The sequence below is a fragment of the Pseudophryne corroboree genome, unplaced genomic scaffold, assembly GCF_028390025.1.
Source record: "Pseudophryne corroboree isolate aPseCor3 unplaced genomic scaffold, aPseCor3.hap2 scaffold_217, whole genome shotgun sequence".
Classification (NCBI taxonomy): Eukaryota; Metazoa; Chordata; class Amphibia; order Anura; family Myobatrachidae; genus Pseudophryne; species Pseudophryne corroboree.
In genome coordinates, this window is record NW_026968815.1 from 804,900 (window position 1) to 876,988 (window position 72,089).

The following is a 72,089-nucleotide window of genomic DNA, read 5'->3' on the forward strand; positions in this document are numbered from 1 at the left end:
GTCCCTGGAGGGGTGCCCGATGCCCAGGTTCCTAGAGTGGTGCCCGATGCCCAGGTTCCTAGAGTGGTGCCCGATGCCCAGGTTCCTAGAGTGGTGCCCGATGCCCAGGTTCCTGGAGCGGTGCCCGATGCCCAGGGTCCTGGAGCGGTGCCCGATGCCCAGGGTCCTGGAGCGGTGCCCGATGCCCAGAGTGCTGGAGCGGTGCCCGATGCCCAGAGTGCTGGAGCGGTGCCTGATGCCCAGAGTGCTGGAGCGGTGCCCGATGCCCAGAGTGCTGGAGCGGTACCCGATGCCCAGAGTGCTGGAGCGGTACCCGATGCCCAGAGTGCTGGAGTGGTACCCGATGCCCTAGCTTATAGAGGGACATCAAATATTATAGTTCAGGTGTCCATACCGGAAGGGGTCTCAGAAGCTGTTACCCCAGGTAGGGCTTTGAAAAGCGCAATCCCAGAAAGGGTATCTAAAACCATAGTTCTTGAAGGGAACTCGAGAAGCAAAACCCCAGAAGGGATCTTTGAAGTAATATCCCCAAGTGGGGTCTCGAGAGACGCAGCCCCAAAGAAGGGTCTAGAAGTCGCTTCCCCAGGAAAGAACTTAAGAAGCATAGCATTAGTGGAGGATCTGAACGTTATTGCTTCAGCAAAAGTCCCGGAAGTCATAGTCCCGGGAGAACTTTCGATAATTATCGACTCAGAGAGGGAGGCCGATGGCCCGATCCCAGTCAGGGAGGCCAACGGCCCGGTCCCAGTAAAAGAATCCGAGGTGCTGACCCCAGCGGGGTTCCCGGAGGCCACGGCCCCAGCGGGGTTCCCGGAGGCCACTGCCCCAGCGGGGTTCCCGGAGGCCACTGCCCCAGCGGGGTTCCCGGAGGCCACTGCCCCAGCGGGGTTCCCGGAGGCCACTGCCCCAGGTGGGGTTCAGGAAGTCACTGCCCCGGGTGGGGTTCAGAAAGTCACTGCCCCGGGTGGGGTTCAGAAAGTCACTGCCCCGGGTGGGGTTCAGAAAGTCACTGCCCCGGGTGGGGTTCAGAAAGTCACTGCCCCGTGTGGGGTTCAGAAAGTCACTGCCCCGTGTGGGGTTCAGAAAGTCACTGCCCCGTGTGGGGTTCAGAAAGTCACTGCCCCGTGTGGGGTTCAGAAAGTCACTGCCCCGGGTGGGGTTCAGAAAGTCACTGCCCCGTGTGGGGTTCAGAAAGTCACTGCCCCGTGTGGGGTTCAGAAAGTCACTGCCCCGGGTGGGGTTCAGAAAGTCACTGCCCCGGGTGGGGTTCAGAGAGTCTCAGCCTCAAGTAAGGGCAATAGTGACCAGGTCCTAGCAAAGCACTTCAGTCAGTCAGATGGGAAGGAAACAGATCCTGACTCTGATATCTCAACATCCATAATCTTTGATGGGGACTTAGCCCAATTTCTGGCGCTTTACAAACACTATTACATTATTATGTTGTCTAGACCATTTCTGGGCATCACTCCAGAGAACCTTGTGCTCTATCTTATTTATTCTTTTAAAGGAGAGCCTTTTGAGTGGGCGACTAGCCTAATGAAAGCTGAAGATCCCATTCTTCAGGATCCCCCAGCATTCAGTAATGCAATTATTAAAAGATATGGTTCCAAAGAAATTGGTTCAGGTTCCTCTAAGTCACCCGTCTTGTCTGCTGAGATTCCACCAAATACTGTAAACTCGGCACAAGAGTCCCAGCCCGTTGTTTTGACTGCAGGATGTGCTTTTCTGACTTCTTCTTCTTCTAATAATAGTACTTTGCCAGAAAGTTCAGCTCCCAAGGGTAAGAAACCTGTCTCTGATTTGAACGCAGCCTTGTTGGGTGGTACCATCAGTTCAGACAATGTTTGGGGAATTACCTTGGTCAGACCTAAAGAGCTTTGTAAAAAGAAGAAGAAGAAAAAGAAATAATTTTTGACTCTTGCCTTGATAAAAAAAAAAAAAAAAGATTTTTTTTTCCTTATCTTGTGTCCAGTGGCCACCGTCAGGGGGAGGGCACTGTTACAAGCTGTGGTTGCAGCTTGTTTCTGTTTTCGTGTCTGTTTGACCAATGTGTCAGGTTTTTTTTTGTATCCCTTGTTCTGGATAGTCTGAATTTTGGGGTCTTTTGACCCCTCCTCAAGAGGGGGGTAATGTTATGAGCCACGGCTGTGGCTCATTCCTGTTTTGCATTTTGGTTCTGTATTTTATGTTATACTTCTGTTTATGTTCCCCGTGGGTATCATGGGGTGCTCGGAGCTCACCCTTAAGGAGGGGATACTGTTATGAACCACAGGTAGTGGTTCATTTCTATTTTATGTTTATTAAGTTGTCTTGCATGCCAGGATTTCCTGTTGCTCTGTTTTAGTATGCTCTTGTCTGCTGCCGCTGGTTAGTCTGTGTAATTGCAGCTTGTTCCATGTGTTCAGCCTCACCTGGCTGCTAATTGCATCTTGTCAGCTGGAATCATGCAATAGGCCAGCTGCTCTGGATTATTAATTAGGCCTCTCTGTTATATGCTGGCTGATTGCAGTTCACAGACGCTGGTGATATTTCTGGGTTTTCAGTCTGCTTGAGTTCTGAGCTTGGTTCCTGCTAGTTCCTGAGCTTCCTGTTTGCCTGTGTCTGCTGCAGAGAGTTCCCAGTCCCGGTCTATTCAGTTGTTCCTGTCCTCAGAGATCCTGTACTCGGAAGTTTACCATCTGTTCCTGGAGTCTGACCGAGCACCTTTAACATCTGGTGGTGTTCGTGAGTCGCGGCGCAGCCGTGTGTTGCGGCTTGTCCGCTTACTGTTTATTATTTTGTTTAATTGTGTTCTGGAGCTTTTGCGGAGGATTCCGCTTCCACAGATCCACTCTGGTGTCCAGCGGTGCCGGATAGGAGTGTAGGATCAGTGGATCTTTGGTTGTCCTTTTCCCTGGCGGCTAGTCCGCACATACCTTTAGATTTAAGTTAGTTAGCTTGTAACCCCTGGCCTGGTTGCTTAGTCAGAGGGCCCCTTGTTATCACCCTGTCTCGGATTTCCCCTTGTCTCCCATTAAGACCTGCGGGGGCATCGGGGTTGGGCAGACATAATCCGCCCTTCGAACGCGGCTGCCATGGGCTCAAGCAACCATAGTCTCGCAGGGGATTTCTGATAACACGGGCGAGACAACGGAGTTAGGGCGCCAGGGGTTACTAGGCTCTCCAGCTCCCACTACCAGCATATTGTTCCTGTACTCAGATCCCTGCCATAAGATCTTCTCCGGTCTGGAGTACAGGAATCATAACACTTACTCCTCAGATCACTCACCTCCTGATTGTTGCATCTGATTACATAGCACAGAACTACCTTACTTGGACATTTCATAAACCATCCATTTCACCTACAAATGCCTGTATCTGTATTATTGTAATTTTGTTTTTTAAGCACAGCTGCACCAATGCAATTTTACCTGCAAACACTTAAAACATCTAACATAATTACCATTGCTTCTTAAACCTCTCACAATCCTTTCATTTCTTACACTCCAAATACATTTCTGCACCCACTTTATCTACGCTTTTGACTCATTTCATACTAAATCTACACCCCTTGAGCCTACACTGCTTTTCTCACCTGCATTTCTGCAATTCTTCTGCTCGGATTGCCTTACAGTCTCCTCTCCTACTTCCACTACTTCAACCTATTTACCTACTTAACACTATGTCAAGGTTTTCTTATACTCCCCACATCACTCAGTGTCTACCTAATAATGTATCTTTATCCTTCCCCACTAGTCTCCTCCACCTCCTCCTCTCTCCCCTCCTCTGTCTCCCCTCCATCCCTCTGTTTCCTTCCCCCACCTTTCCTGTTACCCCACTTTCATTCACCTCTGCCCCATGGTCCTGCTACCCCACAACTCAGCCCTGCTCCCTCTCTCCCTTCCCTGTCACCTCCCCACACCCCCATCCACATCACACTGACCTCCCTCCCTGCCCACCTCCTGCAGTTTCCCCTCCTAGCTCAGGCACCCGTACCATCACTACTCTCTCATCATCCCTGCCCTCAAAGTTAATCCCACCTCATCGCTACAGCAACCCTGAAAATCTAATTCACATCTCTCCCACAAACTCATACCCCCTATCCTGTGCCCTCTGGAATGCCAGATCTGTTTGTAACAAACTGGTCCCCACTCATGACCTTTTCATTTCCAACTCCCTACACCTACTAGCCATTACTGAAACTTGGATTACGCCCTCTGACACTACTTCTGCTGCTGCTCTCTCTGCTGGGGGCCTTACATTCACACACACACCCCGACCTGGGGGTCGCCATGGGGGTGGTGTTGGGGTCCTTTTACCTTCTAGTTACTCCTACCAACTCATACCACCAGAACCATCCCTTATATTCTCTACATTTGAGGTCCACGCCATATGCCTCTTCCAACCAGTCCATCTTAGAGTAGCTGTCATTTACCGCCCCCCTGGCACTGCTTCCAAATTCATCGACAACTTTGCTTCCTGGCTTCCTCACTTCCTCTCTTCTTACATTCCCACCATTATCCTAGGCGATTTCAACATCCCTATTGACATCCCCACACAATCCCCTGCCTCTAAACTCCTTAACCTCACCTCTTCACTTGGTCTCTCCCAGTGGACCTCCTCACCCTCCCATGTGAATGGGAGCTCACTGGATCTGGTCTTCACTCACCGCTGTGATATTTCTGATTTTTCCAACTCCCCATTTCCCCTCTCTGACCACCACCTGCTCTCCTTCAACCTATCTCTCTCGACTTCCCCATCTCTACCTCCTAAGGCTACCATCACTAAGCGTAACATTGAAGCTATTGACACCACATTCCTTTCCTCCCTGTTTGACTCACTTCTCTCTCCTATTCTCTCTCTCTCATGCCCTGAACAAGCCACTTCCACATACAATGCTTCCCTTACTTCTGCTCTTGACTCTGTTGCTCCACCAACCACTATTCACCCTTGCAAATTAACACCTCAACCCTGGCACACCAAATGCACCAGATATCTGCAAAAATGCTCATGTACTGCTGAGCGACACTGGAGGAAATCACGCTCTAAGGCAGACTTCCTCCATTTCAAACTTATGCTCTCATCCTTCAGTGCTGCCCTTTCTCTTGCTAAACAGTCATACTTCAAGAACCTCATCTCCTCCCAGTCTTCCAACCCCCGGCGCCTCTTTGCCACTCTCAACTCACTCCTCTGCCCACCTCCACCTCGTCTCCCTTCCTCACTCTCTGCTCTTGACTTTGCCACTTACTTCACATCCAAAATTGACTCCATACGTCAGGACATCACATCACACCAGACTATCAGTAACCAGCCTTCTCCCATCCCTTACCAACCCTCCCCATCCCTCGTACCAACTCTGTCATCTTTCTCCCATGCATCTGGAGAGGAAGTCATGGCCCTCATTCGTTCCTGTCCCCTCACCACCTCCCCACTTGACCCTATCCCCTCCCGCCTCCTTTGCCACCTCTCTTCTTCTGCTTGTTCCCATCTTTCCCACCTTCTCAATCTCTCCCTCTCATCAGGCACTGTCCCCTCTGCCTTCAAGCACGCTCTCATCTCTCCTATTCTTAAAAAACCTACCCTTGATCCAAACACTCTCTCCAACTACCGACCCATCTCTCTCCTCCCTTTTGCCTCCAAACTCCTTGAGCGTATTGTCTACAACCGCCTTACTTCCTTTCTTTCCTCACACTCACTGCTTGACCCATTCCAGTCTGGCTTCCGTCCTCTCCACTCCACTGAAACTGCCCTTACAAAAGTATGCAATGACCTCCATGCTGCTAAATCTAAGGGACACTACTCTCTACTTATTCTACTTGATCTCTCTGCTGCTTTTGACACTGTGGACCATCCTCTCCTACTGCAAATCCTTCACTCCATTGGTCTGCGTAACACTGCCCTCTCTTGGTTGTCGTCCTACCTTTCTGACCGTTCATTCTCTGTCTCCTCTCATGACTCCACCTCCCCCTCACTTCCACTAACTGTAGGGGTACCCCAAGGTTCTGTCCTTGGTCCTCTTCTCTTCTCTCTCTATACGTCCTCACTAGGTAAGCTCATTAGTTCTTTTGGTTTCCAATATCATCTCTATGCTGATGACACTCAAATCTATCTTTCCTCTCCAGACCTCTCCCCTACTCTCCTCACTCGTATCTCCAACTGTCTCTCTGCTATCTCTTCCTGGATGTCCCAGCGCTTTCTTAAACTTAACATGTCTAAGACCGAGCTGATCATCTTCCCTCCCTCCCGCATAATCTCACCTCCTACAATCGCACTACTATCTCCTCTACCCCCCAAGCGCGCTGTCTTGGAGTAATCCTTGACTTCTCCCTCTCCTTCAAACCACACATTCAGCACCTCTCACAAACCTGCCGTTTTCATCTAAAAAATATTTCCAGGATCAGACCCTTTCTGACCCAGGATGCTACTAAGACTCTTATCCACTCACTAGTCATCTCCAGACTGGACTGCTGTAATCTCTTCCTGACTGGCATTCCTGACAAATACCTCTCTCCACTCCAATCTATCCTCAATGCTGCTGCCCGGCTCATTTTCCTCACCAAACGCACTACGTCCACCTCTCCTCTCTTACTAGTCCTTCACTGGCTCCCCTTCCCTTTCAGAATCCATTTCAAGCTTCTCACACTTGCTTACAAAGCCCTCACCCACTCCTCTCCCATCTACATCTCTGATCTTATCTCGCTTTACACTCCCACCCGTCCTCTTCGCTCTGCTAATGCACACCGACTCTCCTGCCTACGGATTACTTCCTCCCACTCCTACCTCCAAGATTTTTCATGTGCTGCACCACTTCTCTGGAATTCCCTACCACTCCCCCTCAGACTCTCCACCTCTCTACAAAACTTCAAACGGGCTCTCAAGACCCACTTCTTCACCAAACCCAGCCAAATCTCATCCTAAACCTCTGTTCCATGCTCTCTATGTACCCCATCTGTCTCACCCCTGTCTGTCTACCCCTCCCTTTTAGAATGTAAGCTCTCACGAGCAGGGCCCTCTTCCCTCATGTGCTTACTCTTTTCTTACTTTAATAATCTTCAGCTGCACCAAATCCAGCAGTCTTCTGCCACCTGATACTTATTCCAGTGTCATCTGCTGATGTAGCTATGTTTATTTACCCTGTACTTGTCCTATATTGTCGTCAACTGTAAGTTGCTGTTTTCCTGTTTGATTATTTGTTTATGTACTCTGTAATTGGGCACTGCGGAACCCTTGTGGCGCCATATAAATAAAGGATAATAATAATAAATAATATAATATATAGCAGTACGGTACAGTAGGCCACTGCTCTACCTACCTCTGTGTCGTCAAGTATACTATCCATCCATACCTGTGGTGCATTTTAGAAAAAAACATGTCTCGGCAGAGCAATCTATAAATCCATCATTTTTCAGACAGCAACAGTGGGTATTGTAATAGTCACCCAATCCATCACTTTTATAGGGTTACATGCACCCACATGCTACAGCATGTCTCAATAATTTTACTGTCACGCTGTGTGTGTTTGTGTTTTTATTTGGGTATTTTTTGTTGTTGTAGAACTACAGGTACCAGCAAGCCCGTTATTTCCCCGCCTGCTGGTACTTGAGGTTCTCCAAGTACCAGCAAGCGGGGGAGGCTTGCTGGGCCTTGTAGTACCACAACGAAAAAACAAGATTCTTTTTTTACACACATGGCTATCAGCCCGGCACCCACCACACAGGGGTGCTGGGGACAGCCTCGGGCTTCACCCCTGGCCCTTGGGTGCCTCGAGGGGAGGAACCTCTTGATTTAAGGGGTCCCCACTTCTCCAGGGAACCCCGGCCAGGGGTGACTAGTTGGAGGGGTAATGCCAGGGCCGCAGGGACCTACATAAAAGTGTCCCCCGGCTGTGGCATTATCTCTCTGGCTAGTGGAGCCCGGTGCTGGTTTTAAAAATATGGGGGACCCCTACATCTATTGTCCCACGTATTTTTGGAACCTGGACCGGTCTAAGAGCCCGGTGCTAGTTGTCTAAATACGGGGAACCCCTGTCCAATTTTTCCCCCAGTATTTAAATAACCAGGACCGGCTCAAAGAGCCCGAGGCTGGTTATACTAAGGAGGGGGGACCTCACGCATTTTTTTTAACCCATTCAGACCCTTCTCCTTTAAGTTAATGGAAGCCCTGGACAACAAAATTGCATTCATGTCCTCCTCCCTCACCCTTCCCAGTCCCAAACACTCATTTTTTTTTTCTTTAAAAATTTATAATATATAACGAGAACAATGAGCAGGCAGGCAGCGGGCATTGGCGGCATCGGACTGAGATAGAAATTAGTGGTGGAGGGCTGGGTCAGTTGATTGTGGGCGAGTTTGTAAGCCATTGGCGGTGGCAGCGGGTATCGGCTCAGAGGCAGTAGCGGGCATTGGCTAAGGGTCATCGGCAGGATTCGGCGGACATTATGGCTGTAGTGCCTCACTAGCCACTGACCTCACCGCACGCCACTGTGGGACAGATGTAACATGCAGAGAGAGGTAGATTTGGGAGGGGGAATGTCCTAGCATAACTGTTAATTGCAGTGTAATACTGTAATTCAGCTGTGCAGCATTTGTGGCTAAATGTCAAAGAAGCCAGTATTTACCCTGCATGCAAAACAATAAATGTATTTGAACATACCTCCCAACTATCCCAATTTTTGCAGGACAGTCACTTTTTTGGGGAATGTCCAGCTAACCCAAACAACCCCCCCCCCCTTCCCATGGGGAAGGGGGGGGGGGTGGAAGGCTCCCTGTAGTTTGTTGCTCTGCAAATATGCACATTGTGGGTAATTCAGACCTGATCGCTAGGGTGTGTTTTTTGCATCCCTGTAATCAGGTAGTTGCCGCCTACAGCGGAAGGGAAAATTTGCTGTGCAGGTGTGTGATCACATGTGCACAAGAGCTGCACAGCTCAGCACTTACTCAGCCATTGAGGTGACGTCACAAATCCTCCCACAAAACGCCGGGTCCCTCCAGTGTTTTTCCGGACACTCCCTAGAAACATTCAGTTGCCACCCACACAAACACCCTCTTCTTGTCAATCTTCTTGTGATCTCCGGACCGTCGCACTTACGCATTGTGGTGCATACGCATGTGCAGTGCAGACCAGATTGCCCGCTGGGTGAAAATAAATTGAAGCGATCTGGTCTGAATAAGCCTCAATGTCTATTCACGGGAGACAGAGGGGCTGGGGCATGGCCAGCAGCTCACAGAGCACCTATAATGACAAAAATGGGAGACATGGCTCATGATCGCGATATACCTGCGAAGGTACGCCCTCTACTGATTGACAGGCAGAGGCATTCGCATTTTCTGCGGGGCACCCGGAGAAAATGTAGGCACACGCACAGGATGGACCCTGCGTATATGCCCCCATCCTCTTCATAGTTTTTGCGGTTGGAACGCGTATTACGATCCAAACTGAATTAGGCCCTATGTCTTATATACACGAGCAGTGTGAAAACATCAATCGATGGGGGTAATTCCAAGATGATCGCAGCAGGAATTTTGTTAGCAGTTGGGCAAAACCATGTGTACTGCAGGGGAGGCAGATATAACATGTGCAGAAAGAGTTAGATTTGGGTGAGTTATTTTGTTTCTGTGCAGGGTAAATACTGACTGCTTTATTTTTACACTGCAAATTAGATTGCAGATTGAACACACCACACCCAAATCTAACTCTCTCTGCACATGTTAAATCTGCCTTCCCTGCAGTGCACATAGGTGGTCATTCCGAGTTGTTTGCTCTGTAATTTTCTTCGCATCGCAGCGATTTTCCGCTTAATGCGCATGCGCAATGTTCACACTGCGACTGCGCCAAGTAAATTTGCTATGCAGTTAGGAATATTACTCACGGTTTTTTCATCGTTCTGGTGATCGTAATGTGATTGACAGGAAGTGGGTGTTTCTGGGCGGAAACAGGCCGCTTTAGGGGCGTGTGGGAAAAAATGCTACCGTTTCTGGGAAAAACGCGGGAGTGGCTGGAGAAACGGAGGAGTGTCTGGGCGAACGCTGGGTGTGTTTGTGACGTCAAACCAGGAACGACAAGCACTGAACTGATCGCACTGGCAGAGTAAGTCTCGAGCTACTCAGAAACTGCACAGAGATGTCTTATCGCAATATTGCAAATCTTTCGTTCGCAATTTTAAGATGCTAAGATTCACTCCCAGTAGGCGGCAGCTTAGCGTGTGCAATGCTGCTAAAAGCAGCTTGCGAGCGAACAACTCGGAATGAGGGCCATGGGGGGTAATTCTGAGTTGATCGCAGCAGGATTTTTGTTAGCAGTTGGGCAAAACCATGTGCACTGCATTTACGAACAGATGATTTTTTTATATAAATTTTAAAATGTTAGTAAATGTGTGTGTTTTTTTCAACCTGGAAGCCCAACATCGATTAAGATCGATCTTAAATAGACCCCTGGGTTTTAAGGATAACCATGGTTGAGTCCAATGGTTAATTCACATTGACCGAAGTTCTAATTAAGTCACCTGTGCTCAAGCATGATATCCTTAAAATCTGGATTGCAATGACAGCATTTTGGAACTATGCCTAAGGGTTTAATTTTTACATTTATCCACTGACAATAAATCTACCTACAATATCCCTGTAACTGTTATGATTACAGTATTTCACTAAATAATTTAATTTGCTGAACCTTCTGTAAAAAGAAATATTAAGCTGCTGTAATTCCCAGATGCAGCAAATTTGTTAGCTAGTGGGCAAAATCATGTGCACTGCAGGGATGGGGGGGGGGGGGGGGGGGGCAGATATAACATTTGCAGAGAGATTTAGGTGGGTTATATTGTTTGTGTGCAGGGTAAATACTGGCTGTTTTGTTTTTACACTGCAATTTAGATTTCAGTTTGAACACACCGCACCAAAATCTAACTCTCTTTGCACATATTATACACCCCCCCCTGCAGTGTACATGGTTTTAGCTAATAAATTTGCTGCTGTGATCAGATCTGAGTTAAGCCCTATGTATTTGGCACTGGCAAAGGGTTAGAGGCCTTGCTGTAGAGCTCACACCTTTCTTATCATGCATTGTAATATTTCCTATGTCCTGATGTTGTGCTCTCTGCTCCATCCAAGTAAACAGCAATGTAGCATGGCTATCAAAGAGCGTGAAGATTGCAGATTTCCTGGGATTAATGCTAAGGAATGCTATTCCAGAGGCTGCTGCTTTAATTCAAGTGTCACTGGGGTTAAATGGTGTTTTTACCTTAAAAACACAGGTAGAGTATATAGTACAGTGGTAAAGTGGGAGCATGTAGTGCTATTGATTACAGATTTGATGGAGCTTAAACATGGATAAGGTCCATGGCTCTAAGAGTTTATCTTGTGTATCCTTTATTCTTAGTCATGGTCAGATAAGATTAGAAAATACCATTTAAGTGGAAATTTCCTGTTAGCTGTTTTTCAGTTTGCTCAACTGTCTGATTAACTGGTCCTAAAAAAGGACCAAAGGAGCTAAATTGCCCTGTGATCTAGCTAAATTGCCCCAGTTAAAAAAAAAAAAAAAACTAAGCTGCTGTAATTCCTGGATGTTTCCTTACTGCATCAACAGGAAGTGACAAGAAACAATGTAATGTGGAACCGTACAGCAGAAGGGATTGCGGCTACCCCACAATAAGTGCAGCGGAATGTAAGAAGAGGAATTGTTGCTTTGACTGCAGCATTCCCGGGGTTAACTGGTGTTTCTTCAAGTCACAAGGTATGGAGCTGCTGTATAGTTACTCGCAAGTCAGTAGTTGTATGATGCTCACACCTGTTAAGCTGGATACACACAGAATGCCCTACACAGGGGGTGAAATGAGCGCCCCCCCACCCCCCGTACGCTCAGCACACATCACGCTGTGCTGAGCGGGGGGAGAGATGTGTGCTGAGCAGTTCGCTCAGCACACATCTCTCCCCAAAATCGGGCCGTGAATACGGACCTTTAAACTGGATCCACACTTAGATTATCTGTCCAATTTTTTTTTCTAGTTGAAACAAAATTATGCTAATATGTGGCAGCAAATGACAATTGACCATTTGCTCACAAACACTGGAAAACATCCAAAAATGGTCATTTAGATAAATTGGTTAAATCCATTTCATTTAGCTAATTTATCCAAACTACCTTTATTGTATCTTTGTGGGTGAATGATGTGTGGGTCAGTGTTGAGGGTGGTGGAGGAGATGGGTAATAGGCACAGCAGGGTGTGGACAGTCAAATAGTGTGCTTAGAGGTTCAGAGTCATTGTATGAGACTCTGGCAACAGTGACTTGATGAGTCTGGTGTCCATAGGGTGGGACGCATTAACCTTTTTATGCTATTGAAATAGTTCTCCTCCTGACCGACGCAGTTCCTTGCTCCGAGGTTGGTGTATTGTCCTGTTGCAGCGCCTCTCCACTGTGGTCACAGTGAGCTGTGTGGTGTTGCTGGCGCATGCCAATCTCCCCCAAACCTCCCTCTTGCATTTCAGACCTACGTACGCATGATGGGATCTTGTATGATATGCGCGTGTGCTGTAGAGCTGAAAGTAGGGGTGAGGAGGCAGATCGTGAGATGGGGAAACTTTGTGGACTGTTAGCAAAGGGGAGCACTGGGCAATCTGAGTTGCAAAGAGGGCAGCAGAAGAGGTTATTGCATGTGCACTGGTGACAGGTCCATCCTTGGTGGCCAGCCTCAGTGGTAAAGGGGTACATGAGCTAGTGTTCCTTGGCCAGCCATGTACCATGGCCACCTCCCTACCTCCTATATATTCTCCCTGATCTGTCACTTTGTTACGGTCTGCTGCTGGCACTGGTGTATCGTCCTGCAGTTGCAGTCTCCGCCCATTGCTGTGACTTCCCCCAGAGTTAGCCACACAGAGTGACAGATCTGGGAAAATATATAGGAGATCATTACTTTCACTTGCAGCCTACCTTATTTTTTGCAGCCTAGCATGCTCCTGACCCCTTCTCTCACTAATACTTATACAACATTCATGAACTCATCTTAAGGTTTCTTTATTATTCAGTCACACTGTCTTGGATCCAAACCATTTCCTGTGGCATTGCAGTCAAACAATTGAGCTATTTACCCTTGCATAGAAAGGTATAATCTAAGCTAGAGAATTCTATTTGGAGCTCACCTTGTACTTTGTGAAGAAATAATCAGCTTTGTGGCTGAGCAGATATATGGAGTGTGTGGCTGCACAATGCATTGATCTGCTGAGTTGCAATGCTAATAATTTTTTTTTTTTGCAAAGTACCAATAGCTTCATTGTGAAGGTGGAAAGAAGGGTGTTACGGCATGGAATGTACAAACTGCGAGACCCTGCTGGTAGCGCCTTTGTCTATTTAGTAGGAAGGGCACGTAACAGCCGGGGGGCAATGGAGGAAGCCCCTTCAGGGCTGGAGCCCGGCGGCAACTGACTCCGTTGTCTCTGGCAGTTCCGCCCCTGGACTAGAGGAATGGTCAAGAACATGGCAACATTTAATGCCAAAAAATGCAAAATCATACACGTCTCAAAAATGCAAAGGCTAACTATAATATTAAGGGCATTATAATGGCAAGAGGAAAGCTATCTAAGTATTACTATTTCAGGTAAGCAATGTAACAAAGCAATAGGAAAGGCAAGTCAGATGCTTGTTTGCATAGGTTAAAGAACCAGTAGCAGAAAAAAGTAATACAGGTTGAGTATCCCATATCCAAATATTCCGAAATACGGAATATTCCGAAATACGGACTTTTTTGAGTGAGACTGAGATAGTGAAACCTTTGTGTTTTGATGGCTCAGTGTACACAAACTTTGTTTAATACTCAAAGTTATTAAAAATATTGTATTAAATGAACTTCAGACTGTGTGTATAAGGTGTATATGAAACATAAATGAATTCTGTGAATGTACACACACTTTGTTTAATGCACAAAGTTATAAAAAATATTGGCTAAAATGACCTTCAGGCTGTGTGTATAAGGTGTGAAACATAAATGCCTTCTGTGCTTAGATTTAGGTCCCATCACCATAATATCTCGTTATGGTATGCAATTATTCCAAAATACAGAAAAATCCGATATCCAAAATTCCTCTGGTCCCAAGCATTTTGGATAAGGGATACTCAACCTGTAATGCCACTGTATAGGTCCTTGGTACAGCCACATTTAGAATCCTGTGTTCAGTTCCAGAAGCCATATCTCCAGAAGGCTGTAAATACATTAGGGCAACTAAAATTGTGCATGGCCTACATCACAAAACTTACCTGGAAATACTAAAAAATGTTGATGTGTATAGTTTGGAGAAGGGAAGAGGGAACATACAGTAATAGAAACATTTAAATATATAGGGAGGAATGTAATAGGGTGTGAGAATCAGAAAGTGAGAGATTTTGTGTTTTTTCCTGTTGTTTTTTTTGTTTTTGTTTGATTGTTTGTTTTTAAAGTGGCAATCCTTTACATGGCAAAACCAGGTTGATATTTGCCATGTAAAGGATTGCCACCGTGGGCATGTGTAGAAGGGGCACTGCTACTGTTGGCATTATGTGTGTAAGCTGCACTGATATGGTGGTTATGTGTATAAAGGGCACTGCGACTGTGGGTATTATTATTATTATTATTACATGCGGTGTAATGACAATAAGATAGTGCTACTGTGTGGCGTATTTTGATTTGGGGTGCTATTGTGTGGCCATGCCCCTTCCTTGTGATACCACACCTTCTTTTTTTAAGGAGCGCACTGTCCCTTTATTAAGTATTGGAGAGAGGGCCCAAATTAATAGTTTGCAGGGAGGCGCCAAACACCCTAGCACTGGCCCTTTGGTAGGGGACAGGATTTGCTTCTGCTTGTGCACATATGTTATGATTGCCAGCCAACAGCACTGGTTTTGCCTATAACACTAACTATAAATATTTTGAATTGGTCCTGGACCACCAATCCAAGGCACCCCTGCAAGTGTCCTGAGGCACCCCAGGGTGCAGTTTGAGAACCACTGGTCTAGTGAGTACCCAGGATAATTATTGTAGCTGGTCTGCGGGTAACAGCTCTCAGATCCACTTCTAGAAAAAATGCAGCAATGTAATTTGAGTGACAAACTGCAGAGATGAACCCTTTCTGTGACTGCTGCACAGGGATCACACAAACTCTATTCATAGGGCTGACTTCACTTAGGGGAGATGTTCTCACCCCGCAAAGAAGTGCGAGTATATACCGCACTTACGGTACCATTGGATTTACAGATATTTTCTTGCAATACACTATGGGGGTCATTCTGAGTTGATTGCTCGCTAGCAGTTTCTCTAACGTCCTAGTGGATGCTGGGGACTCCGTCAGGACCATGGGGATTAGCGGCTCCGCAGGAGACAGGGCACAAAAGCAAGCTTTTAGGATCACATGGTGTGTACTGGCTCCTCCCCCTATGACCCTCCTCCAAGCCTCAGTTAGGTTTTTGTGCCCGTCCGAGCAGGGTGCAATCTAGGTGGCTCTCTAAAAGAGTTGCTTAGAAAAAGTTTTTAGGTTCTTTATTTTCAGTGAGTCCTGCTGGCAACAGGCTCACTGCATCGAGGGACTTAGGGGAGAGAAGTGAACTCACCTGCGTGCAGGATGGATTTGCTTCTTAGGCTACTGGACACCATTAGCTCCAGAGGGAGTCGGAACACAGGTCTCGCCCTGGGGTTCGTCCCGGAGCCGCGCCGCCGACCCCCCTTGCAGATGCTGAAGATTGAAGAGGTCCGGAACCAGGCGGCAGAAGACTTTCAGTCTTCATCAGGTAGCGCACAGCACTGCAGCTGTGCGCCATTGTTGTCAGCACACTTCACACAGCGGTCACGGAGGGTGCAGGGCGCGGGGGGGGGGGCGCCCTGGGCAGCAATGTATAATACCTGTATGGCGAAAAATACATCACATATAGCCCTTGAGGCTATATGGATGTATTTAACCCCTGCCAGATATCACAAACTCCGGAGAAGAAGCCAGCCGAAAAGGGGGCGGGGCCTATTCTCCTCAGCACACAGCGCCATTTTCCCTCACAGAAATGCTGGTGGGAAGGCTCCCATGCTCTCCCCTGCACTGCACTACAGAAACAGGGTTAAAACAGAGAGGGGGGGCACTGATTTGGCGATATGAATATATATTAAATGCTATAAGGGAGGAACACTTATATAAAGGTTGTCCCTGTATAATTATAGCATTTTGGTGTGTGCTGGCAAACTCTCCCTCTGTCTCCCCAAAGGGCTAGTGGGTCCTGTCCTCTATCAGAGCATTCCCTATGTGTGTGCTGTATGTCGGTACGTGTGTGTCGACATGTATGAGGAAAATGTTGGTGAGGAGGCGGAGCAAATTGCCTGTAATGGTGATGTCACTCTCTAGGGAGTCGACACCGGAATGGATGGCTTATTTATGGAATTGCGTGATAATGTCAACACGCTGCAAGCCGGTTGACGACATGAGACGGCCGGCGATCAAATTAGTACCTGTCCAGGCGTCTCAAACACCGTCAGGGGCTGTAAAACGCCCATTTACCTCAGTCGGTCGACACAGACCCAGACACGGACACTGATTTCAGTGTCGACGGTGAAGAAACAAACGTATTTTCCTTTAGGGCCACACGTTAAGGGCAATGAAGGAGGTGTTACATATTTCTGATACTACAAGTACCACAAAAAAGGGTATTATGTGGGATGTGAAAAAACTACCTGTAGTTTTTCCTGAATCAGATAAATTAAATGAAGTGTGTGATGATGCGTGGGTTTCCCCCGATAGAAAATTATTGGCGGTATACCCTTTCCCGCCATAAGTTAGGGCGCGTTGGGAAACACCCCTTAGGGTGGATAAGGCGCTCATCCGATTCCATGTACTGCACTGATCAAAATGTACAGTACTCTTATTCAGGACTTATAAAACTGAAAATAACTGTTCATACACATCAATAACATTACTACTGTATAATATTCTACATTAGTTTATGCAATAATCAGACAAAGGCAATTTTATAATTTTTTTTAATAATGCACCAATTTAAAATTTTAAACAGAAAATACAGTACAGAACTACATATTTGTGGCTTGACCATTTCTTTCGACTACAACAGGTAATACTTTATACAGGTGATTTATATAATTATTACAATGTTCAGGTGTGAGTACTTCTAGCCAAAATTTCTTTATCCCATCCACCAGTTGCTGTTTTGTTGTTGGCTTTGCAACACTCCTAACGTACCTCTTCAATTGAGCCCACACTAATTCGATTGGGTTCATGTCTGGTGATCTATATAAAAATTAAAAAAAAGCGTATAGAAAAAATTAATTACATTACAGTAAATAGAGAAAATTAAACATACAATATTGTACTGTTTATTAAACAAATTTTTTTTTTACAGTACTAGAGTGCTATCCAAAATTTTACTTGTACACTGTTGAAAGAATACTCACTCTGGTGGTGTGCGTTCCCAATTCATACCTTTCTCTTCCATAAATTTGGCTGAGGCGGAGTGTTTAGGATCATTGTCTTGGAATATCCTATGGTGAGTTGGGTAATATTTATTCACAAATGGCACCATACATTCCTCTACTATTGTTTCTTGGAAAAATTTCTTATCCATGATTCCTACAGAAATCAAAAAATGTTGTTCATTAATAAGCAACTCCTTTTATTGTGCAGTTACACGTACTCTACAGTACAGCATGTATTTTTACAGAACACAGGCACAGAATAAAGTATAGTACTGTACCTTCGAAAAATAATAGGGGACCAGCTCCTAATCGTGATATGCCTCCCCATACATGGACTTTCAATGGATGCTTTGGGCGTGGTTTTAAAGAGATATGGTTACGTTTCCTGAATAACATTCTGGAGAACCGCTCAAGGGCAACAGACGATTCATCTGTGAAAATGACATCATCAAATGTTTCACCACTCTCAATCCATCGCCGTGCCTGTTCCACTCTCTTTTCTTTATTCACATCTCTTATCATTGGAGATATCCTGTGAAGAGCCAAAAATAATGAAATCAGATACAGTTATGAAATTACAGATTTACAGATTACTGTATATACAGTAGACTGTATGTGCAGTATACTGTATTATATACCTACTGTATACATTAAACTGTACATACAGTACATTAAGGTACATACAGAGTAATATATATATACATACTGTACATACACACACACACACACACACACACACACACACACACACAGTATACAGTATGTAATCATCACAATAAGCCGGCAATGCTTCATTGCTGTCTCTGAGTGCCTATACAGTAGGTATCTCTTTTGGGATAGAATATATACAGTATATACACACACACATACTGTATATAGTATAAAGTACACACTCTGTATAATGATTTATGGCATTATTATATCACGTATCAAGGGATTATTAACAGTGCATTTACTGTATGGTTTATACTGCTTTCAGTATTTTACCTTGTTGCGCCAAAGGTCCATCCCATTTTCCGTCGCATCCTTCTGATGCTGGTGGCCGATATGTCCAGGTCATACTTGGAATGGAGAATTCGTTTTATTTGCAGAGCAGTACGCTCATCATCCTCACGAGTTAGTTCCTCCACAATTTGTTGCACTCTCCTACAGTACAATACAGTATGAAAAATATGAATTCATGAACAGCACAATCACAGTTACAATTGATGAAGTTTTTATTTTATTTCAAAAAAATTGTTTATGGTATAAAGCAAGTCATTTAAACATTACAGTAGTGTACGTACCATGTGCATTTTGTAGGAAATACAAATCTGGGCGTTGTTCTCTCGAATGCATGATAGCGCACCGTTTCTAAAGTGACTATAATGCCACTTTCCTTGAGCCATGCATGGATCGCTTTGATGGTTTTATTTTCTTTTTTCATGTTGGCGATTATCTTGCTCATCGTTTTGTTGATAGTTACTGGCATGTTGTCCAACTATAATTCCTGTATGGAGAAAAAACATTTGTGAATACTGTAGTCTAAAATTTACACATCTGAAAATGCATAAGAGTTTTATGATAGAAGTTAATACTGTACATGTTTACTATCCAGTACCTGATGTTCAAATTTAAGTATTGTATACTGTACAGTACTGAAAATACCACTTCAGTGTTATGGACTGCAATTAGTTTCCTGTATGAAACAGATACAGTACAGTAAATAACCCTCTGTCACGAACCTCGGGCAGCGGCGACCGCGCTTGTCCCTGCGGGTGGCCTGGTCTGCCCGGCGCCTCTCTTCCCCTGTCAGTCTCCGGCTTCAGCGGCGGATCGGCGCTGCTCTCCGGCGGCTTCCCGGAAGCAAGGGCGCCGCCATCACAAGCAAGGGCAAGGAGGCGGAGCAGGTCTGACGTCACCTGCCTGCTCCGCCAATCAGGCTAGGGCGGGGAATTTAAAATCAGATACCAGGCAAGAGATCCGATGCCTGAGTATCTTCGTTTCTCCTGTGGAAGCTATGATCCAAGCATCCTGTCCCTGCAAGCATCCTGTGCTTCCAAGCATCCTGTGCCTACAAGCAACCTGTGCTTCCAAGCATCCTGTGCCTACAAGCAACCTGTGCTTCCAAGCATCCTGTGCCTCCAAGCACCTCCGTGCCTCCAAGCACCTCGTGCCTCCAAGCACCTCGTGCCTCCAAGCACCTCCGCGCCTCAAGCACCTCCGTGCCTCCAGTTACCTCCGTGTCTCCAGTTACCTCCGTGCCTCCAGTTACCTCCGTGCCTCCAAGCACCTCCGTGCCTCCAAGCACCTCGTGCCTCCAAGCACCCCGTGCCTCCAAGCACCTCCGCGCCTCAAAGCACCTCCGTGCCTCCAGTTACCTCCGTGTCTCCAAGCACCTCGTGCCTCCAAGCACCTCGTCCCTCCAAACACCTCGGTGTCTCCAAACACCTCCGTGCCTCCAAGCACCTCCGTGCCTCCAAACACCTCCGTGCCTCCAAGGGTCTCCCGGCACTCCCTGTACTCCCAGTACCTCAGTGCCTTCAATACCACAGTGTCTCCAATATCTCAGTACCCCAGCCTTCATTATTTCTACAAGTCTTGTCTTACAGGAGACCTACAAGAATTCCTCTGGGCCTCCCGCCTGCCGTCTTAGTTCTGCATGAGGAAGACCTACATCCGGCCATCTCTACTACGACCCAGTGGCGGTTCCTCTTCCCGGTCATCGGAAGAAGCCCCGAGTCCACAACACTCCCAAACCAGGTCAGTGATAGTATACTCAGGCATCATGGACTCGGGGGATCGGAACACGGACTCTAGTGCCATCCAGAACCTGGCTTCTCGAGTGCAAAGTCAGGAAGCAGCACAAGGTCAGGTGATGCAGTACCTCCAGCAGTTGTCCGGGCGTCTGGATCAGATTCAGGCGTCTCTGGCCTCAGTAATTCCGGCTCCTGTTCCAGCAGTCGCACCAGTTGCCGTTGCCAGCAATGTTCAACCATCGGCCGGTGTCACTCCACGCCTTCAGTTGCCTACTCCGTCCCGCTATAATGGGAATCCCAAAAATTGTCGTGGTTTCTTGAACCAGTGCGAGGTACATTTCGAGCTACTTGCACACAACTTTCCTACAGACCGGTCCAAGGTAGCATATATTATTTCTCTGTTGGAAGGTTCTGCTTTGGATTGGGTGTCTCCATTATGGGAACGATCTGATCCCATGGTTTCCAACTACACCAACTTCATCTCGTCCTTTCGAAGGATTTTCGACGAGCCCGGCAGAATGACCACTGCTTCTTCCGATTTGCTCCGTGTTCGGCAGGGCGCCCGTTCCGTGGGCCAGTACGTGGTTCATTTCCAGACCATTGCTTCCGAACTACGCTGGAATAATGATGCCCTGAGAGCTGCCTTCTGGAACGGTCTTTCCGACCAGCTGAAAGACGAGCTGGTTACTAGAGATCTGCCGGATCCATTAGAAGATTTGATTTCCCTTTGCGTCAAGGTGGATCTTCGGATGCAGGAGCGTGGAAGAGAACGTAACCGTTCGGATCGTTCCAGGTTCCGGAATCCTACTCCTAGGCCGGTGGCCTCACCTAGCTCAGATGAGCCCATGCAAATTAACCGCTCCCGACTGTCTCCGGAAGAACGACAGCGTCGTCGTGAGGGTAAACTCTGCCTTTACTGTGGAGCCGCAGATCATTTTCTTAAATCTTGTAAAGTCCGTCCGGGAAACGGGCAGACCTAGCTTGTTCCGGAGGAGTCAAGCTGGGAGTTACGACAAAAGCTTCTCCAACTTCGGACTGCTTGCTTCCAGTAACTCTAGTCTCCAATTCAGTCTCCAGGTCTTGTGAAGCCCTATTGGATTCCGGAGCTGCAGGGAACTTCGTTTCTTCCTTCTGTGCCCAAAGTTTGGGTTTAAAGTTACGGCCTATCGAGCGGCCAATTTCACTGACGGCTATCAACGGGACTAGAATTTCCAAAGGTCTCATAATGTGGCGCACGGGGCCAGTTAAGCTGCGGGTCGGGGCTCTACATCAGGAAGATTTGGAACTCTTGGTAATCCCAGAAATGCCCCATGATCTGGTTCTTGGAATGCCTTGGCTGAAAAGTCATAACCCCCACATCGATTGGAAGTCGTCACAAATTCTGTCCTGGAGTTCCTTTTGTCACACTAATTGTCTTACTCCTGTTTGTCCGCTCCGTGTTACCTCCAAAACGGATGAAGAGCACATTCCGGAGGCATATCAAGGGTACAAGGACGTATTTTCGGAACAAGCTGCTGACCTGTTACCACCTCACAGGCCTTGGGACTGCCCTATTGACCTTGTCCCAGGGAAGACGCCACCTCGTGGTCGCACATATCCTCTGTCTCTTCCCGAGACTCAAGCCATGTCGGAGTATATTAAGTCCAATATGCTCAAGGGATTCATTCGCCCCTCTTCCTCCCCTGCTGGTGCAGGCTTCTTTTTCGTGAAGAAAAAGGACGGGGGGTTGAGACCATGCATCGACTACCGCGGCCTAAACGACATTACTATTAAGAATAAATACCCCTTGCCACTAATCACAGAGTTATTTGATAGGGTTCGTGGTGCCCGCATTTTTTCAAAACTCGACTTGAGAGGAGCTTATAATCTTATACGCATCCGAGAGGGGGATGAATGGAAGACTGCCTTTAATACCCGAGATGGGCATTACGAATACTTGGTGATGCCGTTTGGTCTTAGTAATGCTCCCGCGGTTTTCCAGGGATTCGTCAACGAAATCTTTCGTGATATGCTGTATCAGAGCGTTGTGGTATATCTGGACGACATACTGATTTTTTCCAAGAATCTTGTCGAACACAGGACTCAAGTCAAAGAGGTGCTACACCGTTTACAAGAGAATCATCTCTACGCCAAGCTTTCCAAATGTACCTTTGAAGTAACATCTATTCCGTTCCTCGGTTATGTCATCTCGGGGACGGAGCTTCGCATGGATCCGGAAAAGTTGTCGGCCATTCGTGATTGGACTCAGCCTCTTTCCCTGAAAGCAATACAAAGGTTCCTGGGCTTTGCGAACTACTACAGGAAATTCATTAAAGGTTTCTCCACCATTGTTGCACCCATTACTGCCCTGACGAGAAAGGGTTCTAATCCTAGTTTGTGGCCTCCGGAAGCCATTGTAGCTTTTTCTCGCTTAAAGTTAGCTTTCACGACGGCTCCAGTTCTCCAACAACCAAATTTCGAGGAACCCTTCTTCTTAGAAGTTGATGCATCTTCAGTCGGGGTGGGGGCTGTCCTCTCCCAGCATTCCTCTGATAAGAAATTACATCCGTGTGGCTTCCACTCTCGTAAATTCTCTCCAGCCGAACGAAATTACTCTATTGGAGACCAGGAACTCTTGGCAATCAAATCTGCCTTGGAAGAATGGAGATATCTTCTAGAAGGGGCTAAACATGTGTTTACCATCTACACGGATCACAAGAATTTACTGTACATCAAATCCGCACAATGTTTGAATCCTCGCCAGGCGAGATGGGCACTTTTCTTTTCCCGATTCTCGTTCATTATCAAGTACCGTGCCGGGACTCTCAATATTAAAGCAGATGCGCTTTCCCGTTCACAGGTTCCCACAGACGAGGATGAACCTCCGGAGCGGGGTTTAATTCTGAATCCAGTTTCTGTCTCTGCTGCTTTAACTACTCCAGCTCCTCCTCCTGGAAGAATGTCCGTACCAGCTAGATTCCGCCCAGGAATACTACGGTGGGTCCATAACTCCAAGTTTTCCGGTCATCCCGGCGCTCAGAAGATGTACAAGTTTCTGCAAAGGTCTTACTGGTGGAACACCATGAGGAAGGATGTACAAGATTGCGTTAATTCATGTCCCCAATGTACACAACATAAATCTCCTCGTCTGCCTCCTGCAGGGTTACTTCGTCCTCTGCCTATCCCTGTGAGACCCTGGACTCACATTTCCATGGACTTCATCACTGACTTGCCCTGTTCCAAGGGTTGCAACACCGTTTGGGTTATCGTTGACCGTTTTTCGAAGATGGCACACTTTGTGCCCTTGACTGGTCTTCCGACAGCACCGAAACTGGCTCTATTGTTTATCCGAGAACATTTTCGTTTGCATGGGTTGCCACAAGAGATTGTTTCTGACCGTGGAGTACAGTTCACCGCCAGGTTTTGGAAAGCCCTTTGTTCAACTCTACACATTAAACTTAAGTTTTCGTCGGCTTATCATCCCCAAACAAATGGACAAACGGAACGAGTCAATCAAGATCTAGAGACTTTTCTTCGGTTGTATCTCTCTCCTTCACAGGACAACTGGGTGGAGTTGTTGCCTTGGGCGGAGTTTGCCCATAACCATTTGTTTCATTCTTCCACTGGGGAATCACCATTTTTCGTCAACTACGGGTTCCATCCCCGTGTTCCGGAATTTCCAAGCCTTCCGATAATAGAGGTTCCTGCTGTAGCGTCCACTCTACGACACTTTGGACAAATTTGGAGAAAGGTTCATACTAATCTTAAGCAGGTTTCTGTTCGGTACAAGTTCTTTGCAGATAAGAAACGGCAAGCCGCACCTCAATATAAAGTTGGGGACAGGGTATGGCTGTCCACACGGAATCTCCGGTTGAAGGTGCCCACCATGAAATTCGCTCCAAGGTTCATCGGTCCTTACCCCGTGCTACAAGTCTTAAATCCTGTGGTCTGTAAACTGGGTTTGCCTGCCCATCTGCGCATACCTAACGCCTTCCATGTTTCTCTACTCCGTCCCCTCATACTGAATCGATTCCACTCAGCACTCCCAAGGCCAACGTCCGTAGTGGCAGAAGCTGGAGCGGAGTTTGAAATCAAAGCTATTCTGGACTCTCGTTATCTTCATAAAAAATTACAGTACTTGGTGGACTGGAAGGGTTATGGACCTGAGGAGAGAAGTTGGATTGGGGCTACTGAAGTAACGGCTCCTCGTCTGATTCGGATCTTCCACTCCAGACATCCGACTAAGCCCGGGAAGTGTCCAGGGGCCACTCCTGGAGGAGGGGGTACTGTCACGAACCTCGGGCAGCGGCGACCGCGCTTGTCCCTGCGGGTGGCCTGGTCTGCCCGGCGCCTCTCTTCCCCTGTCAGTCTCCGGCTTCAGCGGCGGATCGGCGCTGCTCTCCGGCGGCTTCCCGGAAGCAAGGGCGCCGCCATCACAAGCAAGGGCAAGGAGGCGGAGCAGGTCTGACGTCACCTGCCTGCTCCGCCAATCAGGCTAGGGCGGGGAATTTAAAATCAGATACCAGGCAAGAGATCCGATGCCTGAGTATCTTCGTTTCTCCTGTGGAAGCTATGATCCAAGCATCCTGTCCCTGCAAGCATCCTGTGCTTCCAAGCATCCTGTGCCTACAAGCAACCTGTGCTTCCAAGCATCCTGTGCCTACAAGCAACCTGTGCTTCCAAGCATCCTGTGCCTCCAAGCACCTCCGTGCCTCCAAGCACCTCGTGCCTCCAAGCACCTCGTGCCTCCAAGCACCTCCGCGCCTCAAGCACCTCCGTGCCTCCAGTTACCTCCGTGTCTCCAGTTACCTCCGTGCCTCCAGTTACCTCCGTGCCTCCAAGCACCTCCGTGCCTCCAAGCACCTCGTGCCTCCAAGCACCCCGTGCCTCCAAGCACCTCCGCGCCTCAAAGCACCTCCGTGCCTCCAGTTACCTCCGTGTCTCCAAGCACCTCGTGCCTCCAAGCACCTCGTCCCTCCAAACACCTCGGTGTCTCCAAACACCTCCGTGCCTCCAAGCACCTCCGTGCCTCCAAACACCTCCGTGCCTCCAAGGGTCTCCCGGCACTCCCTGTACTCCCAGTACCTCAGTGCCTTCAATACCACAGTGTCTCCAATATCTCAGTACCCCAGCCTTCATTATTTCTACAAGTCTTGTCTTACAGGAGACCTACAAGAATTCCTCTGGGCCTCCCGCCTGCCGTCTTAGTTCTGCATGAGGAAGACCTACATCCGGCCATCTCTACTACGACCCAGTGGCGGTTCCTCTTCCCGGTCATCGGAAGAAGCCCCGAGTCCACAACACTCCCAAACCAGGTCAGTGATACCCTCCTTGGAAGTGCATGGGCCCTGTGAGACTTACAGTAGTGTACAGCATAAGGGTCGACTGACATGATGTACAAGCATTACATACAGTACATGTCAGTACTGTATGTAAATTCTTCAATTATTGCCTAACAACAATGCTGCTTACTGTATATTAAATACTGTAGGCCTAGAAATGTGCATCTCAATATAGTAGTTAAAAACACAGGGGCCTATGTGGATAAGCGAGTTCTATGCACACTAAAAATGGCCACCGACCGTGAACCCCCAGCACGTGGCAGCGCTCGGATATGTAGTGAGATACAGTATAGCATACATTTCACAGTCCAGGGGGCAATGCTGAAGGAGCGTCACAATCCCCTAGCTCAATTACACCGGGATAAGCGAGGTCTATGCACATTACGGTATACCAAGCTGGATCGCTTAGCAACCTGACAAAATGGCCGCCGACCGTGAACTCCCAGCAGGTGGCAGCGCTCGGATATGTAGTGAGATACAGTATGACATACATTTCACAGTCCAGGGGGCAATGCTGAAGGAGCGTCACAATCCCCTAGCTCAATTACACTGGGATAAGCGAGGTCTATGCACATTACGGTATACCGAGCTGGATCGCTTAGCAACCTGACAAAATGGCCGCCGACCGTGAACTCCCAGCACGTGGCAGCGCTCGGAGATGTAGTGAGATACAGTATGGCATACATTTCACACTCCAGGGGGCAATGCTGAAGGAGCGTCACAATCCCCTAGCTCAATTACACTGGGATAAGCGAGGTCTATGCACATTACGGTATACCAAGCTGGATCGCTTAGCAACCTGACAAAATGGCCGCCGACCGTGAACTCCCAGCACGTGGCAGCGCTCGGATATGTAGTGAGATACAGTATGGCATACATTTCACACTCCAGGGGGCAATGCTGAAGGAGCGTCACAATCCCCTAGCTCAATTACACTGGGATAAGCGAGGTCTATGCACATATACCGAGCTGGATCGCTTAGCAACCTGACAAAATGGCCGCCGACCATGAACTCCCAGCACGTGGCAGCGCTCAAATATGGAGTGAGAGATGGTATACATTTTAAAATACACCGGGATAAGTTGTACAGGCCAGGGAGCAATGCACAGGGACATTCATCATTTACGTATATAAATAATTGTAAACCGTAAATGAAAGAATTACCGGTCAAATACTGTATGACGAAACTGTGTCAATGAGCTGGAACACGTGAGCCTAGCAGAAGTTTTCGAAGGCAGAAACAGAGAGCAAATTATGAGGAGATTTCTGAAAGGTCGGAGAAGATCCACACAGCAAGTCTGCTTACGAGGAAACAGCTTTGCAAAGTGGGTAGCGGGGCGGTGACTGAGACGCTCTTTTATTCACATTCACACAAAAGGAATTCTTACCGCTGTGATTGGTGCCAATATAGGCGCATTCATCCTTACACCAATCACAGAGCATACTGTACTTTTGAATGTGAATAAAAGAGCGTCTCAGTCACCGCCCGCTACCCACTTTGCAAAGCTGTTTCCTCGTAGGCAGACTTGCTGTCTGGATCTTCTCCGACCTTTCAGAAATCTCCTGATAATTTGCTCTCTGTTTCTGCCTTCGAAAACTTCTGCTAGACTCACGTGTTCCAGCTCATTGACACAGTTTCGTCATACAGTATTTGACCGGTAATTCTTTCATTTACGGTTTACAATTATTTATATACGTAAATGATGAATGTCCCTGTGCATTGCTCCCTGGCCTGTACAACTTATCCCGGTGTATTTTAAAATGTATACCATCTCTCACTCCATATTTGAGCGCTGCCACGTGCTGGGAGTTCACGGTCGGCGGCCATTTTGTCAGGTTGCTAAGCGATCCAGCTCGGTATACCGTAATGTGCATAGACCTCGCTTATCCCAGTGTAATTGAGCTAGGGGATTGTGACGCTCCTTCAGCATTGCCCCCTGGAGTGTGAAATGTATGCCATACTGTATCTCACTACATATCCGAGCGCTGCCACGTGCTGGGAGTTCACGGTCGGCGGCCATTTTGTCAGGTTGCTAAGCGATCCAGCTCGGTATACCGTAATGTGCATAGACCTCGCTTATCCCAGTGTAATTGAGCTAGGGGATTGTGACGCTCCTTCAGCATTGCCCCCTGGAGTGTGAAATGTATGCCATACTGTATCTCACTACATATCCGAGCGCTGCCACGTGCTGGGAGTTCACGGTCGGCGGCCATTTTGTCAGGTTGCTAAGCGATCCAGCTCGGTATACCGTAATGTGCATAGACCTCGCTTATCCCAGTGTAATTGAGCTAGGGGATTGTGACGCTCCTTCAGCATTGCCCCCTGGAGTGTGAAATGTATGCCATACTGTATCTCACTACATATCCGAGCGCTGCCACGTGCTGGGAGTCAACGGTCGGCGGCCATTTTGTCAGGTTGCTAAGCGATCCAGCTCGGTATACCGTAATGTGCATAGACCTCGCTTATCCCAGTGTAATTGAGCTAGGGGATTGTGACGCTCCTTCAGCATTGCCCCCTGGAGTGTGAAATGTATGCCATACTGTATCTCACTACATATCCGAGCGCTGCCACGTGCTGGGAGTTCACGGTCGGCGGCCATTTTGTCAGGTTGCTAAGCGATCCAGCTCGGTATACCGTAATGTGCATAGACCTCGCTTATCCCGGTGTAATTGAGCTAGGGGATTGTGACGCTCCTTCAGCATTGCCCCCTGGAGTGTGAAATGTATGCCATACTGTATCTCACTACATATCCGAGCGCTGCCACGTGCTGGGAGTTCACGGTCGGCGGCCATTTTGTCAGGTTGCTAAGCGATCCAGCTCGGTATACCGTAATGTGCATAGACCTCGCCGGTGTAATTGACAGGGCCGTCTTTTCATATGGGCTCAATGGGCTCTTGCCCAAGGGCCCCAGGAGTAAAAGGGACCTAGTCTGATAGCTGAGGGTCCCCTCTTTCCAGGGGTACCAGATTTTTGAAAATCGGCCCTGGGGAACCAGAGATAGCAGGCTTCAAAGCAGTGGTCCCCATCCAAACCTGTTAATTGTTTTTCACAGCCAGATATCTAGGTTTCTTTTTGCCTTAGAGTTTTTCGGAGGGTATACTCCAAAAGCTGTGACTCCCCCCTTTCAGTGGACACTGGCAGCTTGCCTCTACTATGCCCAGAACCAGAGATATCAGCCTTCAAGCAGCTGTTCCCTGCTCCAGCTCCACACTCCTACTGTAATATGCAGTTTTATATTTTTGTCGGTGGATTGCTCTGGCTTCTAAAGTCTGATCCCCAAGTCCCCAGTACGTCCTGACAGGTGTCCCCAGTATCTCCTGACAAGTGTCCCCAGTACCTCCTGACAGGTGGGACTCTAGTTTTTTTTTTCCCCATTAGAGCTAAGAAATCTACAGTATTTCCAGGAACTGGAGATATCTGCAGTAAAGCACGCTGCCCTGACCCCCGGAAAATGATGAATATTAAGCCCACTCCATTATCCACTCCTCCCCTGTGTATTAAACACCCCCTACCACCCTGGAAGTCATGTACCAGGGCCCCTTCATTCAGCACAATGCCCCCTTCTACAGTTTAGTGTTCTCCTTCCTGCCCCATCTGTGCAGTAAAGGAATAATTAGCAGAAATTATTTCTCCAGGTCCTACTGTACATACTGAGCGAAAGATAGAACCCCCCCTATCCCCCGCGGAACATCAAAGCTGCCGCTGATAGCTCCCCCCACCCCTTCCGCTGGTGGGTGGGTAGGGGCCCCAGTGCATTGCTGTGTCCAGGGGCCCACACTGCTGTTAAGATGGCTCTGGTAATTGAGCTAGGGGATTGTGACGCTCCTTCAGCATTGCCCCCTGGACTGTACCATACTGTATCTCACTCCATATCCAAGCGCTGCCAGGTGCTGGGAGTTCACGGTCGGCGGCCATTTTGTCAGGTTGCTAAGCGATCCAGCTCGGTATAACGTAATGTACATAGACCTCGCTTATCCCGGTGTACTATGTGCAGTAGTACTGAATGATTGCTATCACTTGTGGTGAAACACCTATCTTATCAAATACAGTAACTACTGTACAGTATAGTTGTTCGCACAGGTGATGGTAATCATACTGTATATTTAAACTGAAGTCCGTAACAGAGCATTCTGTCCCTCCTGCAGAGGTTCATGTTGGGAGGCACAGGGAAAAAAGTATAATACTGTACAGTATTTGCACTTTACTGTTGTGCACTTTATTTGAAAATGTACAGTTGTTTGCTATTTTTAGCATGCTGTGCTTTACATGTTTTCTTATTGTGGTTTTTATATTTTTAGACAAAAGACAAAGAATACAGACTACCAGATTTTACGGGAGTGCCAAAACCCACCCATCAGTGGCACAGAAACTTGCTGCAGTAGTCCCACAAAAGAAGAAGAAAACTGCCAAGGCGGCTCAGAAAGAAAATGTGGTGAAACCACGAAAAAATGCCAAGGCAAAGAATAATAAGTTGGAGCTGATATGTGGTGTGGCAAATGATGTAATTGTTCCATCTCCTGCAGATCACAGTGTTCAGCCAATGAATCTGGAAATACCGGTGCTAGAGGACGTGACAAACACGCTGCATCAGGAAGCTTCTTTTTTGGACCATGTAGCCACCCCTGGACAAGAAGACATGACACATTCACCACGAAGAAGGTTGCATTTCACAGATGTGAACACCAAAGTGCAGGACTGCCAGTGTACCTGTCCTGTTTTACTAAAGGAGCTACTCAGTAAGGTGACCAATATGGAGTCAGAAGTTGGTGGACAGGTCAATCAGCTGCAGACCGATGTGGCTGGCCTTAAAGAAGGCATAAAGGAACAGATGGTAGAAGCCATGAAGAAAGTCATTGAACAAACGAGGGAAGAATGGCAAGTTGGAGTTTGCCGCACCATAATTGCAACACACCACCAAGCGGTTCAAGTCAGCGGCCTGGACGACCGAGGCCTGGAGGACCGCAGAGGAGGCCTGGAGGACCGCAGAGGAGGCCTGGAGGACCGCAGCGGACTGGACGAAGTCAGCGGCTTGGACGACCGCAGAGGAGGCCTGGAGGACCGCAGAGGAGACCTGGACGACCGCAGAGGAGACCTGGACGACCGTAGAGGAGCCCTGGAGGACCGCAGAGGCCTGGACCACAGCAGCGGACTGGACGAAGTCAGCGGCTTGGACGACCGCAGAGGAGGCCTGGAGGACCGCAGAAGAGACCTGGAGGACCGCAGAGGAAACCTGGACGACCGCAGAGGAAACCTGGAGGACCGCAGAGGAGGCCTGGACGACCGTAGAGGAGGCCTGGACCACAGCAGCGGACTGGACGAAGTCAGCGACTTGGACGACCGCAGAGGAGGCCTGGAGGACCGCAGAAGAGACCTGGAGGACCGCAGAGGAAACCTGGAGGACCGTAGAGGAGGCCTGGACGACCGTAGAGGAGGCCTGGAGGACCGCAGAGGCCTGGACCACAGCAGCAGACTGGACGCAGTCAGCGGCTTGGACGACCGCAGAGGAGGCCTGGAGGACCGCAGAGGAAACCTGGACGACCGCAGAGGAAACCTGGAGGACCGCAGAGGAAACCTGGAGGACCGCAGAGGAAACCTGGAGGACCGCAGAGGAAACCTGGAGGACCGCAGAGGCCTGGACCACAGCAGCGGACTGGACCACAGCAGCGGACTGGACGAAGTCAGCGACTTGGACGACCGCAGAGGAGGCCTGGAGGACCGCAGAAGAGACCTGGAGGACCGCAGAAGAGACCTGGAGGACCGCAGAGGAAACCTGGAGGACCGCAGAGGAAACCTGGAGGACCGTAGAGGAGGCCTGGACGACCGTAGAGGAGGCCTGGACGACCGTAGAGGAGCCCTGGAGGACCGCAGAGGCCTGGACCACAGCAGCGGACTGGACTACAGCAGCGGACTGGACGAAGTCAGCGACTTGGACGACCGCAGAGGAGGCCTGGAGGACCGCAGAAGAGACCTGGAGGACCGCAGAAGAGACCTGGAGGACCGCAGAGGAAACCTGGAGGACCGCAGAGGAAACCTGGAGGACCATAGAGGAGGCCTGGACGACCGTAGAGGAGGCCTGGACGACCGTAGAGGAGCCCTGGAGGACCGCAGAGGCCTGGACCACAGCAGCGGACTGGACGAAGTCAGCGGCTTGGACGACCGCAGAGGAGGCCTGGAGGACCGCAGAAGAGGCCTGGACGACCGCAGAGGAGGCCTGGACGACCGCAGAGGAGGCCTGGACGACCGCAGAGGAGGCCTGGACGACCGCAGAGGAAACCTGGACGACCGCAGAGGAAACCTGGAGGACCGCAGAGGAAACCTGGAGGACCGCAGAGGAAACCTGGAGGACCGCAGAGGAAACCTGGAGGACCGCAGAGGCCTGGACCACAGCAGCGGACTGGACCACAGCAGCGGACTGGACGAAGTCAGCGACTTGGACGACCGCAGAGGAGGCCTGGAGGACCGCAGAAGAGACCTGGAGGACCGCAGAGGAAACCTGGAGGACCGCAGAGGAAACCTGGAGGACCGCAGAGGAAACCTGGAGGACCGCAGAGGAGGCCTGGACGACCGTAGAGGAGGCCTGGACGACCGCAGAGGAGGCCTGGACGACCGCAGAGGAGGCCTGGACGACCGCAGAGGAGGCCTGGAGGACCGCAGAGGAGGCCTGGAGGACCGCAGAGGAGGCCTGTAGGACCGCAGAGGAGGCCTGGAGGACCGCAGAGGAGGCCTGGAGGACCGCAGAGGGCTGGACGACCGCAGCGGGCTGGACGACCGCAGAGGCCTGGATTCAAGTGTGCTGTTGCCAGGAACACCAATGATGACCAGCACACCTGCTCACAGGCCACTTCTCAATACATTCGGAGGCTCTCTGAACAATATTGCCCTGGCTGTCATCTCAACTTCCCTGGACGACCATCTGTACAGAGCTTCAAATGGACATATTCAGAAATACGCATATTCTCTGTTCCAGCACCATGTACAGTACGACAAATACTTGACGTGGGCCAATCGTGTGAACTTTGATGGTTCCAAGGGCAAACTTCCGCTGCCCAAAAATCTGGTACATGACATCATGGCTAGGTGTGAACGCCGCGTGAGGATTGGTGATCCAGAAAAGAGGAAGATAAGGGATACCATAAACGCTGCGCTGAGAACGAAGAGGAAAATGACTTGGAAGCTCCACTATGATGAAACCAGATCATTACCTACCTCCTAGCTTCAGCACATCAGCTTCACACAGCTGAAGCTAAAAAATTGTGTCAATGTACCTGTATGACCTGTACATTTTCTTGGGCTGCATGCACTGTGCTGAATCCACTTGGAGCAGCTCGGTTACTCAAAGGGGAGTGCATGAACTTGGCTCACCACATTCCTGGTAATGTAAGGGCCTGGTACAAGTTGCCCCTTTTATTCCTGTTGATTTTTTGGGCGCTGCTGTATCTATCCAGTAGCAGCCGAGTCCATTGTGCTGTGTCCATCTGGGGCCTTGGGCTGCGTTTCCATCCAGGGGCTGCTGTTGTCAGTCCTCTATTCTGGTGTCCGTATGCGACAGTGTTAAAAAGCAAAAGACAAAAACGAAAAATAATTCAAAAAAGCAAAACCTAAAAATAAAGTACAAAAACCATTACCCCGCACCACCACCACAAAAAAATAAATTATAAAAATGTTAAAGTTGATATTGTTACTGTATTTGTGCTGTTACCTTTTGATTAAAGTACCGTACAGTATGTGTGATGTTGGCTTTCTTATTACAATACAGTATGTGTGATGTTACATGTTCCAAATGATTTTGTCCGTAAATAAAGTGTTTCTTAAAATAAACATGACGTGGTTTCCAATGTTTGTATTCCCAACTTCCTGTACTGTATAAATTAGTACTACTGTATGATGGAAATTCAATTAAGAGTGGTATACTGTATGTAAAACAACTTGGTTAGGCATCTTGCATTTCATATTTTAATAAAAACCACAGGAAACTTCTATTTTTAAAAGTTTATTGAAGAAAAAAAAGGTGTTTTTTTTAAATAAAGTTTGAAAGTTAATTAAAACAAAAAAGTAGTTTGTTCTTCGTTACATTCTTTTCTTGTGTATATAGATATCTGTGGGGGGAAAAAAAAAAGTATTAAAGTAAAGACACTCATGTTCATTTGTTTTCCAAGAAAATTTGTGGAACCACACAGCCCAGCAATAAGTCATGCTGGGCTGTGTGGTTCCACAAAAGGCATGCGGTCCAAAGTGAAATAGTGGTGTCAGTGGTCAGCACTTTGACACGCTAACATTTGTGGAACCACACAGCCCAGCAATAAGTCATGCTGGGCTGTGTGGTTCCACAAAAGGCATGCGGTCCAAAGTGAAATACTGTAGTGGTGTCAGTGGTCAGCACTTTGACACGCTAACATTTGTGGAACCACACAGCAATGCCTGTGTACATCCCCCTCCTCACAGATTATTAATTCGTCCCCACTGGAATCCACCATCTCAGATCCCTGTGTACTTTCTGGAGGCAATTGCTGGTGAATGTCTCCACGGAGGAATTGATTATAATTAATTTTGATGATCATCATCTTCTCCACATTTTCTGGAAGTAACCTTGTACGCCGATTGCTGACAAGGTGAGCGGCCGCACTAAACACTCTTTCGGAGTACACACTGGAGGGAGGGCAACTTAGGTAGAATAAAGCCAGTTTGTGCAAGGGCCTCCAAATTGCCTCTTTTTCTCCACCATTCTTTCAAAGGTGACAGAATCATATGCAGTGACAGTAGACGACATGTCAGTAATCGTTGCCAGGTCCTTCAGTCTGGACCAGATGTCAGCACTCACTCCAGACTGCCCTGCATCACCGCCAGCGGGTGGGCTCGGAATTCTTAGCCTTTTCCTCGCACCCCCAGTTGCGGGAGAATGTGAAGGAGGAGCTGTTGACGGGTCACGTTCCGCTTGACTTGACAATTTTCTCACCAGCAGGTCTATGAACCTCTGCAGACTTGTGTCTGCCGGAAAGAGAGATACAATGTAGGTTTTAAATCTAGGATCGAGCACGGCGGCCAAAATGTAGTGCTCTGATTTCAACAGATTGAATCCTGGTTAAGCAAATTAAGGGCTCCATCCACAAGTCCCACATGCCTAGTTGAATCGCTCTGTTTTAGCTCCTCCTTCAATGTCTCCAGCTTCTTCTGCAAAAGCCTGATGAGGGGAATGACCTGACTCAGGCTGGCAGTGTCTGAACTGACTTCACGTGTGGAAAGTTCAAAGGGTTGCAGAACCTTGCACAACGTTGAAATCATTCTCCACTGCGCTTGAGTCAGGTGCATTCCCCCTCCTTTGCCTATATCGTGGGCAGATGTATAGGCTTGAATGGCCTTTTGCTGCTCCTCCATCCTCTGAAGCATATAGAGGGTTGAATTCCACCTCGTTACCACCTCTTGCTTCAGATGATGGCAGGGCAGGTTTAGGAATGTTTGGTGGTGCTCCAGTCTTCGGCATGCGGTGGCTGAAGGCAGAAAGTGGCCCGCAATTCTTCGGGCCACCGACAGCATCTCTTGCACGCCCCTCTCGTTTTTTAAATAATTCTGCACCACCAAGTTCAATGTATGTGCAAAACATGGGACGTGCTGGAATTTGCCCAGATGTAATGCACGCACAATATTGGTGGCGTTGTCCGATGTCACAAATCCCCAGGAGAGTTCAATTGGGGTAAGCCATTCTGCGATGATGTTCCTCAGTTTCCGTAAGAGGTTGTCAGCTGTGTGCCTCTTATGGAAAGCGGTGATACAAAGCGTAGCCTGCCTAGGAACGAGTTGGCTATTGCGAGATGCTGCTACTGGTGCCGCCGCTGCTGTTCTTGCTGCGGGAGGCAATACATCTACCCAGTGGGCTGTCACAGTCATATAGTCCTGAGTCTGCCCTGCTCCACTTAACCACAGACAAGTGGACATTGGGTACAACTGCATTTTTTAGGACACTGATGACTCTTTTTCTGAGGTCTGTGTACATTTTCGGTATCGCCTGCCTAGAGAAATGGAACCTAGAGGGTATTTGGTACCGGGGACACAGTACCTCAATCAAGTCTCTAGTTGCCTCTAAATTAACGATGGATACCGGAACCACGTTTCTCACCACCCAGACCTGAGTTATCCGCTTTGCAGCAGGATGACTGCTGTGATATTTCATCTTCCTCGCAAAGGACTGTTGGACAGTCAATTGCTTACTGGAAGAAGTACAAGTGGTCTTCCGACTTCCCCTCTGGGATGACGATCGACTCCCAGCAGCAACAACAGCAGCACCAGCAGCAGTAGGCGTTACACTCAAGGATGCATCGGAGGAATCCCAGGCAGGAGAGGACTCGTCAGACTTGCCAGTGACATGGCCTGCAGGACTATTGGCTCTCCTGTCTAAGGAGGAAATTGACACTGAGGGAGTTGGTGGTGTGGTTTGCAGGAGCTTGGTTACAAGAGGAAGGGATTTAGTGGTTAGTGGACTGCTTCCACTGTCATCCAAAGTTTTTGAACTTGTCACTGACTTATGATGAATGCGCTGCAGGTGACGTATAAGGGAGGATGTTCCGAGGTGGTTAACGTCCTTATCCCTACTTATTACAGCTTGACAAAGGCAACACACGGCTTGACACCTGTTGTCCGCATTTGTGTACAGGATGCATACCTTCATGTCCCCATTTATCCACCTCATCAGGCGTAACTCAGATTTGCGGTACAGGACTGTCATTGCCAATTTCAGACGTTGCTGTTTGGTCTCTCCATGGCCCTGAGAATTTTCACCAAGGTAATGGCGGAAATGATGGTGCTCCTGTGCAAGCAAGGTGTCACAATTATCCCGTACTTGGGCGATCTCATAAAAGCGAGATCAAGAGAGCAGTTGCTGAACAGCATATCACTTTCACTGAAAGTGTTACAGCAACACGGCTGGATTCTCAATATCCCGAAGTCGCAATTGATTCCTACTACTCGTCTGTCTTTCTTGGGCATGATTCTGGACACAGACCAGAAGAGGGTTTATCTCCTGATAGAAAAGGCCCAGGAACTCATGACTCTTGTCAGGAACCTATTGAAACCAAAACAGGTGTCAGTGCATCACTGCACTCGAGTCCTGGGAAAGATGGTGGCATCATACGAGGCCATTCCATTCGGCAGGTTCCATGCGAGGACTTTCCAATGGGACCTACTGGACAAGTGGTCCGGGTCACATTTACAGATGCATTGGTTGATCACCCTGTCCCCCAGGGTCAGGGTATCACTCTTGTGGTGGCTGCAGAGTGCTCACCTTCTCGAGGGACGCAGATTCAGCATTCAGGGCTGGATCCTGGTGACCACAGACGCAAGCCTCCAAGGTTGGGGAGCAGTCACACAGGGAAGAAATTTCCAAGGTCTTTGGTCAAGTCAAGAGACTTGTCTTCACATCAACATCCTGGAACTAAGGGCCATATACAATGCCCTACGTCAAGCGAAGACCTTACTTTGCGACCAACCGGTTCTGATCCAGTCAGACAACGTCACCGCAGTGGCTCATGTAAACCGCCAAGGCGGCACAAGAAGCAGAGTGGCGATGGCACAAGCCACCAGAATTCTTCGCTGGGTGGAGAGTCACGCAAGCGCACTGTCAGCAGTGTTCATTCCGGGAGTGGACAACTGGGAAGCAGACATCCTCAGCAGACACGACCTACATCCGGGAGAGTGGGGACTTCATCAGGAAGTCTTTGCACAGATTACAAGTCGGTGGGAACTGCCACAGATAGACATGATGCCGTCCCGGCTCAACAAAAAGCTACAGAGGTATTGCGCAAGGTCAGGAGACCCTCAGGCAGTAGCTGTAGACGCCCTAGTGACACCGTGGGTGTTCCGGTCGGTCTATGTATTTCCTCCTCTTCCTCTCATACCCAAGGTGTTGAGGATAATAAGACAAAGAGGAGTGAGAACAATCCTCATTGTTCCAGATTGGCCATGGAGGACCTGGTATCCGGATCTGCAGGAAATGCTCACAGAAGATCTGTGGCCTCTCCCTCTAAGACAGGACCTGTTGCATCAGGGGCCCTGTCTGTTCCAAGACTTACCGCAGCTGCGTTTGACGGCATGGCGGTTGAATGCCGGATCCTAGCATTCCGGTTGAGGTCATCCCTACGCTGATAAAGGCTAGGAAGGATGTAACGTTAAAACATTACACCGTATATGGCGAAATTATGTTTCTTGGTGTGAGGCCAGGAATGCTCCTACGAAAGAATTCCATCTGGGCCGTTTCCTTCACTTCCTACAAACTGGAGTGAATTTGGGCCTAAAATTAGGCTCTATTAAGGTCCAGATTTCGGCCTTATCCATTTTCTTTCAAAAAGAATTGGCTTCTCTTCCAGAAGTTCAGACTTTTGTAAAAGGAGTGCTGCATATTCAGCCTCCTTTTGTGCCTCCGGTGGCACCTTGGGACCTTAACGTGGTGTTAAGTTTTCTAAAATTACACTGGTTTGAACCACTTAAAACAGTAGAGTTAAAATATCTCACATGGAAGGTGGTCATGTTATTAGCCTTGGCTTCGGCTAGGCGAGTGTCGGAATTAGCGGCTTTGTCACATAAAAGCCCATATTTGGTATTTCATGTGGATAGAGCGGAATTGCAGACCCGTCCTCAATTCCTACCAAAAGTGGTCTCATCTTTTCATATGAACCAACCTATTGTGGTGCCTGTGGCTACGCGTGACTTGGAGGATTCCGAGTTACTTGATGTGGTTAGGGCTTTGAAAATTTACGTGGCCAGGACGGCTAGAGTCAGGAAAACTGAAGCGCTGTTTGTCCTGTATGCAACCAACAAGATTGGTGCCCCTGCTTCAAAGCAGGCTATTGCTCGCCGGATTTGTAACACGATTCAGCAAGCGCATTCTATGGCTGGATTGCAGTTACTGAAATCGGTCAAGGCCCATTCCACGAGGAAAGTGGGCTCTTCTTGGGCGGCTGCCCGAGGGGTCTCGACACTACAGCTGTGTCAAGCTGCTACTTGGTCGGGTTCACACACCTTTGCAAAATACTATAAGTTTGATACCCTGGCTGAGGAGGAACTCATGTTTGCTCAATCGGTGCTGCAGAGTCATCCGCACTCTCCCGCCCGTTTTGGAGCATTGGTATAATCCCCATGGTCCTTACGGAGTCCCCAGCATCCTCTAGGACGTTAGAGAAAATAAGATTTTAAACCTACTGGTAAATCTTTTTCTCGTAGTCCGTAGAGGATGCTGGGCGCCCGTCCCAAGTGCGGACTACTTCTGCAATACTTGTATATAGTTATTGCTTCAATAAGGGTTATGTTATAGTTGCATCGGTCCTGCACTGATGCTATGTTGTTTTTTCATACTGATAACTGGGTAGATTATCACAAGTTATACGGTGTGATTGGTGTGGCTGGTATGAATCTTGCCCTGGATTAACAAAATCCTTTCCTCATACTGTCCGTCTCCTCTGGGCACAGTTTCTCTAACTGTGGCATAGAGGGAGGAGCCAGTGCACACCCAGAACTAAAGTCTTTCTTAAAGTGCCCATGTCTCCTGTGGAGCCCGTCTATCCCCATGGTCCTTACGGAGTCCCCAGCATCCTCTACGGACTACGAGAAAAAGATTTACCGGTAGGTTTAAAATCTTATTTTCTACTTTATTCTTTTCTATCCTAGTTTATTACGACCAACTCTCATCCAAGGAGTTTGATATTCTACTACCTGCATGCAATTTAAATTGCTTAAATTGTTTATATGGTTGATTTGTCCTTCACAATCCATAATCTGCAACTTGGATGTACTTGTGTCATTGAAAATCTTATAATAAAAATGTATATACAGATACTCAACCTGTATATTGAAAAAAAAAAAGTTATAAGACATATGCATTCAATATTTGAAGAAACAAAATAAAATAAAGCTATCTATTGGGTTTCACTAACAAGCACATTGGAAGACTTGACTACTGTTAAAAGACATGCATTACATGGTATAGAGCCACAAACCACAATGTAGTAAAATAAAAACAAACTTACATGTGTATCAAACCTATGTGAGGCTTACATTGATAGTGCAAGATCAACACTCTATCAACTGTGCAAACTAGACTGCACATAAATGCCATAAAATTTATCTGAGATTTTAGTAAATAAGGCCCGTTGCTGTCCGGGTCACGCAGCCGTCACGGCCCGCCCCCATACGGTCCGGTCATGTCTGCGTTGTCCTGACTGTGCCCCCAAAATGGCGGCACAACGCCGCTGGCCCGACTCCTCCTGCCCAGTGACCGCCTCTGCCTGTCAATCAGGCAGAGGCGCTCACTGGGCAGAGATGCTGATCGCATCTCTGGCATGTGCAGGTGCACTGCGGCACCAGCACACACGCACTTCAGACCTGATCTCCTGTTGTGTGAATATGCACAGCAGGGATCAGGTCTGAATTAGGCCCTATATACAGCTGTCAGTAAGGCAGGGATGTGCTGCTGCCAGTGAGGCAGGGATGTGCTGCTGGTAGTGAAGCAGTGATGTGCTGCTGTCAGCGAAGCAGTGCTGTGCTGCTGTCAGCGAGACAGGGATGTGCTGCTGTCAGCGAGGCAGGGATGTGCTGCTGTCAGCGAAGCAGGGATGTGCTGCTGTCAGCGAAGCAGGGATGTGCTGCTGTCAGCGAAGCAGGGATGTGCTGCTGTCAGCGAAGCAGGGATGTGCTGCTGTCAGCGAGGCAGGGATGTGCTGCTGTCAGCGAGGCAGGGATGTGCTGCTGTCAGCGAGGCAGGGATGTGCTGCTATAAGTGAGGTAGGGATGTGCTGCTGTCATTGAAGCAGGAATGTGCTGCTGCAGTGAGGCAGAGATATGCAGCCCACTATCTCCCTATCACCCCTGCCTGAGTCACACACTTTCCCTGTCACCCCTGCCTCAGTTACCCACTATCTCCCAGTCACCGCTGCCTCAGTCAACCACTATATCTGCGATCCCTGCCTCAGTCACCCACTATACCAGTCACCCCTGCTTTAGTCACCCACTGTCACCCTATCACCCCTGCTTCAGTCACCCACTATCCCTGTCAACCCTGCCTCAGTCACCCACTATCTCCCAGTCACCCCTGCCTCAGTCAGCCACTATCCCTGTCACCCCTGCCTCAGTCTCTTACTGTCCCTGTCACCCCTGCCACAGTCATCCACTATCTCCCTATCACCCCTGCCTTAGTCATTTATTATACCTGTCACCCACTTTCTTCCCATACTTACCCAACCCCTTCCTATCACCCCTCCCTCAGTAACCCACTATCTCCCTGTCACCCACTATCTCCCAGTCACCCCGGCCTCAGTCACCCACTATCTCCCACTCATACATGCTTCAGTCACCCACTATCTCCCAGTCATCCCTGCCTCAGTCACCTACTGACACCAGTGCAGACATTTCTGCTGCGGCCTCTCCACTCTCCAGCGTGAACGTCCTGACGACTGAGGAAATCCGCTTCCTAGTTGAGGACTCCGGGAATGAACACTGCCGATATTGCTGTCAGATGACTTTCTACCCAACGGAGGATTTTTGATACTTCCAGCTTTGCCATGCAGTTTCGAGTGCCGCCTTGATGATTTGTGTACACTACCGTGGTGGCGTTGTCAGATTGTACTTGAACAGGCTTGTTCTGTACTAGAGGCAGGGCCAGTGTCAATTAATTGAACACTGCCTGCAATTCCAGAATGTATATCAGGAGGAGAGATTCCTCCCTGGTCCACCGACCCTGTAGAAAGTGTTGCTCCAACACCATGGCCCAGCCCAAAAGACTGGCATCCATTGTCAGGAGGACACAGTTGGAGATCCAGAAGGGATGGCCCCTGCTCAACTGTTGGTCCTGTAGCCACCAGCTCAGTGTCAGACGAACCTCCGGAGTCAAGGAGATCATTTGAGACATCATCCGATGAGGCAGGCCGTCCCACTTGGAGAGGATTAACCTCTGCAGAGGGCGGTAATGAAATTGAGCGTACTCTACCATATCGAAAGCCGACACCATGAGGTCTAGTACTTGCATCGCCGTGTGTATCAACACTCTTGGGCGAGAGAGGACGATACTGTCCTGAATTTTCAGGACTTTCTCTGGAGACAGAAACAATTGTTGGCTGTGTGTGTCCAGCAGTGCCCCTAGGTGCACAATGTTCCGAGCAGGGACCAGCGAGGACTTTTTTCAGTTGATGAGCCACCCGTGGACTTTTAGGAATTGGACCGCCAGTTCCAGATAACTGTGGAGAACCTCTTGGGAGTTCACCAGGATCAGCAAGTCGTCCAGATTTGGCAGGATCCTGATTCTCTGATGGTGAAGGGTCGTCATCACGGCCATGACCTTGGTGAATATCCGAGGTGCCGTGGCCAAACCAGAAGGCAGGACTTGAAATCCAAAAACAAACCAGGCACAACACTGCTTAGCTTCCATCATCAGATGAGATTAGACCAGTGGCGTAACTACTGCCCCCGCAGTCCTCGCGGTGGCTTGGGGGCGAGGGGCTGCGGGGGCGCCACTGATTTACAGCAGACTGACATGCGGACGAGCGTCCGCATGTCAGTCTGCAGTCTCCTTCCCTCCGCCGCTTTTTGGAGGGACACGGAGGGCACACAGCGCGCCTCCCTGTGTCCCTCCTGCTGCATCATCTCCGGCGGCCGCGGGTCTAATAGGGGGAAGTGCCGTCCATGAGCTCTAATTGGCTCACGAACCGGCACTTCCCCCTATTAGACCCGCGGCCGCCGGAGATGATGCAGCAGGAGGGACACAGGAGAGACGAGCTGTGCCCTCCGTGTCCCTCCAAAAAGCGACGGCGGGGGGGGGGTAAATATCTGGCACTGGGGGCATATATGGCACGGGGGGGGGAGGAATATCTGGCACTGGGGCATTTCTGGCACTGGGGGGAATATCTGGCACTGGGGGCATATCTGGCACTGGGGGGGATATCTGGCACTGGGGCATATATGGCACTGGGGGGGGATATCTGGCACTGGGGGCATATATGGCACTGGGGGGGGGTATCTGGCACTGGGGGCATATATGGCACGGGGGGCATATATGGCACTGGGGGGAATATCTGGCACTGGGGGCATATATGGCACTGGGGGGGAATATCTGGCACTGGGGGCATTTGTGTACCTGGCACATGGGGGGGACGACTATATTTGGCACTGGGGCATGTAAGTACCTGGCACCGTGGGGGAATATCTGGCACTGGGGACATATGTAGCACTGGGAGCACAGCCCTAGCAACAAGGACTACCTCCTAGCAACGAGCATGACACCCAGTGCATGAAACATCTGGCAACGAGCATGACACCCAGTGCATGAAACACCTGGCAACGAGCATGACACCCAGTGCATGAAACCCCGGGCAACGAGCATGACACCCTGAGCATGAAAACCCCTGGCACCGTGCATGGAACCAAGAGCATGAAACCCCTGGCAACGAGCATGACACCCAGTGCATGAAACCCCTGACAACGAGCAGGTAATTGAAAAGTAATTAGAAGCCTTACTGTAGGACTTAATGTGTAATGTGCATTACGGTGTGTGGCATAATGTATCACGGACATTGCGGTGTGTGTCATAATGTGTCGCAGGCATTACGGTGTATGGTATACTATATCGCGGGCATTGTGATATGTGGTATAATGTCTCAGGGTCATTGCAGTGTGTGGCATAATGTATCACGGACATTGCGGTGTGTGTCATAATGTGTCAGGCATTACGGTGTGTGGTATACTATATCACGGGCATTGTGGTATGTGGTATAATGTCTCAGGGTCATTGCAGTGTGGCATAATACATAACGGGCATTGCGATGTGTGGCATAGGGTATAACGGGCAGGGCATTGCCCACGCACTCACACGTACAAGCAATGCATTTCACGCCTACCTCCAGCCTCAGTTACAGGCTGCTGCCGCCTACCCCCCTCCCTGCATCAGCTGCAAAGGCAGCAAAATATTTTGACCAAAGTCTAAAGGCCCGTACACATTAAACGATGTCGCTCTGTGAGCTACATCGTCTAATGTTTCCCCTCCCGGGCCGGCCGGCGGCCAACTGTACACACTGAGCGATATGACCGCTCATATCGCTCAGTGACGTCACGCCCCCGCCAGCCCTGCATGAAGGTCGTGGACGACAGTCCACATCCTTCCTGCATGCCCTACCGACAGCGAAGATTGTTGGCGACCCGCGGGGCCGCGCATCGTTTGTCGCTGGCTGCATACACACTTAACGATAAAATGAGCGACGTCGCTCATTAAATCGTTAAGTGTGTACGGACCTTAAACAATTTGGTTTGGTTAATAAAATAATTTTGCACAGAACAGTGATGTTATACGAACATTTTCATTAAACATTTAAAAAATCAAATGTTTATTCTTACAGTGAAATTTTACATTTCTGAATAAAAAAAATAAATTTAAAAAAAGCGATGAAATTCCATAGACAAAAAACCTTACGGTTTCACATGTCCCATTAAGGCTTCTTAGACATGATCGAAATTTCAGAAACCTGTTGTAACTCTTCCACTCAAACTCCAAAAAGCAATGAAATTCCGATCATTGAGGCTGACGCCTTAATGGACGTGTTCCTTGCGTAATACAGATATGGTATGCCATCACAGCCTGTGGGTAAGTGCAGATTCGGTCTGAATTACCCCCTGTGTTTCTCTGTCCCCCCCATTAGTGCTGCTTAGTGTTCCCTCTATCCACACACTTCTGTTCCCCCATCCACACCGCTCTCCTCCCTCCAATCAACAACACTCTTACCTCATCTGAGCAGCTTTGTCTTCCGCTCAGACCTTCAGTTGCATAGACTGCATGTGTGTATTCCAATGAGCACACAAATCTGTGAATTAGCAGCTCCACCATTGTGCGAGTGACAGCAATCTCACTCTGTGAGAGGCTGTGATGGCATACCATATCTGTATTGCGCAAGGAACACGTCCATTAAGGCGTCAGCCTTAATGATCGGAATTTCATTGCTTTTTGGAGTTTGAGTGGAAGAGTTACAACAGGTTTCTGAAATTTCGATCATGTCTAAGAAGCCTTAATGGGACATGTGAAACCGTAAGGTTTTTTGTCTATGGAATATATATATATATCACAAACATATATGATTCATACATATATCACACACACATACATGATACATACATGAGAAAGACCTGGGATGGTGATGAGGCCAGGGCCCCCTGCTGATGTTGCGTTGAGGAAGGCAGTGTTCCAGGGCGGATGCCAGTCGGGGAGAGCGCCGCGCAGCCCGGGAAAAATACTGCTGAGGAGCTACATCTGGAAGAGCCCCTGGGAGGGAGAGTGCCACATGCCCCATCCTGCGCGGCAGACTCTGCAGGCCTGCACATGGGAAGGGAGGTCTCTGGCCACACATACTCACCCTTCTGCTGAAGCCCCGCTGCTGTCCCCATCAGCGATCTCCAGCGGGGAGCGGGGCCAGGATGAACCTCAACCTGTGAGAACTATCTTCATGATCAAGAGATCTCATATGCAAGATAAGTATGTTTTGGGATAGGGCTGGGGAGGGCGGCTGCTCGGGCACACCCCCGTCAAGTTAAGGAGATTTAACTGAGGAAGCACAAGGGAACTCTCGTCAGGGGACAACAACTGCAGGGAGACCACATCTTTTCAGATGAACATGGGAGGGCGGAAGGCTGCCTAATACTGAAGCACCCTCAGACATTAAACCATATGCAACAACTATTGCAAGCATTCCTGGGGGAAGGTCTGCAGCAGACGGATTTGCATACGGTGATGTCATCCAAGCAGTGGGCCAAAGTTGGCTGGAACCCTCATCTGTATATGAAAAGAGAAAAGGGGCATGCAGGGCATGGCGGCCTTTTGCGGCGCTTGGATAACCCCAAGTTTGCATTAAACACCCCCACCCTCCTTCGGTGTGGGGCTCATGTTGGCCATGCCCAAGCCCCTGAAGCATTCAAGCTGATTTCTTGCAGCAGCTGGGCACTGTAACAGCTTCAGAGCTGCTCTACAAGACAAGTAAAAGGGTGTGGGCCCTGCAGCACCACCTGTAGTTTGCATACACACATATATAGGACAGCATCTCTTATATGCCCCAGGGTCAATAAAATAGTATCCTTGTCTAGGCTATCCATCCCCTCAGATAAGGTATTTGTCCATGCCGCTACAGCACTACACACCCAGGCCGACGCAATTGCCGGTCTGAGTAAGGTACCTGAATGTGTATAAATGGACTTCAGGGTAATCTCCTGTTTGCGGTCAGCACACTCTTTGAGGGTAGCCGTATCCTGGGACGGGAGGGCTACCTTCTTGGATAAGCGTGTTAATGCTTTGTCCACCCTAGGGGAGGATTCCCATCGTAACCTATCCGTTGATGGGAAAGGATACGCCATAAGAATCCTTTTGGAAATCTGCAGTCTTTTATCTGGAGATTCCCAAGCTTTTTCACATAACTCGTTCAGCTCGTGTGAGGGGGGAAAGGTTACCTCAGGCTTCTTACCCTTGTACATATGTACCCTCTTGTCAGCGACAGGGGGTTCCTCTGTGATGTGCAAAACATCTTTTATTGCCATAATCATAAATCGAATGGATTTTGCCAATTTTGGCTGTAACTTTGCATCATCGTAATCGACACTGGAGTCAGAATCCGTGTCGGTATCTGTGTCAACAATCTGGGATAGTGGGCGCTTATGAGACCCTGACAGTCCCTGCAACATAGGATCAGGCATGGGTTTAAACCCTGACTGTCCCAAAGCTTCTGCCTTGTCTAATCTTTTGTGCAATGAGTTTACACTAGCATTTAAAACATTCCACATATCCATCCAATCAGCTGTCGGCGGAGACACCACATTCATTTGCTCCCGCTCCTCTCTAATATAGCCTTCTTCCTCAGACATGTCGACACACGTGTACCGACACACTACACACACAGGGAATGCTTTTTCTGAAGACAGTTTCCCCACAAGGCCCTTTGGAGAGACAAAGAGAGAGTATGCCAGCACACCCCCCAGCGCTATATAACCCAGGAATAAAACAGTAACTTAATGTTTGCCCAGTAGTGCTGCTGTATGTAATTTGCGAATTATGTGCCCCCCCCCCTCTTTTCAACCCTCTTGTCTAACGTGGTATAAGCAGGGTAGAGTCCGGGGAGCTTCCTCTCAGCGGTGCTGTGGAGAAAAAATGGCGCTGGTGAGCGCTGAGGGAGAAGCCCCGCCCCCTCGGAGGCGGGCTTCTGTCCCGCTTAAACTGTAAAATTGGTGGGGGCTTATACATATATAAAGTGCCCAGCTGTATATATGTTATATTTTTGCGAAAGAGGTTTATATTGCTGCCCAGGGCGCCCCCCCTGCGCCCTGCACCCTTACAGTGACCGGAGTATGTGAGGTGTATGGGAGCAAAGGCGCACAGCTGCAGTGCTGTGCGTTACCTCAGTGAAGATCATGAAGTATTCTGCCGCCTCTGAAGTCTTCTTTTCTTCTCATACTCACCCGGCTTCTATCTTCCGGCTCTGCGAGGGGGACGGCGGCGCGGCTCTGGGACGGACGGCGAGGGTGAGATCCTGCGTACCAATCCCACTGGAGCTAATGGTGTCCAGTAACCTAAGAAGCAGGACCTTGCAACTCAGAGAGTAGGGCTGCTTCTCTCCCCTCAGTCCCTCGATGAGGGAGTCTGTTGCCAGCAGTGCTCCCTGAAAATTAAAAACCTAACAAAATACTTTCTGTCAGAAAGCTCAGGAGAGCTCCTGAAAAGCACCCAGTCTCCACTGGGTACAGTATCAAACTGAGTTCTGGAGGAGGGGCATAGAGGGAGGAGCCAGTGCACACCCAGAACTAAAGTCTTTCTTAAAGTGCCCATGTCTCCTGCGGAGCCCGTCTATCCCCATGGTCCTTACGGAGTCCCCAGCATCCTCTAGGACGTTAGAGAAAATAGGATTTTAATACCTACCGGTAAATCCTTTTCTCTTAGTCCGTAGAGGATGCTGGGCACCCGTCCCAGTGCGCACTGTGTCTGCAGTTATTAAATGGCCCTTAACTCCAGAACATTTATGTGGAGATGAAAACATCCAAGGAAGACTTGACCATCTTCCTTGGATGTTTTCCCCCTGTGTGACTGCTCTCCAGCCTCGGAGGGTTGCATCCGTGGTCCCTAGGATCCCCTCCTGGATCCCGAACCATCGCCCCTCTAGGTGGTGAGAACTGTGCAGCCACCAATGGAGTGAGATTCTGATCTTGGAAGACAGGATTATCCTCCGGTGCATGTGTAGGTGGGATCCGGACCACTTGTCCAACAGGTCCCACTGGAACACTCTGGCATGGAACCTGCCAAACTGAATGGCCTCGTAGGCCGCAACCATCTTCCCCAGCAACTGAATGCATTGATGGATTAACACTCTTGCTGGTTTCAGAATTTGTTTGACCAGACTCTGGATCTCCAGAGCCTTTCCACTAGAAGAAAACCTCTTCTGTGTCCAGTATCACTCCCAAAAACAACAACCGCGTCATTGGGACCAACTGCGATTTTGGCAAGTTTAGGAGCCAACCATGTTGTTGAAGAACTGTCAGGGAGAGTAGATGTTTTGCACCAACTGGTCCCTGGATCTCGCCTTTATCAGGAGATCATCCAAGTACGGGATAATTGTGACTCCTTGCTTGCGAAGGAGGACCATCATTTCCGCCATCACCCTGGTGAAAATCCTCGGAGCCGTGGACAGACCAAACGGCAACGTCTGAAATTGGTAATGACAATCCTGAATTGCAAACCTCAGGTAGCTTGATGCAGTGGCTAAATGGGAACATATAAGTAGGCATCCTTTATGTCTACCAAAACCATGAAATCTCCTTTATCCCCCGGACTGGAGATCACTACCCTGAGAGATTCCATCTTGAAATTGAATTTCTTTAGGTAGAAATTAAGGGATTTCAGATTTAAGATTGGTCTGACTGAGCCGTCCGGCTTCGGGACCACGAAGAGGCTTGAATAAAAACCTTCTCCCTGCTGACTAAGGCTGATTTGAACAATCGGTGAGGGGGAACGTCTTGAAACCCCAGTTTGTACCCTTGGGACACTATTTGTAAAACCCACGAGTCCAGGTCCGAATGAATCCAGAACTGACTGAAGAGTTTTAGACGTGCCCCCCACTGGTGCGGGCTCCTGCAAGAGAGCCCCAGCGTCATGCAGTGGATTTGGCAGAAGCAGAGGACGATCTCTGCTCCTGCGATCTTGAAGAGGCTACAGACCTCTTCCCTCTTTTCCTTCCTCTACCTGCAAAGAAAGGGGAATCTTAACTTCTTGCATATCTATTGGGCCGAAATGACTGCGTCAGATAATGATGCGTCTTCATCCGTTGAGAGGGAACATAGGGCAAGAAGGATGACTTACCTGCGGGAGCTGCCGAGATCAAATTAACTAGGCCGTCGCCAAACAAGGCTTCACCTTCATAGGGAAGAGACTCCCTTTCTTCTTGGAGTCAGCATCAGCATTCCCTTGGTGAATCCACAATGCCCTCCTATCCGAGACTGCCATGAAATTGGCCCGTGAGCACTTGTGCCCGGTGTAGGATTTTTAAATATGTGTAGTTTACTGTATGCAAGGGTTTAAAACCTTTTAGGAACTGAGATCTAAGGTGTATTACATGTAGTTTAAAAAAAACAAAAAAGGTTTATTTTAAGGCAGTAGTTTCCAAACTGGGGTTCTTGCACTGGTAGCATAGTTTGGTGGTCCAGGACCAATTAAAATTATTTATACTTTAATAAATTGGCAAAACCATTCCCTCACAACATAACTGAACCTGAGGATGACATGCTATAAACACAATTTACTTAATTTTATATTTTTTTCTGAATTTCTCAATAAAAAAAACTTTGGCCTAGGGGTGTCGTGAAACAAATTTTGATACTCTATGGCAGGGGTGTCAAACCCATGGGCCGCATGCCGCCCCCAATGCATCCTTTTGTGGCCCACAGGCCGAGGTCCGACAGGGGTCCTTTTGTGGCCCGATCACCTTGCTTAGAGCGATGGCAGGAGAGTGCAGCCAGAGTCTTTGCTTTCTATGTGCGGCACCATCTTCCCGAAGAGATCACCGGGAAGATAGTGCCCCTTCCACTGGCTACAGCACAGGTATACTGGGGTGGGGTAGCAAACTGGGGGCCCCAATGGGCCCCTCCAGCAGTCCCTCTACCAAAACACGTCTTTTGGTGGTTTTGCGGTGTTGTTATAACTACATGGTGACGATACTGTAGCACAGAGATTTTCAACCATTTACAACTCACGTCACACAGAACAAGATTTAAATATTGACAAGGCACACTGAAATATAATGGTGATGCATGGTGCAGTATCGTGTCCTAGGATGTCATGTCGCAGCTTCTCCATAGGTAACGCCTGAACAGGCCCGGTGACAGGGGGGACAAAGGGGACACTTGTTCAGGGCTCCAAGTATTAAGAACAGAAATAATGGGGCCACAGTGCCAATATTGCTTTTTAAAGTGTATCCACCAACTGCTCAATTTAAGCAGGAAAACAATTAACAGGCCAACTAAACCCTCCCCCCTCCTTTTACCCCATCACTTTGTCCAGTCCCTGTGGTCCATACTGTATTGCCATTATTATGCATTTTGCTGTGCTGGCCCTTTTCTGAATGTCCCTGCCACCGCCACCGAAGAGCTGGATAGCCCAGTATGAAAACCACCTGCCGGCCTCACTGACGGTCCGAGTCAAAGGCTCCATTTTTTTTAAAGATCCCTCTGCCAAGTTAAGGGGGGGTTGAGGGGGCCCCAGAGATATCAGTGTACTGGGCCCCGAGATTTCTGTTGCTAGCCCTGACCCTCAGGGGCGTATCTACCCCTTGGCCAGGATGGCACTTGCCAGGGGCACCATCCAGCTGTGCCAACCGTGGCTAAGGGATAGAGTTCTGCAGTCTCGAAAGGGCGCTATGGCAATCAGCGTGGGACTGACCAATTAGACGGTGAGGGAAGGATACTGAAATTGTCCCAACCCTGTTACAGTTTGAAACGCCCCTCAACTGCTGTCCACTGCTTCACTCCTAGCTCTGCCCCTTTGAAATTATTAATCCCTACCCCCCGGTAGGCGGAGTTCTCCAGGCCCATACTCAGGAGTCACCACTGCTGTACATTATGTGCCGGTTGTAGAGGCAGAGCGGCGAACATCAGAGAACGCCACAAATTACACAGTGGGCAAGGAGATGGCTGGAGACAGCTGCACAGCCATGCCTTGCAAGTTCGAGAGAGCTGTTGAATTTCAGCACTTCAAGTCAGAGCCTGCCCCCTGCTGCCCAAGCAGTCCGTGACAGTTAGTGTCGAGGAGGGGGGGATTTGTGCATGTGTGCTATCAGTGTGTGTGTGGGGGGGTGGGGGGGTGGAGGATGTGTGTGACTGTGAGGGAGCTGTCAGTGTCAGTGGGGAGAGGAGCAGGAGGGAGTTGTTAGTGTGTGGAAGTGATGAGAGTTGTCAGTACTGGGGAAATGTGTGTGTGTGTGTACTAGATTTAGGAGTGTGTGTTTGTGAGAGGTTTCAGTTGGGGAATTAGAGTTCATACAGTAATTAAATGTTTTCATATTGAGAACTACATCTCCCAGCATATACAGTGTGCTGGGGATGCTAACAAGCTTTATTTAAAAGTTTAAAAAACATTGCTTTTATGACTGCAATGGTTAAAAAGGGAGAGCTATAAATCAATTTATCAGTGAATGATCGCAGTTTGAGCTGTTACATTTTACTGAACCACCTATCCCTCCACACTCACTACCTGTCCTCAGGATACATTTACCATCCCGGCAGACGGTATACCGGCGGTCATTTGACCGATGTTGGAATCCTGACACCACTTGGGAGACTGGTGCCGGCACACAGACAGCCAACATCCCGAAGGCGAGTATTGGAGGGAGGGTTAGGACCGGGGGAGCGGGTGTTAGGGAAGGCACTAGGAGGGGGGGGGGGTTAGTCCAGTATCCTGGGACGGGAGGGCTACCTTCTTGGATAAGCGTGTTAATGCTTTGTCCACCCTAGGGGAGGATTCCCATCGTAACCTATCCGTTGATGGGAAAGGATACGCCATAAGAATCCTTTTGGAAATCTGCAGTCTTTTATCTGGAGATTCCCAAGCTTTTTCACATAACTCGTTCAGCTCGTGTGAGGGGGGAAAGGTTACCTCAGGCTTCTTTCCCTTGTACATATGTACCCTCTTGTCAGCGACAGGGGGTTCCTCTGTGATGTGCAAAACATCTTTTATTGCCATAATCATAAATCGAATGGATTTTGCCAATTTTGGCTGTAACTTTGCATCATCGTAATCGACACTGGAGTCAGAATCCGTGTCGGTATCTGTGTCAACAATCTGGGATAGTGGGCGCTTATGAGACCCTGACAGTCCCTGCAACATAGGATTAGGATCAGGCATGGGTTGAAACCCTGACTGTCCCAAAGCTTCTGCCTTGTCTAATCTTTTGTGCAATGAGTTTACACTAGCATTTAAAACATTCCACATATCCATCCAATCAGCTGTCGGCGGAGACACCACATTCATTTGCTCCCGCTCCTCTCTAATATAGCCTTCTTCCTCAGACATGTCGACACACGTGTACCGACACACTACACACACAGGGAATGCTTTTTCTGAAGACAGTTTCCCCACAAGGCCCTTTGGAGAGACAGAGAGAGAGTATGCCAGCACACCCCCCAGCGCTATATAACCCAGGAATAAAACAGTAACTTAATGTTTGCCCAGTAGTGCTGCTGTATGTAATTTGCGAATTATGTGCCCCCCCACCCCTCTTTTCAACCCTCTTGTCTAACGTGGTATAAGCAGGGTAGAGTCCGGGGAGCTTCCTCTCAGCGGTGCTGTGGAGAAAAAATGGCGCTGGTGAGTGCTGAGGGAGAAGCCCCGCCCCCTCGGAGGCGGGCTTCTGTCCCGCTTAAACTGTAAAATTGGTGGGGGCTTATACATATATAAAGTGCCCAGCTGTATATATGTTATATTTTTGCGAAAGAGGTTTATATTGCTGCCCAGGGCGCCCCCCCTGCGCCCTGCACCCTTACAGTGACCGGAGTATGTGAGGTGTATGGGAGCAAAGGCGCACAGCTGCAGTGCTGTGCGTTACCTCAGTGAAGATCATGAAGTCTTCTGCCGCCTCTGAAGTCTTCTTTTCTTCTCATACTCACCCGGCTTCTATCTTCCGGCTCTGCGAGGGGGACGGCGGCGCGGCTCTGGGACGGACGGCGAGGGTGAGATCCTGCGTACCAATCCCACTGGAGCTAATGGTGTCCAGTAGCCTAAGAAGCAGGACCTTGCAACTCAGAGAGTAGGGCTGCTTCTCTCCCCTCAGTCCCTCGATGAGGGAGTCTGTTGCCAGCAGTGCTCCCTGAAAATTAAAAACCTAACAAAATACTTTCTGTCAGAAAGCTCAGGAGAGCTCCTGAAAAGCACCCAGTCTCCACTGGGTACAGTATCAAACTGAGTTCTGGAGGAGGGGCATAGAGGGAGGAGCCAGTGCACACCCAGAACTAAAGTCTTTCTTAAAGTGCCCATGTCTCCTGCGGAGCCCGTCTATCCCCATGGTCCTTACGGAGTCCACAGCATCCTCTAGGACGTTAGAGAAAATAGGATTTTAATACCTACCGGTAAATCCTTTTCTCTTAGTCCGTAGAGGATGCTGGGCACCCGTCCCAGTGCGTACTGTGTCTGCAGTTATTAAATGGCCCTTAACTCCAGAACATTTATGTGGAGATGAAAACATCCAAGGAAGACTTGACCATCTTCCTTGGATGTTTTCCCCCTGTGTGACTGCTCTCCAGCCTCGGAGGGTTGCATCCGTGGTCCCTAGGATCCCGTCCTGGATCCCGAACCATCGCCCCTCTAGCTGGTGAGAACTGTGCAGCCAGCAATGGAGTGAGATTCTGGTCTTGGAAGACAGGATTATCCTCCGGTGCATGTGTAGGTGGGATCCGGACCACTTGTCCAACAGGTCCCACAGGAACACTCTGGCATTTAACCTGCCAAACTGAATGGCCTCGTAGGCCGCAACCATCTTCCCCAGCAACTGAATGCATTGATGGATTAACACTCTTGCTGGTTTCAGAATTTGTTTGACCAGACTCTGGATCTCCAGAGCCTTTCCACTAGAAGAAAACCTCTTCTGTGTCCAGTATCACTCCCAAAAACAACAACCGCGTCATTGGGACCAACTGCGATTTTGGCAAGTTTAGGAGTCAACCATGTTGTTGAAGAACTGTCAGGGAGAGTAGATGTTTTGCACCAACTGGTCCCTGGATCTCGCCTTTATCAGGAGATCATCCAAGTACGGGATAATTGTGACTCCTTGCTTGCGAAGGAGAACCATCATTTCCGCCATCACCCTGGTGAAAATCCTCGGAGCCGTGGACAGACCAAACGGCAACGTCTGAAATTGGTAATGACAATCCTGAATTGCAAACCTCAGGTAGCTTGATGCAGTGGCTAAATGGGAACATATAAGTAGGCATCCTTTATGTCTACCAAAACCATGAAATCTCCTTTATCCCCCGGACTGGAGATCACTACCCTGAGAGATTCCATCTTGAAATTGAATTTCTTTAGGTAGAAATTAAGGGATTTCAGATTTAAGATTGGTCTGACTGAGCCGTCCGGCTTCGGGACCACGAAGAGGCTTGAATAAAAACCTTCTCCCTGCTGACTAAGGCTGATTTGAACAATCGGTGAGGGGGAACGTCTTGAAACCCCAGTTTGTACCCTTGGGACACTATTTGTAAAACCCACGAGTCCAGGTCCGAATGAATCCAGAACTGACTGAAGAGTTTTAGACGTGCCCCCCACTGGTGCGGGCTCCTGCAAGAGAGCCCCAGCGTCATGCAGTGGATTTGGCAGAAGCAGAGGACGATCTCTGCTCCTGCGATCTTGAAGAGGCTACAGACCTCTTCCCTCTTTTCCTTCCTCTACCTGCAAAGAAAGGGGAATCTTAACTTCTTGCATATCTATTGGGCCGAAATGACTGCGTCAGATAATGATGCGTCTTCATCCGTTGAGAGGGAACATAGGGCAAGAAGGATGACTTACCTGCGGGAGCTGCCGAGATCAAATTAACTAGGCCGTCGCCAAACAAGGCTTCACCTTCATAGGGAAGAGACTCCCTTTCTTCTTGGAGTCAGCATCAGCATTCCCTTGGTGAATCCACAATGCCCTCCTATCCGAGACTGCCATGAAATTGGCCCGTGAGCACTTGTGCCCGGTGTAGGATTTTTAAATATGTGTAGTTTACTGTATGCAAGGGTTTAAAACCTTTTAGGAACTGAGCTCTAAGGTGTATTACATGTAGTTTAAAAAAAACAAAAAAGGTTTATTTTATGGCAGTAGTTTCCAAACTGGGGTTCTTGCACTGGTAGCATAGTTTGGTGGTCCAGGACCAATTAAAATTATTTATACTTTATTAAATTGGCAAAACCATTCCCTCACAACATAACTGAACCTGAGGATGACATGCTAGAAACACAATTTACTTAATTTTATATTTTTTTCTGAATTTCTCAATAAAAAAAACTTTGGCCTAGGGGTGCCGTGAAACAAATTTTGATACTCTAGGGCAGGGGTGTCAAACCCATGGGCCGCATGCCGCCCCCAATGCATCCTTTTGTGGCCCACAGGCCGGGGTCCGGCAGGGGTCCGACAGGGGTCCTTTTGTGGCCCGATCACCTTGCTTAGAGCGAGGGCAGGAGAGATACAAAGCGTAGCCTGCCTAGGAACGAGTTGGCATTTGCGAGATGCTGCTACTGGTGCCGCCACTGCTGTTCTTGCTGCGGGAGGCAATACATCTACCCAGTGGGCTGTCACAGTCATATAGTCCTGAGTCTGCCCTGCTCCACTTAACCACGGACATGTGGACTAGTGGACATTAGGTACAACTGCATTTTTTAGGACACTGGTGACTCTTTTTCTGAGGTCTGTGTACATTTTCGGTATCGCCTGCCTAGAGAAATGGAACCTAGATGGCATTTGGTACCGGGGACACAGTACCTCAATCAAGTCTCTAGTTGCCTCTGAATTAACGATGGATACCGGAACCACGTTTCTCACCACCCAGGCTGACAAGACCTGAGTTATCCGCTTTGCAGCAGGATGACTGCTGTGATATTTCATCTTCCTCGCAAAGGACTGTTGGACAGTCAATTGCCTACTGGAAGTAGTACAAGTAGTCTTCCGACTTCCCCTCTGGGATGACGATCGACTCCCAGCAGCAACAACAGCAGCGCCAGCAGCAGTAGGCGTTACACTCAAGGATGCATCGGAGGAATCCCAGGCAGGAGAGGACTCGTCAGACTTGCCAGTGACATGGCCTGCAGGACTATTGGCTCTCCTGTCTAAGGAGGAAATTGACACTGAGGGAGTTGGTGGTGTGGTTTGCAGGAGCTTGGTTACAAGAGGAAGGGATTTAGTGGTCAGTGGACTGCTTCCGCTGTCATCCAAAGTTTTTGAACTTGTCACTGACTTATGATTAATGCGCTGCAGGTGACGTATAAGGGAGGATGTTCTGAGGTGGTTAACGTCCTTACCCCTACTTATTACAGCTTGACAAAGGCAACACACGGCTTGACACCTGTTGTCCGCATTTGTGTACAGGATGCATACCTTCATGTCCAAATTTATCCATCTCATCAGTCGTACCTCAGATTTGCGGTACAGGACTGTCATTGCCAATTTCAGACGTTGCTGTTTGGTCTCTCCACGGCCCAGAGAATTTTCACCAAGGTAATGGTGGAAATGATGGTTCTCCTGCGCAAGCAATGTGTCACAATTATCCCGTACTTGAGCGATCTCATAAAAGCGAGATCAAGAGAGTAGTTGCTGAACAGCGTATCACTTTCACTGAAAGTGTTACAGCAACACGGCTGGATTTTCAATATCCCAAAGTCGCAGTTGGTTCCTACGACTCGTCTGTCTTTCTTGGGCATGATTCTGGACACAGACCAGAAGAGGGTTTATCTCCCAATAGAAAAGGCCCAGGAACTCATGACTCTTGTCAGGAACCTATTGAAACCAAAACTTGTGTCAGTGCATCACTGCACTCGAGTCCTGGGAAAGATGGTGGCATCATACAAAGCCATTCCATTCGGCAGGTTCCATGCGAGGACTTTCCAATGGGACCTACTGGACAAGTGGTCTGGGTCACATTTACAGATGCATTGGTTGATCACCCTGTCCCCCAGGGTCAGGGTATCACTCCTGTGGTGGCTGCAGAGTGCTCACCTTCTCGAGGGACGCAGATTCGGCATTCAGGACTGGATCCTGGTGACCACAGATGCAAGCCTCCAAGGTTGGGGAGCAGTCACACAGGGAAGAAATTTCCAAGGTCTTTGGTCAAGTCAAGAGACTTGTCTTCACATCAACATCCTGAAACTATGGGCCATATACAATGCCCTACGTCAAGCGGAGACCTTACTTTGCGACCAACCGGTTCTGATCCAGTCAGACAACGTCACCGCAGTGGCTCATGTAAACCGCCAAGGCGGCACAAGGAGCAGAGTGGCGATGGCACAAGCTACCTTTGCATTTTTCTCCCAAACGAAGGACACTAGAATGAAAATTTTAAAGCCTCCTGTTAGTGCTTCATCTACACGGTATAGCCCTGAATTTTCCAATGCGTAGCTCTTTGCTAAAGAGAGATATTGGCAAGGAAAAGCTGTCTTGTACCTTTGCATTTTTCTCCCAAACGAAGGACACTAGAAAGAAAATTTTAAAGCCTCCTGTTAGGCCATCATCTACACGGCATAGCCCTGAATTTTCCAATGCGTAGCTCTTTGCAAAAGAGAGATATTGGCAAGGAAAAGCTGTCTTGTACCTTTGCATTTTTCTCCCAAACGAAGGACACTAGAAAGAAAATTTTAAAGCCTCCTGTTAGGCCATCATCTACACGGCATAGCCCTGAATTTTCCAATGTGCAGCTCTTTGCAAAAGAGAGATATTGGCAAGGAAAAGCTGTCTTGTACCTTTGCATTTTTCTCCCAAACGAAGGAAACTAGAATGAAAATTTTAAAGCCTCCTGTTAGTGCTTCATCTACACGGTATAGCCCTGAATTTTCCAATGCGTAGCTCTTTGCAAAAGAGAGATATTGGCAAGGAAAAGCTGTCTTTCAACTCTTCCACAACTGAAAAACAGATAGTGTTCCCAAGCCTTCCATCCTGTAATATCTTCAGTCTCTCGTCAATGAAGAAAACAATCCCTCCAGCAGACTCTTCAACCACGATACAAGATCACAGCCAAAAGGGCGAGAAGCAACTACACTTGCGTTTAACCAAAATGGCTAAAACTTAGTGGAGGAAAGTGCAGTGCACCAAAACATAAGCTGACACAATCATGGAGAATGCGCCAGCATATATGCTCTTCTATCTATATTTTGCAAACCTGCTCTTGTCCCCTCCAGCTGCTCCATGTAGATTTGACGCCTGGCAAGGTGCATAACCCACTGACAAGCAGGCACACTCCTGCATGAGTTTTCACTCTCACTAGCAGGATGATACACATTCATTTGCATGTGCTCCACCTCTGACACACCGCCCACCCAACCACCCAGTCACCAGAGCCACCCACAAGCCAGCTGGCTCCGTGATTTAATTTGCACAGTGCAGTCATCCAGGCAGCATGTCCTTCTCAATGGAATAATCTCTGGTTCCATGGAATCTTCCGCATTGGAATGCTGCGGAACAAAAAGGATTTAAACATTCAGCTTGCTAGCATTCAATGTACCTGCGGCTTGGCTCTAGCACATGGGTCTTCATCCTGTGGCCCTCCAGCTGCTGTGAAACTACACATCCCAGCATGCCCTGCCACAGTTTTGCTATTAAGGTATGCTAAAACTGAGGCAGGGCATGCTGGTATATGTAGTTCCACAGCAGCTGGAGGGTCGCAGGTTGAAGACCCATATTCTAGCATGCCTGTTCTATGATGCATGTTCCGTGATGTCACAATCAGCTTGGAATGGGGTGTCTAGCATGCATTTGCTGACAGCCACTTGAGGGAGACACACATCAGGAGATGCAGCATATCGGAGGTCTTCGATGCCTTTCCAGCAAATGCACACCACCAGCTGCTGGTCTGGACACAAAACAATACCCACAATTGAAGGATCAAAATGCCCAACTACAGGATTAATGTAAGTAGTGAATTTAGGAATGAATTTAGAAGTAGGAAATTAAGTTAGTTCACAAGTACATTCAAATTCCGATCTAAAGTCTAGGTAGGCCTCACGTCCTGGCAGCCCCCAGCATTTAAAAATGCCTTGATTAGAGGTAGGGAATTAAATGTAGATAAGAAGTAGACACAAAATAACACTCCACAGAGCAATTATCAGGTGTCTTTATCAATTGTTGCATTTAAAAAATCAAGCAATTAGGGAACACAATGTTGCGACAATGTAACCCTATTTGCAAAATAGTACTAAATAAGTTTGTCGATGTAAGACATTTGCAAAGGCGCAAACAAAACACGCTGGAAAATGCAACTGAATCTGTTTTTGGAGGTTAGAATAGATGCAGGATCAAGTAGCTCAATGGGTAGGGTGTTTGATTAGAATTCAACAGGTTATAGATTTGAATCCTGGGTATGATAGTTTGAGGTGTTATTTAATAAAGTATGTTTATATATTAGTCACACATGGCTTACTTGTACAAATGGCATGTCACCAGTTAGTGCTGACTGTTGATATGCCATTTGCACAAACACGCCATGTGTGACTGTATATGCATTTAAGGAGGGCACCCCGGCAATACCACAAACCATTGAGTGTCAAGTATACTAGATATATCTTCATATCTCATGTGCTTTCTCTGAGACCAATCTTGTTATGCCCCTTCCCCACAAGGCATGCGCCTTTTGTCCATATTGCAAAAATGGGGAGGGGAGGGGGGGGGCATATAATTCTCTGTCACAGGGCACCAAAAAGTCTAGTTATGGCTCTGGTATGCATTATGTAATCTGGCAGACCATATCTCCAACACTGGCTGGTTGGAATAGAAATCCGGTTATCTATGTGAGCAAATGACCATCAACGATTTACTCTCAAACACTAGAAAATGGACAAACATGGTCCCCTAAACAAATTGGTTAAATTTTGGGTTTAACCAATTTGTGTAATGACCATTTTTGACCACTTTTCTAGTGTTTGGGAGCAAATGGTTAATTGACATTTGCTACTATACATTACCAGATTTTCATTCCATCCATCCAGACTGGATAGATAGCCTGACAGATAATTGTGTAGTGTACGCCCAGGATAACTGTCAGTTGTGCTTTCTTTTATGACGGCACATAAATGGGTGGGCAGATCCAGAGCAAGCACTGCCCACTCATGCATAGTTGTCAACTGATGTGAAGTTCCAGGGGGCAATCTCAGTTATAAAGAAAAGTATCTGGAAATTGTCCCTAGTTTAAAAAAAAAATAAAAAAAAATTTGATCAACTCCATTTATTTAGTATGATATCCCAGCAGTCAGAACAACATACTTTATTAAATAACACATCTCAAACTACCATACCCAGGATTCAAACCTATAACCTGTTGAATTCTAATCAAACACCCTACCTATTGAGCTATTTGATCCTGCATAAAAATTGTGAACATTATATGAAGCTATTGGTACTTTGCAAAAAAAAAGTATCAGCATTACAACGCAGCAGATCCATGCAGTTTGCAGCCACACACTACATGTATCTGCTCAGCCACAATGCTGATTATTTCTTCACAAAGTACAAGGTGAGCTCCAAACAGAATTCTCTAGCTTAGAATTATACCTTTCTATGCCAAACCTAGAAGTCGGGCCCCCACCCTGGGATCCCCCAGAGGGAGGCCTGCACCGTCATGCGGCAGGCTTGTCCGTTTTGGAAGCAGGCTGATGGGCAGCCCAGGCTTGCTTCAGTCTGGGCTTGGCAGGTCTGGAAGCATGAGCTTGCTTTGGGTATGCCTGACCTTGGGTACGCTTTACCTGAGGGATGAAAGGGCCAAGGGAAAGTACTTTTAGCCTTCTGCGTGGTAGGAGTCATACGAGGTAGGCAAGCTGTTTTAGCAGTAGCCAGATCAGCTACAATCTTATTGAGGTCTTCTCCAAAGAGAGTGTCTCCCTTGAAAGGAAGCACCTCCAGGGTTTTCTTGGAATCCATATCCACCGACCAGGATCTCAACCAGCTGTATAAAGTATTACCTTGGAACTGGCTCTCCACTCCCCATTATCTGGTTATCATGGCTTCCTCCGCCAGTGTCCAGACTCGCTTGCTGAAGCTCGGCCACTTCTTCCTAGCAGCAGGCTCCTGGATCACTGGGCAGCAGAGGTGCTTGGGAGCCGGAAGGGGGCGGAGCAATCAGGCAGGCAGTTGCAGTGCTGCCCAGCTATCTGTGGTGTGAGAAGAAGCAGGGGCACCCCACCGCTGGCAGTGCTGCAGCTAGCGGTGGTGGCAGCGGCGAGGCTGCTGGGCTGGGTCTTGAAAAAGGTGGAAAGAAGGGTGTTACGGCATGGAATGTACAAACTGCGAGACCCTGCTGGTAGCGCCTTTGTCTATTTAGTAGGAAGGGCACGTAACAGCCGGGGGGCAATGGAGGAAGCCCCTTTAGGGCTGGAGCCCCTTTAGGGCTGGAGCCCCTTCAGGGCTGGAGCCCGGCGGCAACTGACTCCGTTGTCTCTGGCAGTTCTGCCCCTGGACTAGAGGAATGGTCAAGAACATGGCAACATTTAATGCCAAAAAATGCAAAATCATACACGTCTCAAAAATGCAAAGGCTAACTATAATATTAAGGGCATTATAATGGCAAGAGGAAAGCTATCTAAGTATTACTATTTCAGGTGAGCAATGTAACAAAGCAATAGGAAAGGCAAGTCAGATGCTTGTTTGCATAGGTTAAAGAACCAGTAGCAGAAAAAAGTAATACAGGTTGAGTATCCCATATCCAAATATTCCGAAATACGGAATATTCCAAAATACGGACTTTTTTGAGTGAGACTGAGATAGTGAAACCTTTGTTTTTTGATGGCTCAGTGTACACAAACTTTGTTTAATACTCAAAGTTATTAAAAATATTGTATTAAATGAACTTCAGAGTGACTGTGTGTATAAGGTGTATATGACACATGAATGAATTATGTGAATGTACACACACTTTGTTTAATGCACAAAGTTATAAAAAATATTGGCTAAAATGACCTTCAGGCTGTGTGTATAAGGTGTATATGAAACATAAATGCATTCTGTGCTTAGATTTAGGTCCCATCACCATAATATCTCGTTATGGTATGCAATTATTCCAAAATACAGAAAAATCCGATATCCAAAATTCCTCTGGTCCCAAGCATTTTGGATAAGGGATACTCAACCTGTAATGCCACTGTATAGGTCCTTGGTACAGCCACATTTAGAATCCTGTGTTCAGTTCCAGAAGCCATATCTCCAGAAGGCTGTAAATACATTAGGGCAACTAAAATTGTGCATGGCCTACATCACAAAACTTACCTGGAAATACTAAAAAATGTTGATGTGTATAGTTTGGAGAAGGGAAGAGGGAACATACAGTAATAGAAACATTTAAATATATAGGGAGGAATGTAATAGGGTGTGAGAATCAGAAAGTGAGAGATTTTGTGTTTTTTCCTGTTGTTTTTTTTTTTATTGTTTGTTTTTTAAAGTGGCAATCCTTTACATGGCAAAACCAGGTTGATATTTGCCATGTAAAGGATTGCCACCGTGGGCATGTGTAGAAGGGGCACTGCTACTGTTGGCATTATGTGTGTAAGCTGCACTGATATGGTGGTTATGTGTATAAAGGGCACTGCGACTGTGGGTATTATTATTATTATTATTATTATTAATATTACATGCGGTGTAATGACAATAAGATAGGGCTACTGTGTGGCGTATTTTGATTTGGGGTGCTATTGTGTGGCCATGCCCCTTCCTTGTGATACCACACCTTCTTTTTTTAAGGAGCGCACTGTCCCTTTATTAAGTATTGGAGAGAGGGCCCAAATTAATAGTTTGCAGGGAGGCGCCAAACACCCTAGCACTGGCCCTTTGGTAGGGGACAGGATTTGCTTCTGCTTGTGCACATATGTTATGATTCCCAGCCAACAGCACTGGTTTTGCCTATAACACTAACTATAAATATTTTGAATTGGTCCTGGACCACCAATCCAAGGCACCCCTGCAAGTGTCCTGAGGCACCCCAGGGTGCAGTTTGAGAACCACTGGTCTAGTGAGTACCCAGGATAATTATTGTAGCTGGTCTGCGGGTAACAGCTCTCAGATCCACTTCTAGAAAAAATGCAGCAATGTAATTTGAGTGACAAACTGCAGAGATGAACCCTTTCTGTGACTGCTGCACAGGGATCACACAAACTCTATTCATAGGGCTGACTTCACTTAGGGGAGATGTTCTCACCCCGCAAAGAAGTGCGAGTATATACCGCACTTACGGTACCATTGGATTTACAGATATTTTCTTGCAATACACTATGGGGGTCATTCTGAGTTGATAGCTCGCTAGCAGTTTTTAGCAGCCATGCAAACGCATTGTCGCTGCCCACTGGAGAGTGTATATTCACTTTGGAGAAGTGCGAACACTTGAGCAGCAGAGCGCCTGCAAAATCGTTTCAAAATAAGACCAGCACTGTAGTTACACTTCGTGTGCGTTGATTCTAACAACCGAGGGACGGCTTTTGATGTCACACACCCATCCAGCGAATGCCCAGCCACGTCTGCATTTCTTCTGCCACACCTGCATTTTTCCAAGCACTTCCTGAAAACGGTCAGTTGACACCCAGAAACGCCCTCTTTCTGTCAATCTCCTTGTGGCCTGTTCTGTGATTGGAATAATCGCTAGAACTAGTGCAAAACCACAATGGACTTTGTACCCGTACGATGCGCATGCACATTACGGAGCATGCGCATGCACAGATTAGCCATTTTTTTTCAACTGATTGCTACGCAGCGAACAACGGCAGCAAGCGATCAACTCGGAATGACCCCCTATATACATAGAAACATGGATTTTTACTGCAGGAATTATGGTTAGTTTAGGGGTATCGGTTAGGGTCAACAGAGGTGTAGCTAGGGGTCCAAGCGCCCCTGGCAAAGTAAGGGACTGGCGCCCCCCCTTTCGATAAAGCATTGCAGTCCATTGGCGGTTACCATGTTGGAGCCACAGCAACTGACCCCCTCCCCCACACGCTGCCCTACATCATCGGCTGGGATTCACTGTTGGTGTGAAGCCACTGGGAACATTCTGGTAGCATTAGCAGCAGTCTGTGTCATAGATAGGGAAGGCAGAAGGTTAACTAGCTAATAGCAGTCTGTTGGCAGCAGAGGCTGGGCGGGGGGCTGAGAATGAGCCAACGCTGATCAGTGTCCAGTCTGCTCAGACAAAAATATTTTGTGATCAGGGCTGGTTCTAGACCAAAGGAGCCAATGGCAAAAATTTCCTTTGGCACCCCCCCCCCCCCCCCCACACACACACACACACATACACACACACACATACACACACACACACACACACACACACACAAAAAAAACATATCCCAGTTTAACATAACGCTATGTGGTGCAAGGTGTGGAGCTGGTCACTTGTATCAGACCTCTGACATTTGCCTTTTCACCCATATTGCATACTTTTTCTTGCAGGTTGTGTCTTAATTCAAGAAGTGTTCTAAGTACTTCAGCTTAGTATCTTTACTGACCCCTCTTTACCCCACACTACATAACTGACCCCTCTATACCCTACACTACATCACTGACCTTTCTATAACCATCACTGCATTACTGACCCCTCTATTAGAGATGTGCACTTGAAATTTTTCGGGTTTTGTGTTTTGGTTTTGGGTTCGGTTCCGCGGCCGTGTTTTGGGTTCGACCGCGTTTTGGCAAAACCTCACCGAATTTTTTTTGTCGGATTCGGGTGTGTTTTGGATTCGGGTGTTTTTTTTTCAAAAAACACTAAAAAACAGCTTAAATCATAGAATTTGGGGGTCATTTTGATCCCAAAGTATTATTAACCTCAAAAACCATAATTTCCACTCATTTTCAGTCTATTCTGAACGCCTCACACCTCACAATATTATTTTTAGTCCTAAAATTTGCACCGAGGTCGCTGGATGACTAAGCTAAGCGACCCTAGTGGCCGACACAAACACCTGGCCCATCTAGGAGTGGCACTGCAGTGTCACGCAGGATGGCCCTTCCAAAAAACACTCCCCAAACAGCACATGACGCAAAGAAAAAAAGAGGCGCAATGAGGTAGCTGTGTGAGTAAGCTAAGCGACCCTAGCGGCCGACACAAACACCTGGCCCATCTAGGAGTGGCACTGCAGTGTCACGCAGGATGGCCCTTCCAAAAAACACTCCCCAAACAGCACATGACGCAAAGAAAAAAAGAGGCGCAATGAGGTAGCTGTGTGAGTAAGATAAGCGACCCTAGTGGCCGACACAAACACCTGGCCCATCTAGGAGTGGCACTGCAGTGTCACGCAGGATGGCCCTTCCAAAAAACACTCCCCAAACAGCACATGACGCAAAGAAAAAAAGAGGCGCAATGAGGTAGCTGTGTGAGTAAGATAAGCGACCCTAGTGGCCGACACAAACACCTGGCCCATCTAGGAGTGGCACTGCAGTGTCACGCAGGATGGCCCTTCAAAAAAATACTCCCCAAACAGCACATGACGCAAAGAAAAATGAAAGAAAAAAGAGGTGCAAGATGGAATTGTCCTTGGGCCCTCCCACCCACCCTTATGTTGTATAAACAGGACATGCACACTTTAACCAACCCATCATTTCAGTGACAGGGTCTGCCACACGACTGTGACTGAAATGACGGGTTGGTTTGGACCCACACCAAAAAAGAAGCAATTAATCTCTCCTTGCACAAACTGGCTCTACAGAGGCAAGATGTCCACCTCATCATCATCCTCCGATATATCACCGTGTACATCCCCCTCCTCACAGATTATCAATTCGTCCCCACTGGAATCCACCATCTCAGCTCCCTGTGTACTTTGTGGAGGCAATTGCTGCTGGTCAATGTCTCCACGGAGGAATTGATTATAATTCATTTTAATGAACATCATCTTCTCCACATTTTCTGGAAGTAACCTCGTACGCCGATTGCTGACAAGGTGAGCTGCGGCACTAAACACTCTTTCGGAGTACACACTTGTGGGAGGGCAACTTAGGTAGAATAAAGCCAGTTTGTGCAAGGGCCTCCAAATTGCCTCTTTTTCCTGCCAGTATAAGTACGGACTGTCTGACGTGCCTACTTGGATGCGGTCACTCATATAATCCTCCACCATTCTTTCAATGGGGAGAGAATCATATGCAGTGCCAGTAGACGACATGTCCGACTCCGTAATAGTTGTCAGGTCCTTCAGTCCGGACCAGATGTCAGCATCAGCAGTCGCTCCAGACTGCCCTGCATCACCGCCAGCGGGTGGGCTCGGAATTCTGAGCCTTTTCCTCGCACCCCCAGTTGCGGGAGAATGTGAAGGAGGAGATGTTGACAGGTCGCGTTCCGCTTGACTTGACAATTTTCTCACCAGCAGGTCTTTGAACCCCAGCAGACTTGTGTGTGCCGGAAAGAGAGATCCAAGGTAGGTTTTAAATCTAGGATCGAGCACGGTGGCCAAAATGTAGTGCTCTGATTTCAACGGATTGACCACCCGTGAATCCTTGTTAAGCGAATTAAGGGCTCCATCCACAAGTCCCACATGCCTAGCGGAATCGCTCTGTGTTAGCTCCTCCTTCAATGTCTCCAGCTTCTTCTGCAAAAGCCTGATGATGGGAATGACCTGACTCAGGCTGGCAGTGTCTGAACTGACTTCACGTGTGGCAAGTTCAAAGGGCAGCAGAACCTTGCACAACGTTGAAATCATTCTCCACTGCGCTTGAGACAGGTGCATTCCACCTCCTATATCGTGCTCAATTGTATAGGCTTGAATGGCCTTTTGCTGCTCCTCCAACCTCTGAAGCATATATAGGGTTGAATTCCACCTCGTTACCACTTCTTGCTTCAGATGATGGCAGGGCAGGTTCAGGCGTTTTTGGTGTTGCTCCAGTCTTCTGTACGTGGTGCCTGTACGCCGAAAGTGTCCCGCAATTCTTCTGGCCACCGACAGCATCTCTTGCACGCCCCTCTCGTTTTTTAAATAATTCTGCACCACCAAATTCAAGGTATGTGCAAAACATGGGACGTGCTGGAATTTGCCCATATTTAATGCACACACAATATTGCTGGCGTTGTCCGATGCCACAAATCCACAGGAGAGTCCAATTGGGGTAAGCCCTTCCGCGATGATCTTCCTCAGTTGCCGTAAGAGGTTTTCAGCTGTGTGCGTATTCTGGAAACCGGTGATACAAAGCGTAGCCTGCCTAGGAAAGAGTTGGCGTTTGCGAGATGCTGCTACTGGTGCCGCCGCTGCTGTTCTTGCGGCGGGAGTCCATACATCTACCCAGTGGGCTGTCACAGTCATATAGTCCTGACCCTGCCCTGCTCCACTTGTCCACATGTCCGTGGTTAAGTGGACATTGGGTACAACTGCATTTTTTAGGACACTGGTGAGTCTTTTTCTGACGTCCGTGTACATTCTCGGTATCGCCTGCCTAGAGAAGTGGAACCTAGATGGTATTTGGTAACGGGGGCACACTACCTCAAGAAATTGTCTAGTTCCCTGTGAACTAACGGCGGATACCGGACGCACGTCTAACACCAACATAGTTGTCAAGGCCTCAGTTATCCGCTTTGCAACAGGATGACTGCTGTGATATTTCATCTTCCTCGCAAAGGACTGTTGGACAGTCAATTGCTTGGTGGAAGTAGTAAAAGTGGGCTTACGACTTCCCCTCTGGGATGACCATCGACTCCCAGCAGCAACAACAGCAGCGCCAGCAGCAGTAGGCGTTACACGCAAGGATGCATCGGAGGAATCCCAGGCAGGAGAGGACTCGTCAGAATTGCCAGTGACATGGCCTGCAGGACTATTGGCATTCCTGGGGAAGGAGGAAATTGACACTGAGGGAGTTGGTGGGGTGGTTTGCGTGAGCTTGGTTACAAGAGGAAGGGATTTACTGGTCAGTGGACTGCTTCCGCTGTCGCCCAAAGTTTTTGAACTTGTCACTGACTTATTATGAATGCGCTGCAGGTGACGTATAAGGGAGGATGTTCCGAGGTGGTTAACGTCCTTACCCCTACTTATTACAGCTTGACAAAGGCAACACACGGCTTAACACCTGTTGTCCGCATTTCTGTTGAAATACTTCCACACCGAAGAGCTGATTTTTTTGGTATTTTCACCAGGCATGTCAATGGCCATATTCCTCCCACGGACAACAGGTGTCTCCCCGGGTGCCTGACTTAAACAAACCACCTCACCATCAGAATCCTCCTGGTCAATTTCCTCCCCAGCGCCAGCAACACCCATATCCTCCTCATCCTGGTGTACTTCAACACTGACATCTTCAATCTGACTATCAGGAACTGGACTGCGGGTGCTCCTTCCAGCACTTGCAGGGGGCGTGAAAATGGTGGAAGGCGCATGCTCTTCACGTCCAGTGTTGGGAAGGTCAGGCATCGCAACCGACACAATTGGACTCTCCTTGTGGATTTGGGATTTCGTAGAACGCACAGTTCTTTGCTGTGCTTTTGCCAGCTTGAGTCTTTTCATTTTTCTAGCGAGAGGCTGAGTGCTTCCATCCTCATGTGAAGCTGAACCACTAGCCATGAACATAGGCCAGGGCCTCAGCCGTTCCTTGCCACTCCGTGTGGTAAATGGCATATTGGCAAGTTTACGCTTCTCCGACAACAATTTTATTTTAGATTTTTGAGTCCTTTTTTTACTGATATTTGGTGTTTTGGATTTTACATGCTCTGTACTATGACATTGGGCATCGGCCTTGGCAGACAACGTTGCTGGCATTTCATCGTCTCGGCCATGACTAGTGGCAGCAGCTTCAGCACGAGGTGGAAGTCGATCTTGATCTTTCCCTATTTTTGGAACCTCAACATTTTTGTTCTCCATATTTTAATAGGCACAACTAAAAGGCACCTCAGGTAAACAATGGAGATGGATGGATACTAGTATACTTATGGATGACGAGCGACTGCCGACACAAAGGTAGCTACAGCCGTGGACTACCGTACTGTGTCTGCTGCTAATATAGACTGGATGATAATGAGATAAAATTAAAATATATATATATATATATATCACACTAGTACTGCAGCCGGACAGGTATATATTATGTAATGACGGACCTGCTGGACACTGTCTGTCAGCACTGCAGACTCCTAAAGTAAGCTACTAGTATCAAGAAGATAGAAAAAAAAAAACACGGGTAGGTGGTATACAATTATGGATGGACGAGCGACTGCCGACACAGAGGTAACTACAGCCGTGGACTACCGTACTGTGTCTGCTGCTAATATAGACTGGATGATAATGAGATAAAATTAAAATATATATATATATCACACTAGTACTGCAGCCGGACAGGTATATATTATGTTATGACGGACCTGCTGGACACTGTCTGTCAGCACTGCAGACTCCTAAAGTAAGCTACTAGTATCAAGAAGATAGAAAAAAAAAAACCACGGGTAGGTGGTATACAATTATGGATGGACGAGCGACTGCCGACACAGAGGTAGCTACAGCCGTGGACTACCGTACTGTGTCTGCTGCTAATATAGACTGGATGATAATGAGATAAAATTAAAATATATATATATATATATATATATCACACTAGTACTGCAGCCGGACAGGTATATATTATGTAATGACGGACCTGCTGGACACTGTCTGTCAGCACTGCAGACTCCTAAAGTAAGCTACTAGTATCAAGAAGATAGAAAAAAAAAAACCACGGTTAGGTGGTATACAATTATGGATGGACGAGCGACTGCCGACACAGAGGTAGCTACAGCCGTGGACTACCGTACTGTGTCTGCTGCTAATATAGACTGGATGATAATGAGATAAAATTAAAATATATATATATATTATATATCACACTAGTACTGCAGCCGGACAGGTATATATTATGTAATGACGGACCTGCTGGACACTGTCTGTCAGACTCAGCAATGCAGACTCCTAAAGTAAGCTACTAGTATCAAGAAGATAGAAAAAAAAAACCACGGGTAGGTGGTATACAATTATGGATGGACGAGCGACTGCCGACACAGAGGTAGCTACAGCCGTGGACTACCGTACTGTGTCTGCTGCTAATATAGACTGGATGATAATGAGATAAAATTAAAATATATATATATATATATATCACACTAGTACTGCAGCCGGACAGGTATATATTATGTAATGACGGACCTGCTGGACACTGTCTGCAGAATGCGTTTATAAAAACACCACACGACGAGTGTTTAACTTTTTCAGGCAGACAATCACAATATACTGGTGGTCAGCAGACAATCACAATACTGGTGGTCAGTGGTCACTGGTCAGTCACACTGGCAGTGGCACTCTGGCAGCAAAAGTGTGCACTGTACTTAAAATATGTACTCCTGCTATAACTGCTCCCCAGTCTCCCCCACAATTAAGCTGTGTGAGCAGTGAGCACTCAGCACAGTCAGATAATGATATACAGTATTACATATAATGCAGCACACTGGGCTGAGCACAGATATGGTATGTGACTGTGTCACACTGTGTATCGTTTTTTTTCAGGCAGAGAACGGATTAATTAAACTGGTGGTCACTGGTCACACTATCAGCAGCAAGTAGTACTCCTCCTAATAATATGCTCCCCAAAATTTGTGTCTCTCTCTAGTACTCTAGTCTAAACGGAGAGGACGCCAGCCACGTCCTCTCCCTATCAATCTCAATGCACGTGTGAAAATGGCGGCGACGCGCGGCTCCTTATATAGAATCCGAGTCTCGCGATAGAATACGAGCCCCGCGAGAATCCGACAGCGGGATGATGACGTTCGGGCGCGCTCGGGTTAACCGAGCAAGGCGGGAAGATCCGAGTCGCTCGGCCCCGTGTAAAAAAACCTGAAGTTTGGGCGGGTTCGGATTCCGAGGAACCGAACCCGCTCATCTCTACCCTCTATACAGTACACTGACCTCTATATACCTGCTAGTACATCCCTGATGCCTATATTCCCTAAGCTAAATCCCTGACGCCTCTATTCCCTACGCTACATCCCTGACGCCTCTATTCCCTATGCTACATCCCTGACGCCTCTATACCCTACGCTACATCCCTGATGCCTCTATTCCCTACGCTACATTCCTGATGCCTCTATAACCTACGCTACATCCCTGACGCCTCTATACCCTACGCTACATCCCTGACGCCTCTATACAGTACAATGCATTACTGATCCCTCTAGACCATACATCCTCATTACATCAGAGAGATAGTGAAACACTGGAAAAAATAAGGATAAAGTGGACTACAGAAACTGATGCTCTAAACAAAGGAGAGAGAGAGAGAGAGAGAGAGAGAAAAGCACAAGGGAAAGTGGGCAATCGGAACACCATAGAGAGAGGAGAGATAGAAATGCCTGAAAAAGTAAAGGGGGTTGGGTATGGCATCCGGCGCTCGGGATTCCAGCAGTCACATGATACCTAATCCTAACCCTCTGGGGGGGGTGGTGGATAGGGCTAACCCTCAGGGGGTGGCAGCTAGGACTAACCCCCCCCCCCTCCTAGTGCCTTCCCTAACACCCCCTCCCCCGGTCCTAACCCTCCCTCCAATACTCGCCTTCGGGATGTTGGCTGTCTGTGTGCCGGCACCAGTCTCCCAAGTGGTGTCAGGATTCCAACATCGGTCAAATGACCGCCGGTATACCGTCTGCCGGGATGGTAAATGTATCCTGAGGACAGGTAGTGAGTGTGGAGGGATAGGTGGTTCAGTAAAATGTAACAGCTCAAACTGCGATCATTCACTGATAAATTGATTTATAGCTCTCCCTTTTTAACCATTGCAGTCATAAAAGCAATGTTTTTCAAACTTTTAAATAAAGCTTGTTAGCATCCCCAGCACACTGTATATGCTGGGAGATGTAGTTCTCAATATGAAAACATTTAATTACTGTATGAACTCTAATTCCCCAACTGAAACCTCTCACAAACACACACTCCTAAATCTAGTACACACACACACACATTTCCCCAGTACTGACAACTCTCATCACTTCCACACACTGACAACTCCCTCCTGCTCCTCTCCCCACTGACACTGACAGCTCCCTCACAGTCACACACATCCTCCACCCCCCCACACACACACTGATAGCACACATGCACAAATCCCCCCCTCCTCGACACTAACTGTCACGGACTGCTTGGGCAGCAGGGGGCAGGCTCTGACTTGAAGTGCTGAAATTCAACAGCTCTCTCGAACTTGCAAGGCATGGCTGTGCAGCTGTCTCCAGCCATCTCCTTGCCCACTGTGTAATTTGTGGCGTTCTCTGATGTTCCCCGCTCTGCCTCTACAACCGGCACATAATGTACAGCAGTGGTGACTCCTGAGTATGGGCCTGGAGAACTCCGCCTACCGGGGGGTAGGGATTAATAATTTTAAAGGGGCAGAGCTAGGAGTGAAGCAGTGGACAGCAGTTGAGGGGCGTTTCAAACTGTAACAGGGTTGGGACAATTTCA